This window comes from Medicago sativa, chromosome 5 (genome assembly GCF_051527215.1).
Source record: "Medicago sativa cultivar Bolivia chromosome 5, Bolivia_mono, whole genome shotgun sequence".
In the NCBI taxonomy this organism is placed as follows: domain Eukaryota; kingdom Viridiplantae; phylum Streptophyta; class Magnoliopsida; order Fabales; family Fabaceae; genus Medicago; species Medicago sativa.
This window is the reverse complement of record NC_140753.1, coordinates 41,455,255-41,527,343: the sequence shown is the minus strand read 5'-3', so window position 1 is coordinate 41,527,343 and position 72,089 is coordinate 41,455,255. Positions and strand designations below refer to the sequence as shown.

General features: G+C 38.9%; 2 protein-coding genes, 2 long non-coding RNA genes and 1 other non-coding gene across 5 annotated transcripts; 3 read left to right on the top strand and 2 right to left on the bottom strand.

Annotated features, from left to right (window-relative positions):
- Positions 1-3,994: 3,994 nt before the first annotated feature.
- LOC146922187 (uncharacterized) lies at positions 3,995-5,875 on the bottom strand. The gene has a single exon (XM_085711486.1). It carries the CDS (start codon positions 5,873-5,875, stop codon positions 3,995-3,997), a length of 1,881 nt encoding a protein of 626 aa, XP_085567612.1.
- A 20,136-nt stretch (positions 5,876-26,011) lies between these two features.
- LOC146922186 (uncharacterized) lies at positions 26,012-32,321 on the bottom strand. Its single transcript, XM_085711485.1, has 4 exons — positions 27,768-32,321; positions 27,251-27,665; positions 26,541-26,624; positions 26,012-26,065 (listed from the first exon to the last, which is right to left on the bottom strand). The coding sequence occupies exons 1-4, from the start codon at positions 29,228-29,230 to the stop codon at positions 26,012-26,014; spliced, it is 2,016 nt and encodes a 671-aa protein (XP_085567611.1). The 5' UTR covers positions 29,231-32,321.
- Positions 32,322-39,205: 6,884 nt separating this feature from the next.
- Positions 39,206-39,312, top strand: LOC146922185 (small nucleolar RNA R71). The gene has a single exon (XR_015012942.1). It is a non-coding gene; the product is annotated as a small nucleolar RNA R71 (small nucleolar RNA).
- A 6,230-nt stretch (positions 39,313-45,542) lies between these two features.
- Positions 45,543-48,063, top strand: LOC146922184 (uncharacterized). Its single transcript, XR_015012392.1, has 2 exons — positions 45,543-46,067; positions 47,868-48,063. It is a non-coding gene; the product is annotated as an uncharacterized LOC146922184 (long non-coding RNA).
- A 3,274-nt stretch (positions 48,064-51,337) lies between these two features.
- LOC146922183 (uncharacterized) lies at positions 51,338-54,090 on the top strand. The gene is made up of 2 exons (XR_015012391.1): positions 51,338-52,070; positions 53,871-54,090. It is a non-coding gene; the product is annotated as an uncharacterized LOC146922183 (long non-coding RNA).
- Positions 54,091-72,089: the final 17,999 nt, after the last annotated feature.

Genomic DNA, 72,089 nt, shown 5'->3' with positions numbered 1-72,089 from the left:
CGCATCTGTCCCGAAAGAAATCTAGCGATATAGCACGAGGGAGATAGTCTATCCAAACCGCCCCAACCACAGAGTGACCCATATTCGCAAAATAATCTGCACAACTATTACCTTCACGAAAAATATGAGAAGCAATCACCTGAATCCCAAGATTTCGAGCATTTTGCCATCTGTTGCGAAGCCAAATGGGTACCAAATGAGGATGTGAAAAAATCATGATAGCGCTTGTTGAATCACTCTCCAACCAAATATTCCTCCAACCGTTACGGGCAGCACACTCAATAGCAATAATAATGGCCAAGACTTCTGCATAAAAAACAGACTGGACTCCAATATTACCAGCAAAAGCACCACGGAACGTCCCACGGTGGTCACGAAACAGCCCCCCACAGGCCGCATTCCCACCAATCACCGAGCCATCCGTGTTAACTTTCAACCACGGAGCGGTGGGAGACTTCCACAAAACCGGCACAATATCTCTAAACTTACGGCAATGAGTGCAACCGTAAATGAGTCCAGTAACACAGAGTCAGAAGGAAGGCAAAAACCCTTAGAAACATTACCTGACATTGCTATAAAGGAATGTATACGAACCTTAGCTGCATGCAACGTAGGCACCATATTTGAAAACCGCAAAGAATTTCGTGCCCACCAAATAGAATGAATGGTGTGCAAGACCGCAGCAATATAGATATCAGAGACTTGCGAAGAACATCTAGCTGATTGGCAAAATTACACCGAAGAAAAAGATGCTCCGAGGACTCGTCTGTTGACATACACAAGCTACAGACCGAGACTACAATGCAACCTCGACGTTTGAGATTCTCATCCGTTGGCATTTTATTATGATACAGCCTCCAGTAAATACAAGAATGCGAGGGAGGAATAGCGGTGCTCCAAATATTTTCTGCCCAAGACAAAGCAGTAGCGCTAGGCCGCAGAAATTCAAAAGCATGCTTCGAAGTTAGTTTCCCATCTGAGGCATGCCGCCAAACCAACACATCAGGGGGCTGACTTATTGGTAAAATAATGTTGTTGACATAATTTTGGATGGTCACATCAGCTGTAAGAGCTGCAGGGAGCCTCAAGGTTCCATTGTCTATTACTTCCGACACCGTACCGGTAAGCTGCGCATGAAATTTAGGATCAAGGTGCATTAAATCAACCAATGGTTCTCCAAGCCAATTATCTGTCCAAAAGTGAATACTCTCTCCTGATCCAACAACCCACATCGAATTAACCAAGACAGTAGCAATTTGCGATTTAATTCCAGCCCATACAGATGACTTGCAATATCGCATATTTGGTATGCCATTAGTGAAAAATCTTCTCTTGAAAATGGACGTCCATTGATTATGCTTTGTTTGAAGGTCCCATGCCAATTTCAGAATTAAAGCCTCATTAATTAGACGTGTAGGCTTGAGATTCAACCCACCTTCATCCCACGACCGGCACATAGTACTCCAAGAAACCGTGCACACCTTCCGCATCAAAACATCCCCGCTCCAAATGAAATTTTTTATCCAAGTATCAAGCAATCTCAGCAATCTTTTAGGCCACAAATATATATGAAAGGAATAAACAAGCATCCCACGAACAATAGATTTAACCAGCTGCACCCTACCCATGATTGAAAGAACGGAACCCTTCCACGTAGCAAGTTTACTCTTAATTTTGTCTGTAATGGATCTGAAATGAATAACCTTCGGCTTCCCTTGAAAAATAGGGCAGCCAAGATACATAAAAGGAACAGCTCCAACATTGAACCTTAACATATCAGAAATCATGTTTACACGAGCAACAGACATAGAACCCGTATAAAAACGGCTTTTTGCATTATTGATCACTTGGCCCGAAACCTCCGAATATTTTTTAAAAATATTAAGAAGCTCCCGAATATTAGTCTTCAAACCTGTGCAAAAAATCATAATATCATCAGCATACAACACATGAGTAGGAAGATAAGTGCCACGACAATATGACATAGGAATGAGCCGTCCTTTCTCTCTGGATGCAGAAATCGCCCTGCTGAGAACTTCCTCCGCCAGACAAAATAAAAGAGGTGAAAGAGGATCACCCTGACGAACCCCGCGAGAGCAAGAAAAGAAACCAACCGCCTTTCCATTGACCAAAATAGACAACCTTGTAGATTGGAGAATAGCAAGAATCCAATTAATGAGCGTGGAAGAAAAACCGAAGTTATTTAGCACCATGATTAAAAAATTTCAATCCAACGTGTCAAAAGCCTTGGAGATGTCGACCTTAAGTGCAATGTTTCCCCCATATTGACGTTTGTCAATTGAGTTGATAGCCTCTGAAGCCAAAATAACACAATCCGAGATGTTACGACCACGAATAAAACCCCTTTGCTCCAATGATATTATGTGTGAAGTAATAACAGCCATTCTATCCGCCAAAATTTTAGTCACAATTTTAAATTGAAAGTTTGCAAGCGCTATAGGTCGGTAATCAGCCATAGATCCTGCACCTGGAATCTTGGGGATGAGCACAATCAAGTTAGAATTAAAATTAGGAGGCAAACTACCACCGAGGAAAAATTCTTGGACCGACTGCACTACATCGACGCCAATGATGTCCCAAAAAGTTTGATAAAAATGGCCACCAAAACCATCCGGACCAGGAGCACCATCCCCATTAAGAGCAAACACCGCTTCTTTGATCTCCTCTATCAATGGAAGGCGTGTCAACCTTTGATTGTCCTCCTCAGAAACTAACAATGGGATAGTCTCATCAACCAATGTGTTCGGCGAACAATTATTATTCATGCTGAAAATTGCTTGAAAATAAGAAATAATATGTTGCTCTATTGCCGTTGCATCTGTTAGAACATTGTCACCATCCTGTAAAAAAGATATAGACTTAGTCGCTGCCCGTATATTAGAGACCCTGTGAAAGTATGCCGTGTTTCGGTCCCCATTAATAAAATTCTGATCTCTGGCCTTTTCTTTCCACAACTGTTCCTGAAAATTTAAAGCTTTGGTTAGTAACAACTGAGCCTCAAGTTCCTGAACATAGAGCTGATCAGAGAATCCCTCAGAATCAATTAACAATTGTATGCGTTGCACTTCATCCATAGCAAGTTTAACTTGATTGTCCACATCTCCAAATACATTACGATTCCAAAGCTTAAAAGCATTTTTCAAGTTACGAAGCTTAGCTTGGAATCGAGACATACCCTGTCCTCTGACACTCGTTGCCCAATTCTCAATCACCAATGGACGGCAATCCTCATGAGACGTCCACACCTTAAAGAACTTAAAAGGTGTGGCGTGTTTAACTGTAGAGTAAACCAATGAAAGCAAAAGTAGATTATGATCCGACTGATGGCGCACCAAGGCTGAACAAGATGAATTGCGCCAATAATTAATCCAATCCTCATTACACACTGCCCTATCAAGCCTTAGAGCCACATTTTCATTACCAAAACGACCATTAGTCCACGTGAAGAAAGAACCCCCAGTAGGTAAATGATGTAAAATATTAGCATTGGACCAATTTAAAAAATCCTCACAAGACAAATTTGGTGGCGGTCTCTTACCCCTTTTCTCATGTGCACCCAAAATAGCATTAAAATAAACAACCATGGCCCTTGAAAACAACCTTGAAGATGAGTTAGATCAGCCCAAAGTTGTCGACGCTTCAAATAATAATTACTAGCATAAATCCCGGCAATATATACAGTAGACTGAAAACAAGAAATTTCCAAAGCTATACATTGATCCGAAACGAAAATAACAGTAGCAAGTAAGGCATTCCCCCAGAGAGCCCAAAGATTAGGCATCAAGGAACCTCTATTATTAATACAATATTTAGAAACACCTATAGATGGCCAATACCAAGCAGGAACTTGATGAAAATTAATCATAGGCTCAACAATAAATATCAGACTTGGTTTGTGAGACAAATAAATTTTTTTTTAAAGCAAGACGAGTGTCCGGATTACCAATACCTCTAACATTCCAATAAAGAACATTCATTGATCAGTCTTGGAATTTTCACCCCTAGCACGGGTTTTTGGCGGCTTTGGCATTATCTGCTGAACTTTTACTTTCTGTTTCTGACTCTTTTTAAGCACCGGCATAAAACCTTCCGCTGCCGCTCTAGCATCATATTCACAAACTCTTTCCCACAAATCCAAGCCATGCTGAATATTCTTACTAGGGTGAACATGTTGTTGTTGCAGGTCCACCCCATCATGTTGCGGCATAGTACCTCCATCATGCGGAACAAAAAAATTAGGTGGCCTCATCAAATTCTCTGAAACCGTCACATCAACATGTGCATCAGTGAATGGACATGCAACAATCTCACGAGCACCCGTGGGACTCTCCTCCAGCTCCCGTGGGCTCACATGATCATGTTCCACTCCATCCTGAAGAGATTCAGAACCCTCATTCACCGCGGGAACCTCCACCTCCTCCGTTGATGCCTGAATTGTCGGAACCTCTTCCCTAGGCAGTATGTCCTCACGCCCAAGAGGGGATGAATGTGAGTTACTCTCATGAAAACCAGTGGGACTCTCCTCCAGCTCCCTTTGGCTTACGTGATTATGACCCACACTATCCAGAAGAGACTTGGAAACAACATCCACCACAGGGTTCTCCAACTCCTCCCGTGATATCTGAGGTGACCTCCTCTCTTCTACAAGTTGCACGGCATCGTGCGCATCAGTGGAAACAACCTCCAACACAGGTGCAGCAGTGTTCAACTCATTAGTACGCTCAATACGATCAAAAACATTATGCAACGAGATACTGAACGAGTTTGATGTGAAATCCGAACCTGGCACTGCTGGTAAAGAAACCGGAATCGATTGAGTATGAGTGTTGACAGGGACAGCCTGTGTCGTCTGCTGAACTGGGACAGAAGTCCTGGCAATGGTTGTAACTGTAGAGTAAACAGAAGTGGGAACCCAAGAAACATTCCCTCCAGTGGCCGAAGTTGAAGCACCTCCAGCTTTGGAAGTGGGTGCTTCCTTGGCCGGTTGTTTCCCTCGGTCGACCTTTTCCTTGGCAGCTTGTGGGTGCAACCAACGGCAGGTAGTGATGTTATGTCCAATAGAATAACAGTGGTGACAAAATAAAGGCCGCCTTTCGTATTGTATCTCGACCTTAAATGCATAACCCTCTCTTTCCACAAGAACCTCATCATAAGCCTTCTTCGATAAATCGATGTCAACGAGTATACGAGCATAGTGCCCAAAAGTACGGTTTCTAGTGGGACCATCTATGTCAATTGGTGTCCCAACTGCACTGGCAATTTCCTTCAGAGTTCTCTCCCTCCAATACTCCTGAGGTAGCTCCACTAACCGAATCCATATCGAGACATGAGTTTGTTTCTGAGTCAAAAGCTTAAAATCTTTAGTCCATTGGGAGAACCGCAATAAACCGGGCTTGAGATTGACGGTACCTACTGCCCAAATTTTCTTCAAATCCTCCGCCGACTCAAAATGATAATCATAGAACCCTTTGCCAAGCGGTACCATTTTCCATCCTGCTGAAGTCTTCCACAGATTTCCAATTTTAGCGTTAAGGTCCCGTGCAGAATAAGACTTTTCTCCTTTGTTAAGAGTCAGTCGAGCTCTCAACACCTTTCTACAATCCTCAACCCCTTTCTGATATTCTTCCTGGCCTATTTTGATACTCAGTGCATCTCCCTTAATACAAGGAGCAGGAAAAGGCAGTTCCTTATGATTATGTGTACCCGCAAGAGCTGAAGCAAAAGTAATTGCTGGTCCTGTAGCCTGAGGCGTCATTGTAGGTCCAAGAACCTGAGCCGTGTTTGTTACAATGGGCACCAAAGCTGCAGAAGTTGTGGCCTCTGAGATCGTCGGCCATGGGCTTTCGTAAGCCATTCTCCTGGTGCAAAACCTCCCTGAGCCGATTCTAATTATGGTGCACACGTGTATCAACCTTTGTAATGCCCAAAGGCATTAACGCGGTTGCGTGTCTCCAATTGGAAGAACCAGTGAAGGTGAAATCAGTACCAGGTTGTGCAGCAAAACATATGAATAAAGTATGTATAGAAATCGAACAGAAGGGAAAACAGCTACAAGGACAACAAAATTCTAATTATGGAAGTCACGTGTACCAATATTTGCAACACCAATCAGGGTCATCACGATAGCGTGCATCCAATGGGAAGAATTTCAGTGTTCAAAGCAAACTGTAACCCTAGGCCGGACAATTATGGGGGTCAAACACTTATCCGGATGAAATTTGAGGATAGGCAAAAAAGATCCTGATGAGGCTTTGAATTAGTTATTTCCAAAAAAAAAATTCGTAACAAATCAAAAGCTTCGTCAGCCTTGGAGTTGAACGAGGAATAGTTCTCTCTCACTCTATTTTTTCTTTTGTTTTTCATCATAGGAGTTTAAATTCACAAATTAAATGTTTTTATTTTTCTTGGACACATACTTGCTTAAGAAGAAGAAAAAGGCAAGGATCGATTCTGAGAACTATATATAATTAGTTATATGCTTGTATCTCCCTTTCTAACATCTAACTTATGCAAGAATTGAGGTGGAATATATTTTTATGATCATTATGATTATATCAAAAAAGGGACTATGGTCTTAAAATATTATTTATTCCGAAGGGACATAAATTATCAAAGGTACTAGGCTCTTAAGACCATTCTTAATTTCCAAGTGACATTATATCTATAAGGGTATATGGTCTAAAGAACACTCTTAATTTCGAGGGAAAAGAATGAGATGAAGGGAAGAAAACTTCTTCAACACAAATCAAAAAGGGAGAGAGAAGAAAATGGTTAATTTCATGGACAAAATAAAAAAGGAGATGAAGGGAAGAATGACTCGTCAACACAAGTCATAGAGGGAGAGAGAAGAAAAGTATTTGAAGTTTCAGAATACCTTTCAGTGTGTAGAATGCAATATATGTGAGCTCGCTATTTATAGAAGAAATTCACAACTAATATATGAGAAACTTTGGGAACAAGTTAGATCTAGCACAAAAATATCTCAAATTCAGTACAATATATATATATATATATGTTTTATCTTGGTTTTCCGGGTGTCAAACATTGATTAAGTTTGAACCTTTTTAACCTTTGATATCTCATTTTTTCTTGGGAAGGGAAAAATAAGAAAAACCCTTGAGAATCGAGGTTCGGGAGTTGTTTTCGTTACGGGAAGGTGTTAGGCACCCATAACGACTATAGTATCCTATAGGAACCGTCTTTACTTTTTACGCGCACGCTTTTATTTTTAAATGCTATTTGAACCTAAGAGTTTACTAAGTGAAGAATTGGAGGGAGAAGAATGTTTGAATTTTTATTTTATTGGAATTGGAGGACTATTGGTTCCTTGCCTACGTACCCTTTTAAGGGATCAAATCCATCGTAGTTCTCTTCCAAAAAATGTTTTTGTTTTTGTTGGTTGATTTTAATTTTGAAAATGGGCTTTTGAAGAATAGAAAGAGGCCTCAAGGGCATGAGATTTAGAAAATGTGAGGTGGAGTTAGTTATTTCGCAAAAGGAAGTCCAAGTATGATTAAAATTCATTAAAATTTTTGTTTAAGAAAAGAAAAGGAAAATTCAATGGGATTTTGATCCCAAAGTTTATTTGAAAAATTATTTGAGTGAAGTTGTTCATATTTTTTGGAAAAAAGATTTTTTGCCTAAGTTTTAATGTTCCTAAACATACATTCCCTAAACATACACCTAAGGCATGCATACCCTAAACATACATCTAAAGTATCCATGTGAGGTGTGTGCATGTGTCGGTGCTTGCGTCGGTGTACATCATTAGAGTCCATTGTCCTTTACATATGCCCTAGTTTACATTCTATGGCCTTGCAAGAATTTAAAAGCATTAGGAAAATTACAAAATCCCTAAATCTTTACATGTTAAGTATTGCATGAATTTAAATGGCAAGAAGTGGGATGGAGATGGGATGCTTATGAGATGTATGAAACATAAGATGAAAATGTTAGTAGCACAAGGCATAATAGGATAGAAACTATAGGCAAAAGAAACACTAAAAGCAAAATGCAATATTAACAAGCAAGAAGCAAAAGACTCAATCAAAACAAGGTAGTAAAATATACCTAATATGCATCATGATATCAAAGCAAAACCATGCCCTATAATTCTCATGTTATGACAAGTTTTTCAAAAGGCTTATTTCAGCCACAACATGAAAATTGCAAGGTAATGTCAAGCTCCAAGATTTATGACTCATTATAAGCCTATTTTACAATTCATTCACATACTAAAGTATTCACATAACTTGTGAAACAAGAAACTCACAAATCAATTCACAAACAGTGGAGAATAGCACCAAATCAAGGAATACACATTGTAAATTCACATAATACTAATCAATAATATGCATCAAGAAATTAGGATCAAGATCATGCAATTTTCCACAAGTTTCAACACTAAACATCACAAATAAGCAAGAAAACCATCACATTATTTTTATTAACTTTTAATATGCAAAATCACCACAAAAACATCACCAAATGAATAGGAAATATGCATGAAATTTTTTTAGAATTTTTAAAGGATCTTTAGGCTCAAGAACATGCAAAACTTCACAAATTTTAACAAAAAAGTAGTAAACCTTTAACAAGAAATACCACACATATATTCCTTCAAATTTTAACATGTAACAATATTACAAAAGTGTCAATAAAATGTCAAGAACATGTAGAAAAATTTTAGGAATTTTTATGAAAAAAATTAGGCAAAGCAGTGGTGTAAGAAGCAAGAAGCAGTGTGTGGATAGCAAGAAAATTGCAAGAAAATGTGATCTGCTCAGAACAGAGGCCCAGGCCCAAGGGGAAATGGATCCTGGATCATCCAAACGCATCAGGGACGTTGGATTGATCCAGATCCAACTTAACCTAGATCTGAGGGTGGAGGTGTTGGTCCAGAGGTGAACCAGACTGGTTCAAACGAACCGGTCCGGTTCACGCTCCTTATATAAACATGAGAGGCCGGTCCAGCCTCATTTGTTTCCTGTGTTTCTCTCTCTAAGTCTAAAACGCTCTCCCTTCTCTCTAGAACTTCCGGTCGTCTTCTCCGGCGGGTTTGATCACCGCCGGTGAAACTTCCGGTGACGGAACCCTAATCTTCTCCGATCTACATGGATCTAAACCCTAAAATACTCTATTTTTTATGCTGATTTCAAATATGAGCTTAGATTTAAAAAATAAACGGTGAATCTTCGTAGATCTACATTTTAGGTTTCAGTTTCAAAACTTTTTTCAATCTTTTTCAGTCTTTTCGAACGAACAAGTCTTAGAACTTGTTGATCTACTTTGTTTCACCGTTTATTTCCATTTGTGAACCTTCGATGAAGATTTGAAACAAGAACGAGAAGGTTTTATGAGTTTTACCTGAGTTTGAACGGAGATGCGAGCGAGAAGATGAAGAGAATCTTCGTGAATCTTCTCTGAGCTTCTGGTAAGTGCTTCGTTGTTGCTCTTCTTCTCCTCTGGTTCAGTCCGAATTCAATCTGTCTTCTTCTTTCTCTTACCAAATCCTTCGTGATCGCAAGGAATTCGTCTTTGTAATTGATGAATTCTTGCTTGAATTGCGAAGATGAAAATTCGATGATGATAATTCTTCTCAGAATTTTCTGTAAATTCGAACTGATTTTGTGTAATAATTGTTGAATTGAGTTTATTTGTGATGAAATTGGTACGAATTTGTGATGAATTGATGCGAATTTGTGAGGAATTGAGGTTGAATTGAGTTCTGGAAGGTTAGGGTTTATGATTTGGGGATGAAGTTCTTCATGAACTTCATCATGTTCTTGATGAATTCTGGAAAACGGTTAGAAACTTGATCTTGATGAGGAGAGAGAGAAAATGGAAACGTGTTTGTGATGTGGCTTGCGTTGAATGGTGATTTCTGACTTGGACTTGAGTTGGCACTATTTTATAGGTGCCAAGTGTGACATCCTGGCCTGTCATAATCTGCCACGTGTACCTGGACTCATAACAAACTCTTGGACTGATCTGCAATTTCTGAAACTAAAGGACCAAACTGCAAAACTAAAAAAAAGGCTAAAAACAAAGGTTTGAGACTTAAAGGACTAAAATGTAAAACTGGTTAAAGGACGAAACTGCAATTAAAGAAAACTTAAAATGAAAAAGGATTAATATGCAATTTCTGAAAGTAAAAGGACCAAAATGAAAATAACAATAAAATTGGAATAAAATGGGTAAAAAAACGTAAAGTGTAACCAATAAAAAACACAAAATGGACTAAAACGAACCAATTACATAAATGAGGTACTTCAAAGTAACCTCTCTCTGTCAAAATTTCGTGTGAAAAGACAAAAATGCCCCTAGGGACTAAAATGACTCAAAATGACTCAATTGTAATTTTAAAATGGTTTTTAACAGGGAATTAAAGCAAGAGTTTATTCAAACCAATTGAAAAGACTCAGAGACAATTTTTAGAAATTAAACAGAGTTTTAACACTGGAAATGACTAAAATGCCCCTAGGGGCTAAACTGACTCAAAACGACTCAAATGCAATTTTTGAAATGGACTTTAACATGAGATTGAAACAAGGACTTATTCAAACCAATTGAAAAGACTCAAACAATTTTCAAGGACTAAAATGAGTTTGAATGCAGGAAATGACTAAAATACCCTTTTTCATGAATTTTGCAAATAATATTGAAATAAAATGTAGAGAAATATGCAATTGATCAGAGACAAATTCAAATGACTTGAAATGCAAGAAAAATATTTTTGGATGGCTTGAAATGCAAGAAAACGTAGACAAATACACAGTTGAAAAGACTTTTTAAAGCTAAATTGGGAAATAAAGCAGAGTAAAATGTCAGTGTAAAACAATAGCAAATTGGCAATTCTTCAAGAGTAATAGACATATATTCAAGATGGAAAAAATATTTTGAATAAGTATTTTTAGGTCCAAAATTAGGGTATAACAGCTGCCCCTATTTAAGTTTCTTTGTCCAGAGAGTCAAGAGACGAAGTCTTTGATTTGACAGGACGAAGATACTTAAATATTAACATTTGCACTGTTTTTGGACATAAAAATACGCTTCTCACATTTTCTAAAAACATGAATGCCATGCAACATTTTGATCATGAATGCAAGACAAGCAACTGGAGTCTACATAGCATGTCATATCACTGGGGATCTAGGTAGACCTTGACAGGGTAGACAAACCAGGGGACAAAAGAGAGGTACAAGCTGTTCTTTGGATCGAACTTGCCACTTGACCAAGAGATGTAAACAAGAGATGGGTACAAGCTGTTCTTTGGATCGAACTTGTCACTTGACCGGTGATAGAAATACAAGACAGGTACAAGCTGTTCTTTGGATCGAACTTGTCACTTGACCTGAGGCATAGACATATAGGCAGATACAAGTTGTTCTTCGGATCGAACTTGCCGCTTGATTGAAAACACAAACAGACTAACATGTACAAACTGTTCTTTGGATCGAACTTGTCGTTTGCCCTGGAGACATAGACAAAAGGCAGATACAAGCTGTTCTTTGGATCGAACTTGCTGCTTGATCAATATCACAACATGTAGGTAGGTGCAAACTGTTCTTTGGATCAAACTTGTCGTTTGACCGATAACAAAACATAAGCCGGGTACAAACTGTTCTTTGGATCGAACCTGTCGTTTGACCGGAAGCATAGGCATATAAGCAGGTACAAGCTGTTCTTTGGATCGAACTAGCCACTTGACCAATAACAAGACATATAGCAAGATACAAATTGGAAGTTTTGATTTAACAAGATACAAGTTGAGGGTAAGTTGATATTGACTTGATTTGAAGATAGACATGACCATTATCGTTGGCCCAGGATCAAATTGAGAGTGGATCAACATTGACGGAGACGTTGAATTGAATTGGAAGTTGACATTGGAATAGACATTGAAAGTTGGAAATAATCAAAGACACAAACATAGACATGGACATGGAATTGATTTGAGAGTTTAATGGAGACATAGACATTGAATTGGAAAGTTGAAATTGAGTTGAATCGGAAGTTGAGATTGAGTTGAATCGGAAGTTGAGGTTGGAAATGCAACATGTATGTATGGTATAACAATATCATCAAATGTATGGGCACATAAAATGTATGCTTATGCATTTATGAATGCTTGAAATGCATGATTGGTTTACGATTTGGCAGAGGAGTCTCTCGGAGACAGACAAACATTGGAAGGTTGGGCACGTAGTGGCTCGTGCTATCACATATACACACAGAAATCCTCTTTGGAGAGGTCGTCGTTGAGACGTATCAAAAACCATGGCTGAGGGCAGTATCTCACATCACATAGACACACTTTGGTAGAAGAGGGAACCTTGGAAAATTCTTTGATACGAGTCGCCATTGCTAGGCGTGTCAGTGATGGGTAAACATTGGATGTTTTCATCTGTGGTCAATGCTTTTTATATCATTTTTCATTCTTTCATTTTTCAATCCCATTTTTGCCTGAACCGCCCTTTCGGGTTTTCGATTCACCGGGAATTAAATTCTTTTCATTGCCCCATTTTTGTCTGAATTGCCTTCATAGATTGTCAATCAGCGGGGTGCTCATTTTTGCCTAAGCCGCCCTTTCGGGTTTTCGACTTAGCGAGCTTTTCATTTGCATTTTCATCTTCATTCTGTTTTTTTTCATTCTTGCCATTGACCACAGATCATCCTGGGGAACAACTTGCTCATAACATGTATTGAAATAGACATTGATATACATTTATTCATGCATGATTCACTTGAATGTACCCTATTGCTCAGGTTTGCTTTCAAAATAGACAGAAAAAGGTTTTTCAATTTTCAAAGATGTTTGTTTCAGATATTGACGTTATCAAATAGAAAGGAAATATTTGCATATAGCATTGAAAATAGAAAGAAAATAGAATTTCAAACTAAAGTACAGGCTCAAATTGATGTAGAAGAGTGAAAGTCAGCCAAAGGCATAACTCCACGGATTTACAAAGCTTGGAAAATGGTAATTTTATTGGTTGGTGATACATTGAGCACGATGACCGCTACATTTCATAGAAATTTTGAATTCACAAGTACAGAAGCTTCTGATGAAGACGATTATTGACAGTTACAGATGCCCCAAGGGGTGACGGTGATTTGCCGGATATAGTTACTTGTCTTTTATTATCAATCTCATTTTTGCATGAGCCGCCCTTTCGGGTTTTCGGCTCATCGAGATGCTCCTTTTTGCCTGAGTTGCGTACAATCTCAGCGAGCTTTTTCATATTTATTTTTTGTCCCTAACTTTTGCGTGGATCGCCCTTTCGGGTTTTCGATCCACCGGGAAGCGCATTTTTGTCTAGGTCGCCCTTTCGGGTTTTCGACCTACCACGCTGTTCTTTTCATTTTTAGACAAAGTATTTCTTGACTATATCGACATTGACAGGATTCGGAAGTTCAACACCATCCATGTGTGTAAGAATCAAAGCACCACCAGAGAAGGCCTTCTTGACAACATAAGGACCTTCGTAGTTAGGTGTCCACTTGCCCCTTGGGTCGGGTTGCTGGCTTATCCTCCTTTTCAATACAAGTTCGCCTTCCTTGAATTCTTGAGGTTGGACTTTCTTGTCAAAAGCATTCTTCATTCGCACTTGATACAACTGTCCATGAGCCATAACATCCATGCGTTTCTCCTCAATCAAATTCAACTGATCATACCGACTTTGACACCATTCAGCCTCAGTCAACTTTGCTTCCATGATCACTCGAAGAGATGGAATCTCCACTTCTAGAGGGAGAACTGCTTCCATGCCATATATAAGAGAGAAAGGAGTTGCCCCGGTTGAACTATGTACTGTAGTACGGTAACCATGCAAGGCAAAGGGTAACATCTCATGCCAGTCTTTGTAAGTAGTGACCATTTTCTGAACAATCTTCTTGATGTTCTTGTTAGCGGCCTCAACTGCACCATTCATCTGAGGTCTGTAAGGAGAAGAGTTGTGATGTTCAATCTTGAATTCTTCACATAAAGCTTGCATCATGTTATTGTTCAGATTGGAGCCATTGTCAGTGATAATCTTGCTGGGAACACCATATCGGCAGATGATATTATTCTTGATAAACTTGACAACCACTTGTGTAACGCCTAAATTTGAAAGTGTCTAGAATTATTCAAATAAGCGTTAAACTGGCATTGGATACATTAATTATACAAATACAAGACACGACATCAAGCCGGAAGTTCGGTTACAACACCATCCAAAGCTACTATGTTACATTATTACACCAAAAGGTTTAACATACATAGGGTAACTACAAGACCCATAAAAACACATCTTATAATATAACATATACATCTCTATTTCATAACAAAGCGATTCCATGAAGCCACGATCAATCCAAGACTTTTTCTTTACCTTTTCCTTGCGCAACCTGTGAACCTGAACAAATAAGGAGTTGGGTGAGACATAATGTCTCAGTGAGTTCTTCCTAGCCCTAGGCTAGTGATAACCTCGGGGATATCCTATGGTTATCACGTGTCTACTTTACAACCTATACCGGACGAATAGGGTAACCTAGAATCGTCCTTGGCAATCCTTAATATCTTGTTCATATCTATCATCATATCATAATCATGCATGAATACGTTCATTATATCATTATGTTAGGGTTGAACAATCAAACATAATCTTGGTTCATTTTAAGGAGAGTCCCGGGTGGAGTAACCCCGAGTACACTCCCATACATGACCGATGTACGTACATCTAACTCCCTCAGTGTCGTGCGGGTCCCTTGCGGCTTGAACCGTTCCCCTTAGGTCGAGAACCTCTCGTATCCCCCTAACGTGGATAGCGAGAGACACGAACACCTACATCTTATATTAGTCATAATCTTATGCATACATGAATGATTAGTCTATAACCTCTTGAGTTAAATTCCTTTAACTCAGATCCTTAATCGATCCTTAGGGTAATGCATATAAGTTCAGAAGCATAAAAGACATTCATTACCCTTAACATAATTAATCATAGTCTACCTCTTAGTTCTCGACATCTACGTCAAGGCTCTAGTTCCATTTCCCTCCTCCACTGTTACATAAAGCCCATTCAACTCATCTAATAAACTCCCTCGTATATCATGCTCATTTATACATAATGAATACTTGCTTAACATTCAAGAAACATTATTTCGAAAACTATGCCTTGGTGTCTAGAATTGAGGGGTTTACCATTTCAAAATTTGCTCGGAGAGAACCACCCGCGAAACGCCCCAACCACCCATGACGAGCAAGACAAGGAGTCTCCCCCATTGCCTGCTCGCCATGGCGAGTAAAAGGGTGTGGGAGGCGAGTTGCTACTCGCCTAGGCGAGTTGGGGGCGAGTGGTACCCCTCATTCGCACTTCTAACTCGCCGTGGCGAGTAATAGCTCGCCGTGGCGAGTTATGTCAGTTCAGAACATGTAAAAATGACATTTTTCACCCAAAAACCTCAAAACAAGGCATCCCAAGGCATACCATAGTACTAGAAGTCATATAGAACCTGTAAATCAGCTATTATGCAAGTATTCACAAGTATAAAGATGCATGGCATAAAAGGGGTAACTTTCCTATACATTAACCCTAGAAAAATATATAGTTTTCTTGCAAGCTTTAACACTCATCCCATGGAATGTAACTACTCTAGAACTCACCTTAAAATATCTTCAAATCAAGACCACAACTTGGAAACCTTGACAGCAAACCCTAAGTCCAAAACCCTAGAGAAGAGATGGATGTTGGTGAAGCTTCCTTCCAACTTGTCACCAACAAGTACCAAACCCTAGCCTTGCTTCAAAACTAACTTCTTGAAGGTTTGAGTGAAGATTAAAAGAGGATCTTGAGTAGAAAGATGAGTAGAGAAGAAAAGAGAAGATTGTTTGAACATGCCACTAACCAAAACCATAAACCCTAGCCATCCTTGGTTTGATTAACACAAGAAGGAAGATGAAATCAAAGATTGTGTAGAGTGAGAGAAAGAGGGAACCGATTTCCTAGAGAGAAGGGAGAGAAGAATTTGATTCTTTACCCTAGAGAGAGAAAATGGTGAAAATTATGAAATTATTGAGCCAAAAATCCTTAAATAGCCCCTCCAAGAGAAATTACCATTTTACCCTTAGTCTTAACCGCGTTTAATCTATCGTTAACAAGTAATTCTTCGTATCATAAAAGTGGGATATTACATCCTACCCCCCTTAAAAAAATTTCTTCCTCGAAATTTGAAATTTACCTGAAAACAAATGTGGATACTGCCTCAACATCTCTGATTCAAGTTCCCATGTTGCTTCACCATCTGGAGATCCTTTCCATACAACCTTCACTATGGGAATCTCTTTGTTCCTGAGAGATTTGACGTCACGATCTACTATACCCTCTGGTTCCGGCTGAAACGTCAAATCTGATCTTAACTCTATAGAGTCTAATTCAACTGGCTGGAAGAGATCTGGAACATACTTCTTCAGTTGCGACACATGGAATACATCATGCAATCCCGACATAGCTGGAGGTAGAGCCAACTGATAAGCTACTGGTCCAATACGCCTGAGTATCAAAAACGGTCCCACATATCTAGGACTTAATTTCTTGGTTCTAAAAACACCTCTCAAGCCCAACTTAGGCGTAACTCTTAGAAACACATGATCACCTTCATTAAACTCTAAAGGTCTCCGCCTCTGATCCGCATAGCTTTTCTGACGACTTTGAGCTATCTTCATTTTCTCTTGAATTGACTTAATCTTCAAAGTCGTTTCTTGAATGATCTCTGGTCCAAGAATACTTTTGTCTCCAACCTCAGCCCAACATAATGGAGTCCTACACTTCCTACCATACAAAGCTTCATATGGTGCCATACCAATACTTGCATGATAGCTATTGTTGTAGGAAAATTCTATCAAAGGTAGATGATAGTTCCAACTTCCTCCATCTTCCAAAACACAAGCATGTAACATATCTTCTAAGGTTTGGATAGTCCTTTCTGATTGACCATCAATTTGCGGATGATGTGACGTGCTTAGTTTCAATTTAGTCCCTAAGGATTTATTAAATGCCCTCCAAAAATGCGAAGTGAAGATTGGATCCCTATCTGATACGATACTCACAGGAACACCGTGTAGCTTGACAATCTCGGAAATAAACAAATCTGCATATTGTGATGTCTTGTAGGTAGACCTTACCGGTAAGAAATGAGCTGACTTGGTTAGCCGATCCACAATTACCCAAATCGAATCATGACCTCTTTGAGTACGGGGTAAACCTCCTACAAAATCCATGGTAATGTGTTCCCATTTCCACTGGGGAATCTCTAGTGATTGTAACATACCAGCCGGTCTTTGATGTTCTATCTTGACTTGTTGACATACAATACACCGAGCTACAAATTCAGCAATATCCTTTTTCATGCCAGGCCACCAATACTCTTTCTTTAAATCTTGATACATCTTAGTTGTACCAGGGTGAATTGAAAAACTGCTTTTATGGGCTTCTTCCAAAATCAATCTTCTAAGATCTTGATCATTTGGAACACATAATCTTCCTTCAAACAAAATTGCTCCATCAACAGCCATAGAGAATTCTGGATAACCACTTCGTCTCTGAAGTTCCAAATCATCACTTTGTGCTTGTACAATTCTTGATCGCAAGTCACACGAGACTTCCAAATTGTACAAACAAATACCATCACCGACATCAGTAACTCCAAGGTTAAGATCACGAACCTTTTCATACATCTTACTAGTGTGCATCATAACTTCGGCTTGAATTAAGGCCTTACGACTCAAAGCATCCGCTACAACATTGGCCTTTCCTGGATGATATTTCAAATCAAAGTCGAAGTCCTTGAGGTACTCCATCCAACGCCTCTGCCTCATATTCAAATCCCTCTGATCAAATAAATATTTCAGACTCTTGTGATCACTAAACAATTCAAAATGCGTCCCATAAAGGTGATTCCTCCATATTTTCAAAACGAAGATTATAGCAGCCAACTCTAAATCATGAGCAGGATAATTAGCTTCATGTGTCTTGAGTTGTCTAGATGCATAAGCTACTACATTGTTTTCTTGCATAAGTACTCCTCCGAGTCCCTTAGACGATGCATCACAAAATACCACATATTTCCTTTCTGGATCCGGAATGGTCAACACAGGAGCTTGAGTCAACTTCTTCTTCAGGGTCCTAAAACTCCTTTCACATTCCTCATCCCACACAAAAGGTACCTCTTTCCTCGTGAGTCGAGTTAAAGGCAAAGCGATTTGAGAAAACTTCATGATGAACCGTTGGTAATATCCTGCTAGTCCCAAAAAGCTCCGAACTTCGGAAACATTCTTTGGCCTTGCCCAATTTTGAACCGCCTCAACTTTTGATTGATCAACGGCTACACCACCCTGAGAGATAACATGGCCCAGAAATTTGACTTCCGATAACCAAAACTCACACTTACTGAACTTTGCAAACAATTGCTTCTCCCGAAGGATATCCAACACTATTCTTAGGTGCTGAGCATGCTCTTGCGGATTCTTAGAATAAATCAGAATGTCATCAATGAAAATAATAACAAACTGATCTAGATAAGGTTGGAAAATCCGGTTCATATAATCCATGAAGACTGCTGGTGCATTGGATACCCGAAAAGGCATAACCAGGAATTCATAGTGCCCGTAACAAGTTCTGAAAGTCGTCTTGGACACGTCAGAGGATTTGATGCGTATCTGATGATAACCCGACCTAAGATCAATTTTCGAGAACACACACGCTCCCTTAAGTTGATCAAGGAGATCATCAATCCTTGGCAAGGGATACTTGTTCTTGATAGTTACCTTATTAAGCCGACGGTAATCAATACACAGCCTCATGCTGCCATCTTTCTTCTTGACCAGCAATACCGGTGCACCCCATGGAGACACACTAGGTCTAATGAAATGCTTCTGAATAAGATCTTCTAATTGCGATTTCAGTTCCTTAAGTTCCAAAGGAGACATTCTATAAGGTGCTACCGACACAGGTTCGGCTCCCGGAATCAAATCAATGGAAAACTCAATCTCCCTTTCCGGTGGCAAGCTAGTAATATCGGGTGGAAAAACATCCAAATACTCATTAACTATTGGAATATCACTGGGGCTTAAGTCTGATTCTGGAGTCACCGTGAGCATTACATAAAAACCTTTATCTTGTGCATACATAAACTGAGCCATCTGATACGTGTGCTTAATCAGTTCTGACAACGCTACACCTTCCACCGTATTACTAGTTGGCATGTAAATAGTCTTTTCTGCACACCCAATATACACATGATTGGCTGACAACCAATCCATACCTAATATAACATCAAGTTGCTTCATCGGAAGACATATTAAATCTATATAGTACGTCTTACTAGATACGGTGATGGGACAATTTTCACAAACATAATTCGCGACAATACTTCCGTCAGTAGCCGTGGTTACTTTCATAGGGGGATTTAATAATGAAGTAGACAACTGAAGAGCTTCTACACATTGAAATGAAATGAAAGAACATGACGCACCACAATCAAATAAAACATTAACAGGATTCTGACCAAGAAAACACGCACCACCAATCAAGTCTTCATTTGACTGTGCCTTCTTACCATCAAGGGAATACACTCTACCTTTACTCATCGTAGTACTCACGCCCTTGCCCCTATTTCCTCTGTTTGGACAATCAACCACATAATGCCCCGACTGACAGCATGCAAAACAATTATTAGAACCTGATCTACATTCTCCTTGATGAGCCTTGCCACACTTCCTGCAAGTTGGATAAGTTTTAGGCGGACCTGTGTACTTTCCTCTAGTTGGAGAACCCTTGGGTTTCAGCTTCTCATGATACTTGTCGACAAAGTTACCTCGGTTTCTTCCACCTGCCCCAGAACCTTCTCTAGCTGCCTTGTCAAAACCTCTTTCAGCCTCCAAGCTGTTATGCACCAACTCATCATAATCTGTTACCCTTTGCTGACTCACTACTGCATAGAGTTCTCCCCTCAAAGCATGCTTATATTGATTGACCTTCCACATCTCATTACCCGCATACTCATTGTGAGTAGAGTAATAAGATAATTCTTCAAATTTCTTCGTAAAATCTGTCACCGACATGTGACCTTGCCTCAGATGGAGAAATTCTTGCTCCTTCCTGTCCTTATATGACAAAGGAATGTACTTCTCCTTCATCACTAGCTTGAAATTCTCCCAGTTCAACTCCAACCCATTATTCTCCATTCTACGCCGAGCAGTTTCCCACCAATCAAGCGCTGCACCTCGGAATTGATTCGTTGCAAAAACCACTTTATCTTCCTCGGTACAGTGAACCATCAGAAAAATCTTTTCCAGTTGCTTGATCCACCTCTTAGCTTCAGGTGGCTCACCACTACCATCAAACTCCGGGGGATGGTTCCGGTTAAATTCTCGAAAAATTGGATTTCCCACAACTGGTGGTGGTGGAGGAGGCTGATGACAAACACCCGGACCTTGCTGCATATTCGCAGCCCACTGCTGCTGAGTCTGAGCGTTCTGCTGTATCTGCTGCTGCATCATATGCATCATCTGTTGGTTTTGTTGCATCAACTGTGCCCACATCTGAGCATCAGGATTAACATTCTCCTCCACATACGGATTACCTCTTGGCCGGCCTCGTCCCCTTCGGGCTCCAGACATTTTCGCTCTAACTGTCATATTTAAGTCAAAGTGATCAATTTTAACCAATATAACAATGAGGACAAATATCTTACACACCAAAAAGAACGACTAATTGGTTTGTATTATTAATGACCCAAGGCACGATCTGGAAAGACCTGCTCTGATACCAAATTGTAACGCCTAAATTTGAAAGTGTCTAGAATTATTCAAATAAGCGTTAAACTGGCATTGGATACATTAATTATACAAATACAAGACACGACATCAAGCCGGAAGTTCGGTTACAACACCATCCAAAGCTACTATGTTACATTATTACACCAAAAGGTTTAACATACATAGGGTAACTACAAGACCCATAAAAACACATCTTATAATATAACATATACATCTCTATTTCATAACAAAGCGATTCCATGAAGCCACGATCAATCCAAGACTTTTTCTTTACCTTTTCCTTGCGCAACCTGTGAACGTGAACAAATAAGGAGTTGGGTGAGACATAATGTCTCAGTGAGTTCTTCCTAGCCCTAGGCTAGTGATAACCTCGGGGATATCCTATGGTTATCACGTGTCTACTTTACAACCTATACCGGACGAATATGGTAACCTAGAATCGTCCTTGGCAATCCTTAATATCTTGTTCATATCTATCATCATATCATAATCATGCATGAATACGTTCATTATATCATTATGTTAGGGTTGAACAATCAAACATAATCTTGGTTCATTTTAAGGAGAGTCCCGGGTGGAGTAACCCCGAGTACACTCCCATACATGACCGATGTACGTACATCTAACTCCCTCAGTGTCGTGCGGGTCCCTTGCGGCTTGAACCGTTCCCCTTAGGTCGAGAACCTCTCGTATCCCCCTAACGTGGATAGCGAGAGACACGAACACCTACATCTTATATTAGTCATAATCTTATGCATACATGAATGATTAGTCTATAACCTCTTGAGTTAAATTCCTTTAACTCGGATCCTTAATCGATCCTTAGGGTAATGCATATAAGTTCAGAAGCATAAAAGACATTCATTACCCTTAACATAATTAATCATAGTCTACCTCTTAGTTCTCGACATCTACGTCAAGGCTCTAGTTCCATTTCCCTCCTCCACTGTTACATAAAGCCCATTCAACTCATCTAATAAACTCCCTCGTATATCATGCTCATTTATACATAATGAATACTTGCTTAACATTCAAGAAACATTATTTTGAAAACTATGCCTTGGTGTCTAGAATTGAGGGGTTTACCATTTCAAAATTTGCTCGGAGAGAACCACCCGCGAAACGCCCCAACCACCCATGACGAGCAAGACAAGGAGTCTCCCCCATTGCCTGCTCGCCATGGCGAGTAAAAGGGTGTGGGAGGCGAGTAGCTACTCGCCTAGGCGAGTTGGGGGCGAGTGGTACCCCTCATTCGCACTTCTAACTCGCCGTGGCGAGTAATAGCTCGCCGTGGCGAGTTATGTCAGTTCAGAACATGTAAAAATGACATTTTTCACCCAAAAACCTCAAAACAAGGCATCCCAAGGCATACCATAGTACTAGAAGTCATATAGAACCTGTAAATCAGCTATTATGCAAGTATTCACAAGTATAAAGATGCATGGCATAAAAGGGGTAACTTTCCTATACATTAACCCTAGAAAAATATATAGTTTTCTTGCAAGCTTTAACACTCATCCCATGGAATGTAACTACTCTAGAACTCACCTTAAAATATCTTCAAATCAAGACCACAACTTGGAAACCTTGACAGCAAACCCTAAGTCCAAAACCCTAGAGAAGAGATGGATGTTGGTGAAGCTTCCTTCCAACTTGTCACCAACAAGTACCAAACCCTAGCCTTGCTTCAAAACTAACTTCTTGAAGGTTTGAGTGAAGATTAAAAGAGGATCTTGAGTAGAAAGATGAGTAGAGAAGAAAAGAGAAGATTGTTTGAACATGCCACTAACCAAAACCATAAACCCTAGCCATCCTTGGTTTGATTAACACAAGAAGGAAGATGAAATCAAAGATTGTGTAGAGTGAGAGAAAGAGGGAACCGATTTCCTAGAGGGAAGGGAGAGAAGAATTTGATTCTTTACCCTAGAGAGAGAAAATGGTGAAAATTATGAAATTATTGAGCCAAAAATCCTTAAATAGCCCCTCCAAGAGAAATTACCATTTTACCCTTAGTCTTAACCGCGTTTAATCTATCGTTAACAAGTAATTCTTCGTATCATAAAAGTGGGATATTACAACTTGTTTGGTCACATTTGCATGGGAAGCAGCCTCAACCCATTTGGTGAAGTAGTCAATTGCCACTAGAATGAAACGATGTCCATTGGAAGCTTTCGGTTCAATTCTTCCGATCATGTCAATGCCCCACATAGAGAAAGGCCATGGGGAAGAGATAACGTTGAGAGAATGTGGAGGCACATGAATCTTGTCAGCATAGATTTGGCATTTGTGGCATCTCTTGGCATATCTGTAGCAGTCCCGCTCCATGGTCATCCAATAATAGCCAGCTCTTAACAATTTCCTTGACATAGTATGACCCGTAGCATAGGTCCCAAAAGTACTATCATGTACATCATGCATCAATTTCTCAGCTTCTTGTTCATCAACACATCTTAACAAGACCATGTCGTAGTTCCTCTTGTATAGGATTTCTTCGTCCAGAAGGAATTTACTAGCCCATCTCCTCAGGGTCTTTTTATCCCTATTGGAGGCACCAGGTGGATATTCACGATTCTGCAAGAATTGTTTGATGTTGTAATACCAAGGCTTTCTATCATTCGCATCTTCATCAGCCTGATCTGGCACATTCTCAATAGTAAACACATGAGCGGGTCTGTCAAGACGCTGCACCTTGATTACAGGCACGTCATTCCAGTGATTCACACGAAACATGGAAGACAAAGTAGCAAGAGCATCAGCCATCTGATTTTCATCCCGAGGGATATGATGCAGCTTAACTTTTGTAAAGTATGTCAACAGCCGTCTTGCATAGTCACGGTATGGGATCCGCTTCTCATGATGAGTATCCCATTCACCTTTTATCTGATTAATGACAAGTGCAGAATCTCCATAGATATCAAGGTGCTTAATTCTTAGGTCAATGGCTTCCTCAATGCCTAAGATACATGCCTCATATTCAGCCATGTTGTTCGTGCATTCAAAGGTTATACGAGCAGTGAAAGGAATGTGGTGCCCTTGCGGAGTTACAATAATGGCCCCAATTCTTTTACCATAGGCATTGACAGCACCATCAAAGACTAATCCCCACTTGCTATTGGGATCCGGCCCTTCATTGATCAGTGGTTCTTCACAGTCTTTTGCTTTCAGATACATAATCTCTTCGTCAGGGAATTCAAACTCGATCGGCTGGCAATCATCAAGAGGTTGGCAAGCAAGATGCTCAGCAAGGATACTGCCATTGATTGCTTTCTGAGCTTTATACACTATCATATTCAGATAATAACATTTGCCAACGTGCAATCTTTCCAGTAACAGCAGGTTTTTCAAAGATGTACTTGATTGGATCCATTCGGGATATCAACCAAGTTGTATGATTCACCATATAATGACGCAGGCGTTTGGCAGCCCAAGCTAAAGCACAACAAGTCTTTTCAAGCATAGTATACCGAGTCTCACAGTTGGTGAATTTCTTGCTCAGATAGTAGATAACATGTTCTTTCTTTCCAGTCTCGTCTTGTTGACCGAGAACACAACCCATGGATTCCTCTAATACTGATAGATACATAATCAAGGGCCTTCCTTCCACTGGCGGGACAAGGATAAGAGGTTCTAACAGGTATTCTTTAATGCTATCAAAAGCTTCCTGGCATTCATCATTCCATACAACAGGCTGATTCTTCCTGAGCAATTTGAAAATTGGTCCACAAGTAGCAGTCATGTGAGATATGAATCTTGAAATGTAATTCAGGCGTCCGAGGAAACCCCTGACTTGCTTTTCAGTTTGAGGAGCCGGCATCTCTCTGATGGCCCGGACTTTGTCGGGATCGACTTCAATGCCTCTTTGGCTGACAATGAAGCCTAGCAGCTTTCCAGAGCTTACACCAAATGTACATTTGTTGGGATTCAATCGCAGTTTGTACTTTCTCAATCTTTCAAACATTTTTTTCAAGTATACAACATGCTGCTCTTCATCACTTGATTTCACAATCATGTCATCAACATATACTTCAATCTCTTTGTGAATCATATCATGAAACAGAGTGGTCATACCCCTTTGATAGGTAGCACCAGCATTTATCAAGCCGAAAGGCATCACTTTATAACAGAATGTCCCCCACGGAGTGATGAAGTACGTCTTTTCTCTATCTTCGGGTGACATTTGTATCTGGTTGTAGCCGGAGAAACCATCCATGAATGAGAACACTTTAGACTGAGCAGTACTGTCAACAAGCACATCAATATGAGGCAATGGAAAGTTGTCTTTCGGACTGGCTTTATTCAAATCTCTGTAATCAACACACATTCGAACTTTCCCATCTTTCTTTGGCACTGGAACAATGTTGGCAATCCACTCAGGATATTTAGCCGTCATGAGGAAACCCGCATTAATTTGCTTTTGCACCTCAGCCTTGATCTTAAGAGCCATGTCTGGACGAGACCTTCTCAATTTCTGCTTGACAGGAGAACATTCAGGTCTTGTCGGTATTCTATGTTCCACAATCTTGGGATCTAGACCCGGCATATCTTCATAGGACCATGCAAAGACATCTGGATAATCACGAAGAAGCTGAATAATCTTCCTTTTCACTTCTGGCTCAAGTGCGGCACCAATTTTGATTTCCCGCTTGTTTTCTTCTGTACCCAGGTTGACAAGCTCAATCTCTTCCTGGTGAGGCTGAATGGCTCTTCTTTCTTGCTCAAGCAGTCGAGTGATCTCATACGGTATCTCTCCACTATCCTCCTCATCTTCAGCTTCATATACAGGGAATTCAAAATTTGGAGGAAACGTAGGGTTACCGTGCTCAACGGGTTTATTATGGTTCAATCTGCATAATGTGATTGGGATGATTTTAGAAAAAAGTTTTTCATGCAGATTTTTTGAAATTAATCAGAAAATAAAGACGTTTTGGTTTTTTCTGGCATTACCATTATTTCCAAGAAAAAGGCACTAAAAAAAACAAAGAGTCGTGGAAAAACGACAATTTTTATTAATAACGGCAATGCCGAAACAAACATGCCCTTACAAAGACATCACTTTCGCCTTGGGCAGAGCGAAAAGATTGTTATTTTGAAAACAAGAAAACATGAGCAACAAGACACATTACACGGAAGCATGCATGACTAAAGGAATGTCAATGGCCTCCCAATTTCTCACAGTGCCTCCTGGTACAACAAACGCAGGCACATAACTCCTTTCAGCAGCGTCTATAGCATTGATAAACCCAGCACTGTAGAAGGTTCCTGTTGAAACGCCTGAGGTTGGGGAGAACCCAAGGCCTTCTTTGCGCTTATTCTCCAAAATATGTATCACTTTGCCCCAGCTAGCAGCTTGCCCTTCCTGAACAGCCTTTTGGGCGTCTTTCAATGAGGCCATAGTAGCACTAGCAATTCGAGGCTCCGCACCTTCAATAGTCAATCCTTGAAATGACGTCCCTTCAGCGGACCCTGCTTCAACACAAGAGAAAGATGACACTTGGCTAACCAGATACGTTTCTTCACCATGTACAGTGACAAGCTTACCATTCCTCACAAACATGAGCTTTTGATGCAGAGTGGAAGTTACTGCCCCAGCGTCGTGAATCCACGGCCTTCCAAGGAGGCAGCTATAAGAAGCATTGATGTCCATGACCTGGAAAGTGATCTGGAACGTCTCAGGACCAATGGTGATTGGTAGATCTACCTCACCAAGGACGTCCTTACGAGATCCGTCAAAAGCCTTAACCAAGTAACTGCTTCCCCTTAGGGAAATTCCATGATGGCTCAACTGTCTCAGTGTAGATTCAGGCATTACATTCAAGGACGATCCAGTGTCCACCAACACATTGGATAACATATCAGACTTACAGTGCACCGAGATATGTAAAGCTAGGTTGTGGTGTTTCCCTGCTTCGGGGAGTTCATCGTCACCAAACCACAAGTTATTACAAGCGGTAATGTTACCCACGATTCCATCGAATTGATCCACGGAAACTTCATGATCAACATAAGCTTGTTCCAGTACTTTCATCAACACTTTCCTGTGAGCTTACGAGCTCAGGAGCAAGGACAAGATGGATATTTTTGATGGAGTTTGCAGCAGCTGGTCTACAATCTTATAATCGCTCCTTTTGATGAGCCTCAAAATCTCGTCCAGATAGACTCTTCAATAGACTGGCCTGATGGGATGGTATTTTTGTCAATAGGAGGAGCAACTGGCGGAGTTACTGTGGCAGCAGGTGTAACAACCTTCTTCTGGAACAAGGGTGGACGAACCCTTCCACTTCTCAGGGTTGTAGTTTCTTCAGCAATGTTACTGACTGTAGCTGGGGATACCAAAGGCACTTCTACCCCATTCTCAATCATAGTTGCACCATACTTGTAAGGGATGGCTTTAGTAGAGGCATAAGATACTGGGCCAGGTAGTCTGATCACTAATGGTTCGACCTTCCTTGTCTGAGGCACATTCTTGACAGGGGAATCATGAAACACTGGCACAATCATACAAACGTCGCTGACAATCAAGTGTTTGTTATCCATTAAGCTCTGTATGTCACCCTGCACGGTACAACAGCCCATAGGATTCTGGAGACATCCTGAACAAGAAGCATGATCATGACTAAACAAAGAAGCTTTGCAGAGTTTGACGGGTAACGGCACCAGAGGAGTAACGACATTACGAACATCTAAAGCGGGGGCCACCCATGGCATTTCCTCCTCATCTAAATCACAGAATCTTTCAAAAGCCTCAATCATGTTAACAGCCCCATGATCTGGAAGTGGATTATCAAGAACATGCGGGACACTGTTTTCAAAGGTCAACCATCCCCTGTCCATTAGATCCTTTACAAAATATTTCAGAGCATAGCAGCCTTCAACATCATGGCCTTGAGCGCCTTGATGGAATTCACATTTGAGATCTTGTCGGAACCTGGGAGGCAATGGAGTAGGTGGAGGTTTGCCTGGCCTGGTGACACAATGTCCTTTGGTAAGTAGAGTTGGGAGCAGATTAGCATACCACATTGGTATTGGTGGAAAATAAGTTCTGGGTCGAGGGCCCTGTTGCTGTGGCTGTTGCTGTTGAGCAGGAGGCTGTTGTTTTACTTGCTGAGCAATGGCATTAACGGGCACTGGTGGTTGACCCGGTGGCAGAGGATATTGCTGGTAGAATGGTGCGAAGAAAGGATGTTGAGAGTACTGCATGTATTGATAGGGTAAAGGTAACTGAGCAGCATTAGGAGCAACAGCAGCTGTAGGCTGATTACCGGATACCATCCCTACTTCGGTTTCCTTTTTCTTATGATGGCCGTTACCGTACTTCTTCGGTGCACTAGCTGAGGATTCACCCTTTTCGAGAACAATGATGCCTTCTCTGACAGCTTCCTCTAGACGAGTCCCCATGGTAACCATGTCGGAGAAATTATTTGGTGCAGAGACTATCATTCTTTCCATATATTCCTTCTTCAAAGTTTTTAGGAATGTCTGTGTCAGTTCTTCCTCATCAAGCCGAGGAGAAACGCGGGAAGCTGCCCCTCTCCATCTCTGGGTATATTCACGGAAAGTTTCATCTGACTTCTGAGATAAAGACTTAAGAGAATCCCTATTCGGCTTCAAGCGGGTGTTAAACTCATAATGACTCTCAAAAGCAGCAGTGAGTTCCTCAAAAGTATGGATATTGTCTTTACTCAAACTGGTGTGCCAGTCTGCTGCATCTTCTGTCAGACTATCCTGAAAGCAATGGATCATTAGTGCATCATTTTCCGCGTAGTTGGCCATCTTTCGAACGTACCGAATGACGTGACTATGTGGACAAGAAGATCCATTATACTTGTCGAAATCTGGCATTTTGAACTTCTTAGGGATCTCAAATTGGGACACCAAGCATAGATCACGAGCTTTAGCAGAAACACCGTTCCCACGGCTAGCCTTGACCTCACGGAGCTCTCCAGCTAGCTCTCTCAACTGTTCTTTCATAGCCTCCATTACGAGGTCCTGTCCGCGCGGAGTGTCAACTTCGATTACCTGAGGCGCAGTGTGTACAACAGGGTTGGTAACAACGGTAGTCACTTGAGGCATAGAAGTGTTTGCAGAAGCAAAGTTTGTTGCAGGATTCTGTCCTTGATTGGCAACACCAGAAACACCGGCTGCAGTATTTGGAGCATAGAAAGCCGAGAGTCCATAAGGACTCCCATTGGGCATAACAAAACGAGCATCAGAAGCCACAGTAGACAGTGGGATAGATGGAATCCCTTCAGTAGAAGCCGGGACAGATGTGGCTGGTTGTTCTTGTGCAGCCAGCAAGGTAGACATAGTGTCATGAGCCTTAGCCAAGTCTTCTTTCATAGCAGCCAATTCAGAGCGGAGCTGAGCATTCTCTTCTTCAAAGTTAGCCATATTTCTTCTCTTGTACAATCTTGTTTGATGAACTCTAGTTGGCTGGTAAACCTTGCGAGCACGAGCCACCTTTCAGACTGCGGCGGAAAAACCAGGAGGCAATGAGCACCAGGGAAGTTTTTTGTGACCAATGAATGCATATGATGCATGAAATGTGTAAATGCATATGCAAAAAGATTCTTTTTGTGTTATCGAAGGGTTTTTAGACAAATTAGAGGTTCGTAAACATTATTAAACAACAATTAACATAAATGGGAAACAAACAATCGACATATAGTTTTACAAGACGATTCCCTTTGAAATGCTAAGCCAAGGGATAGACTTTGAAATGTAAAATAATAATAACAACTGGAGGCAACAACAGGAAACAGAAATCCTCAAGCATAGGAAGTAGAAGAGTCATCCTCAGGCTCAAACTCAGACTCATAACTGCAGTATCGGGCATAGAAGTCATGGGCACCCCTAGCCCTCTTGGAATCCCTCATAAGCAACTTATCCTTTTCTTCAATCTCTTTTCTAGCCTTAGCTAACTCCCTTTTCAATGTCAAGACCTCATGAGTCTTCTGTTCATCTTTTCCATCCAAAGTCATGATCAAATTCTCAGCCTCATGGTATCTAGCCTTCCACTGATGCTTCTCTCGGCTTTCCATAGCTAGATGCTCCTGATACATCTCCTGAGTAGGCAAAGGTAAAGGCAAAGGCATGGATGGAGTAGATGCGGACACATATCTCATGGTGGGGTAAGGCATTCCAATCTTCTCAGCTTGGTTTATTACCCATTGAGTATAAGCCTCATGAGCAATACCGGATCTCACCCCCATATGCTTCACATCTTTCTTCCGAATCTTAGACCAAGCCTCTATGAAGTCTTTTCTTATCCCGGTAGGAGCATTGGAGTAATGGAAGAAATAAGGAGACGTAGCAAGATTGATGGGCTTTTCTTTCATCGGGAAACCAAATTGTCCTAAGGCGAGCTCCGGGTTATAGTTGATTCCACCCCGAGTACCAAGAAGAGGTACATTAAGAAACTTTCCACCACCGAGGATAATTTCTTTGACTTTAGCTGCGGGAGTGAGCCAAACTACTTCATTAGGAGTGAGAGCCATAATCCGCTATGAAATAGACCAATTCTCCGAATTATAATGGAAAGACTTCGGAAGGTGTGAAATAAACCACCTATATAGGAGAGGTACACAGCAAAAGATGTATCCACGACCCTTGCCGGATCGATCGTGAATAGCATGGTATGTGTCAGCCAACAAAGTAGGAACCGGATTCTTGGAGCGGAAGATCATGATAGCATTCATATCCATAAAGTTGTCAAGATTCGGAAAGAGAATAAGCCTGTAGATAAGTAGTGCAAGAATAGCCTCAAAAGTGTCCTGACAAGTGGTTTTGAGATTGGCTTTCTCAAGTAGATACTTTGAAGTGAACCCTCGGATGCGAGCCTTAGTGACAAGATTCTTGGAAACATCAGAGGTCATAAGATGGAGATCCTTAGCAATAACCAAAGAAGTAGGAGGATGCTCAAGGCCCGTGAAAGGTGTTCCCTTGGCTACGGGTAAACCGGTCAAGGAAGAATAAGCCTCAAGAGTAGGTACCAATTGAAAGTCCGGAAATGTGAAGCACCGATACTCCCGATCATAGAATTGCACCAGAGTGTGCACAAGCTTCTCATCCACATTAGTCCGGAGAAGAGTAAGTAAGCCCCCATAACGATGTCGAAAACCGGTCGGATCCTCGATCTTGAGTGCCAAATCTCTCAAACTAGCTAAATCAACCTCCATGAACTTGTAGGACTTGGTCTTCCCCATTCCTACAATGTTTACAAATTCAATTTGTCTAAGCCCTTCGATAAATTCATGGGAAAAAGTTTATACATGTATGCATGTATGCATGTATGCATGATCACATTCAAGTACGGAGAAAACATGGAGGGTTGAGATTCAAAGTCAAGGAGTCAAGGGTGGACACGGTGTCCGGTGAAACTAGGGCTTTAGGAAATAGTAACCGGGTTCTAAAAGGGTTCCCAAATCGCAACCTCTCTCACGTATATCATGGTACCACGAGAAAAACACTCGCTCCATGATTATCCACAAGAAGGTCTAACTTGAGTGTAGTATCGCGTGACGACTAAAACTCGAGACAACACTCGGATCAGCCTCCGCACTACATCCTAGAAAAATGGCCATGGATGGGTTTGGTTATCTACGGTTCATAGCGTCATAGAACAATTAGAAGTAAAGTGCCTAAACGCGACAAACACGCGCCGACAACATCACCCCCAAAATGCCTCAGCTATGTGGGATTGATCGCATAATCCAATACACGAGGCAACCCCCGGATTGAATTGTCGATTATATCCCCCCTAAATCCTAAGTTCACTCAGCCTGGGTGCAGGGCTTTAATATTCTCACCCTCACACGTTTGAAAAAAATTAAACACTTATTCACATAAGAAAGCAAGTAAGCAAGTAAAAATACAAGCGCAAGCGTAAAAATAAAGACTAGGCGTAACTCTCAAATCTCCCCAGTGAAGTCGCCAGCTGTTTTATCTTGGTTTTCCGGGTGTCAAACATTGATTAAGTTTGAACCTTTTTAACCTTTGATATCTCATTTTTTCTTGGGAAGGGAAAAATAAGAAAAACCCTTGAGAATCGAGGTTCGGGAGTTGTTTTCGTTACGGGAAGGTGTTAGGCACCCATAACGACTATAATATCCTATAGGAACCGTCTTTACTTTTTACGCGCGCGCTTTTATTTTTAAATGCTATTTGAAAAATGATATTTACACCTAAGAGTTTACTAAGTGTAGAATTGGAGGGAGGAGAATGTTTGAATTTTTATTTTATTGGAATTGGAGGAATATTGGTTCCTTGCCTACGTACCCTTTTAAGGGATCAAATCCATCGTAGTTCTCTTCCAAAAAATGTTTTTGTTTTTGTTGGTTGATTTTAATTTTGAAAATGGGCTTTTGAAGAATAGAAAGAGGCCTCAAGGGCATGAGATTTAGAAAATGTGAGGTGGAGTTAGTTATTTCGCAAAAGGAAGTCCAAGTATGATTAAAATTCATTAAAATTTTTGTTTAAGAAAAGAAAAGGAAAATTCAATGGGATTTTGATCCCAAAGTTTATTTGAAAAATTATTTGAGTGAAGTTGTTCATATTTTTTGGAAAAAAGATTTTTTGTCTAAGTTTTAAAGTTCCTAAACATACATCTAAACATACATTCCCTAAACATACACCTAAGGCATGCATACCCTAAACATACATCTAAAGTATCCATGTGAGGTGTGTGCATGTGTCGGTGCTTGTGTCGGTGTACATCATTAGAGTCCATTGTCCTTTACATATGCCCTAGTTTACATTCTATGGTCTTGCAAGAATTTAAAAGCATTAGGAAAATTACAAAATCCCTAAATCTTTACATGCTAAGTATTGCATGAATTTAAATGGCAAGAAGTGGGATGGAGATGGGATGCTTATGAGATGTATGAAACATAAGATGAAAATGTTAGTAGCACAAGGCATAATAGGATAGAAACTATAGGCAAAAGAAACACTAAAAGCAAAATGCAATATTAACAAGCAAGAAGCAAAAGACTCAATCAAAACAAGGTAGTAAAATATACCTAATATGCATCATGATATCAAAGCAAGATCATGCCCTATAATTCTCATGTTATGACAAGTTTTTCAAAAGGCTTATTTCAGCCACAACATGAAAATTGCAAGGTAATGTCAAGCTCCAAGATTTATGACTCATTATAAGCCTATTTTACAATTCATTCACATACTAAAGTATTCACATAACTTGTGAAACAAGCAACTCACAAATCAATTCACAAACAGTGGAGAATAGCACCAAATCAAGGCATACACATTGTAAATTCACATAATACTAATCAATAATATGCATCAAGAAATTAGGATCAAGATCATGCAATTTTCCACAAGTTTCAACACTAAACATCACAAATAAGCAAGAAAACCATTGATAGAGCCAAACCGCAAGTGCACGGCCTATCGAAGTAATAGTAGTAAGTAGAGTTATCGTTCCGCTAAGGAGTTGTTCAACTTAATTAACTTTTAATGAATGATTAGAGGAGAGAAAGTTAATAAAAGAGAGTTTGATTGCTGAAGGTAAAAACAATAATAATAAAGGGCCTTAGGATCATTGGTTCATCATAATGACTAATCCTTCACTAGACAAAACCTAAACATCTAATTTCATGATTTACACACTAATTTCTAAAGACCGGTTTCCCTTAGCCCCTCACCTTTCCGATGAAAGTCCAGTGAGAGTTTACATCTAGTAACCAAGCCTATTTCACTGACATGATTACTAGAAGATGCATAGAGGATTGAAACTACTCTTTGTCTCAATAATTGCAAAGACTATTTCACTGTTTTGCAATTATTGTCTAGATTCACTTGTTCCAACATCAAGGCTCTGCTCTCGCTTTATGAATTGATGTTTGGGATGATGGATTAACGATTATCAAACCCTCCGCTTTCGCTTCCACAGTTTGATAATTGTTAATCCACATTAAGACGGTGAATCTAGATTAGAAATTAGGGTTACATAGAAATTAGGGTTTAGACATGTTTTGTTTAGGATTGAGGCATTAGACTCCCCAATAATCCCAAGACGAAGAAGTCTACTCACTCATGTTCATCGTAGACATGGGGGAAGAAGAGAGAAAATAACAGTAAAGTAAATTGCGAAGAAATTAAAAGGGAAAATAAAGACTTTTATTAAAATAGCAATTGAAATAAACAAAGTAAAGGATGATTGTTTATGGTGGAGAGCTACTCTATTTATAGCTTTACAATCGACTTAGAAACTAAGCAACTAAAAGCGTAAAACAGTAAAGCTGCAACAGGGTAACTTGGGCCCGAAGAAAAAGCAGCAAAAGAGACTCCTGGAGGTGGCACGGCCGTGCCACATGTTGGCACTGGCCGTGCCAAGCTTCTGACTTGGTGGGAACATATTTTTGTCCCGTATCTTCGTATTCTTGCGCTGTATTTGCTTTAGTCCTCTTTCTTTTGCTCCAAGACACCTTCCACCATATATTTATTCCTAAAATAAAATAAAATACAATTTGAAGTAAAATATTCTAAACTAAAATAAAATGCAATAAAATAAAATCAAATCTAAAATAAAACTAAACTAAATAAGGCAATAAATAATACTATCTATGACTCATCAAACTCCCCCACACTTGAATCTTTGCTTGTCCTCAAGCAAAAGGCAGCAAACATAGCAGCAACAAAAGATTTGATTATGGCAATATTAAGAACAAATGTCTCAAAAGAAAGGCTTTGCTTCAAGTACACTAATTACAATTTCAAATACTTCTCATGAACCTATTCTACCCAACATCAAGTCTCAAGTGAGTGTGTGTGTGCAGTCCAACCCTTTTATTGCTCCTGTATAAGACAGATATTATGAGGAATATGTTCTATCCTTAGTGCTAAAGTAACCGAGAAAAGTCCTTTCTTCATTTCATATAAGAGTGATGGGAATTAGATTGAATTAATTTAACAATTAAGCACAAGGGGCTGCAGATGCTTAGGGGCTATCTATCCTCGTAGGAAGTCTTCTCGGATGTAATTGTCCTTTCCCCCTAGATTCAAAATCACCCTAAGCAGTGCTGCAAAATTATTATTTGTTTCATCTCCGCGTAGGAAGTCTTTTAGGATGTAATTGTCCTTTCCCCCACATGTTGGTGCCATTCTCCCGCCCCATTTATCATTAACAAATTAAGAAGAATATAACAATTAAGAACAATTTGATTAATTTTCCCACACAAACTTATACTACTTTTACTCTTAAGACTTTAAAGGGTCTAAGTTAACACTAAAGCTAGAACGTGCTCCTTAAAATACCTATTCATACATTTGCTCAAGGATTGCAACCGGGTGCTTTTCTCATTCGAGAATTTTCACATTAAAACAAGATATGGGTATAGCAAGAACACAAGAAACACAAGAAACTACTTTTATGTACAAGAAACAACCTTTAAAGAAGAGACAAAACAAAAAAATTTCATGCCATATTTACATTAAAAACAAGCTACTTAGTCATGCCTCTTGCTATAAAAACAAAACAAAAGAATAAAGTTCAAGGGAGTTTGGGAACACTACGACTCTAGACACTTTATTAGCCCCCCCCCCCCCCCCCCCCCACACTTAGGGGAAGCATTGTCCTCAATGATTCAAAAGAAAAAGAAATTAAAAGAAGAAGAAGAAGAAGAAGAAGAAGAAGAAGAAGAAGAAGAAAGAAAGAAAGGAGGAGTAGAAGAAGAGTAGGAGAAAGAGTGAAGAGAAAGGAAGAGAGGGAAGAGGAAAGCTCACATTTTATTGAGGTCCGTAAGGAGGACCTTGGAGTTGGAGGTGTTGCATCATCCGACGGAGCATCTCATTATTTTCATCATTGACACGGTTGCCCCTTTAAACTTCATTGCGAAGGCCGGAGATCTCAACACCTTGACTTTGTTGCTCGGTGCTCATCCTCTCGATTTCATTGTGAATCCATGTCCATCTTTGATTTTCATTAAGCTCACCGGTTTCATGGCCATGGTGCCCCTCTTCATGGTGCAAGTTAGCACCTTCTCCTTCATCATGGTGCAAGTTAGCACCTTCTCCCTCATCATCATCTTGCTCACCAAGAACCTGCACATCATTAACATACAACCAATTTTCTTCCACCTCGGTGGTAGTCCGAGATGGGTTAGGCAATAAAAACATGGTTGGCATATTTAGCTTAAGTTGGTAATGGAGGGGTGGACGATGTTTGATGTAATTCATAGCAATAAGGGTCTCTATGTTAAGCCTATTGTTTCCCTCAATTGGTTTGATCCCCTCATCTTCACCCACTCCAAAACACCTAGCTATATATGTAATGATTCCACCCACCACTATGTCTCCTCTACCGGCCGGTCTAGTACCGACAAAGTCTAGGTAATCAATCAAATAAAAACAAGTATTGACGGGGTGGTTGTGGAGCATTGCCCATAGCATGAACAATTCATCGGTTCTTGTGTTTCCTAGCTCGGTTCTACCCCAAATAGTGCAAGCCATTACCCTTTGGAGGTACCTAAGTATGGGGTTGTGGATGTTGCTAGCTTTGTTGGCTCTAGGAACATAGTTGGAAACGCCGGTGATACGTGTCCAAAAGGCAGCTGGGTCATAGTTATCCGGTTTTAGGCTAGGATCCCAATGATCATGAATATATCCTTCATTTGCAAAACCTAAGGCCTCACAAAAGTGCTGAAGTGACATGTCATAATCAATATTCATCAACCGAAAAACAACTCTATGGTTAGGGTTATCAAAATTCAACTTATCTTTAGTGAAAACAATTGAGCTTAAAAATTCATAAGTGAAGTTTTCATAACCCCGCATAGGTTTCAGCAAATCTGTCCAACCTAACTTTCTTATCAACCTAGAAACATCATCAAACAGCTCTAGCACATCTAAAGTATTGGGATCAGGATAACGAGAAGGATGCAAATGTTTAGAGATTAGAATTTTATACCTGTCCCGTTGCTTGTTGTTTTTGAAGTTTATTCCATGATTCTTCACTTGTGCTCGCTTGTTTGGGGGAGGTCCTCCTTGAGAGCTTGCTGGTTCTTTACCACTTCTTCTTGAAGCCATTGACCCTTGTTGGAATTGGTTTTTAAGGTTTAGGGTTTGGGAGAATTTTTGGTGGAAAGGATTGGTTTAGGGTTGGGGTTGATGTTTAAGGAAGGTTTGTTGGTTTGGATGTGGAGATTGGTTAAGGTTTTGTGGTGTTTGGGTTAGGTTTTGAAAGATTAGGGTTTTGGTGAATTATGGTTTTGAATGGATGAAAGATGTTTTTGATTGGTGGTCTTTGTTGTGGATGAAGTTTGTTGTTGATTGGTGAAAGAATTGAGTGGTTTGGTGAAGATTTGAGGGAGATATGAAGGTTTGAAGGTTTGAAGGTTATGGAGGTTTAGAGAGAAGTTTGAAAGATGAAAGAGGGTTGTTGTTTGTGAATGAGGAAGAAGAAAGAAAAATTTGTATATATGGGGGTGTAGAGCTCGGGCACGGCCGTGCCACCTATTGGCACGGGCCGTGCCATCTTTCTGACTTCAGGGCTTGATTTTTGCCTTAAAAACTTGGCACGGCCGTGCCATACCTAGCACGGGCCGTGCCACCTTTCTGACTTCGTGGCTTCAAAATTTTTCCATTTTTTTCGAATCAACTTGGACAATTACCTACAAAAACACTTAAAACAAAGAAAAACAAAACAAAAGCAATTAAATGCGTGGGTTGCCTCCCACGAAGCGCTCTTTTAATGTCATTAGCTTGACGGTTAGAAAGAGTCCTTAGAATGGATCAAAGATATCATATTGTGTAGATGACGCTATAAAACGTTCTTTCACAACATGATCGTTAAGCATGCAACAAGAGTAAAGAGCGGGACCTTTCATATCATTTTCCAACTCGTATCCTACCATTTGATCACTCACTTGAAAGACTATCCTACCAAGTTTAACATCAATGAGAGCTCCTGCAGTTGCGAGGAAAGGTCTACCTAGGATTATAGGGACGTCGTCGTCCTCTTCAATGTCAACGACTACAAAATCAGTGGGGATGTATATCCCCTCTATCTTAACAGGTATGTCCTCGACAAATCCTATAAGTTTCATGGTAGAACGGTCAGCTAACTTTAATTCCATTTTGGTAGGTTTCAACTCTCCTATCCCTATCCTTTTAAGAAGAGACAAAGGCAGCAAACTAACACTAGCTCCTAAGTCACATAAGGCTTTGTTTATGGTTTCATTCCCAATTTCACACGGTATGGCAAAGCTACCTGAATCTCTAAGCTTAGGGGGTGCTTCTTGGATGATTGCACTAGTTTCCTTAGCCAAGGCTATTGTCTCATTATGCTCTATAGCCCTTTTCTTTGAAAAAATTTCCTTTAAAAACTTGGCATATAGAGGCATCCTAGACAAAGCTTCAGCAAAGGGAAGTTTAATGCAAATCTTCCTAAGTATGTTAACAAATTTTTCAAACTTACCCTCTAGTTTAAGCTTTTCAGGATTTAAGGGGGATGGAGTTTTGTTTTCTTCAAGTGGTTTTGCTTCTTCTATCACAACTTTATCACCTAAGGGCTTGACATTCTCTTTCCCAATGTTTTTAACCTTAGCAAAGGTTTCACCTAACTTACTACCCCTAAAAGATATGACATTAACTTGGGCTTTGGGATTGGCTTCGGTTTGACCAGGAAAGACTCCCGGTGTTTGGGAAGATGTAGCCACTTGTTGGGCTATTTGGGCGATTTGAGTTTCAAGCATTTTAGAGTGAGTAGCAATAGAATCAACCTTGGTATTGAGTTTGGAAAGAGAATCATTCAGAAATCCGGTTTGGTTTTTGAGTTCTTGAAGTTGTTTGTTTTGGTTGGCAATAGAATTTTCCAACAAAATTTCCAAATTGGATTTCTGAGTGAATCTTTGGTTGTTTGCATAACCGGGTGGTGCTACTTGTCCATAGGGATTTTGGTTTTTATAAAAATTTTGATTTTGTCTCATCCCTTGGTTGTATTGAGCATAATTCATTTGCTCAACACCATTAATAGCACTACCTAGTTGGCAATCAACACCAGCATGACCGGTTATACCACATATTTCACAAGAAGGAGTAGAAGCAGAATTGATAGCACTAACATTGAGTTTTTCAAGCTTTTCGGTTAGTGTATCAATTTTAGAAGCGAGGTGGTCATAGTTAGAGACTTCGTACATACCTGCCTCCTTTTTGGAGGATGAAGAACTAGTGGTGGCTCTCTCGTCGGTCCATTTGTAATGATTTTGAGCCATGTCTTCAATCAAGGCATACACCTCCGTGTAGTTCTTATTCATAAGTGCTCCACCTGCAGCTGCATCAACAAACATCTTAGTGGTATAAGACAAGCCATTATAAAAAGTGTGGACTATAAGCCACTTCTCTAGGCCATGGTGGGGACAAAGTCTTAGCATTTCTTTGAAACGCTCCCACGCATCATAGAGAGATTCCCCATCTTTTTGGTTGAACCGCGTGATTTGGTCTCTAAGTTTAGCGGTTTTAGATGGTGGAAAGAAACGGGCAAGGAATGCTTGCCTCATCTGATCCCATGAAGTAATGGAACCGACTTCGAGGGAATGGAACCAAGCGCTAGCTCTATCCCTTAAGGAAAAGGGAAAGAGATGAAGTCTTACGGCTTCCTGGTTCTCCTTCATGGTTCCACTAATTCGTAGGAAAACAGAGATGTGAAGATTGGGATCCTCAGTGGGGGATCCCGAGAATTGGTTTTGCTGCACCAAGTTAAGTAGGGCAGGCTTAATTTCAAAATTGTCATCCTCAACCGTTGGGTACACAATAACAGCTTGTGGCTCAGCCGTAGACGGCGTTGCATACTCTTTGAGAGTGCGATTGGCCATGGCGGTGTTATTTTGTGCTGCTCTCCTTCTTCTATGTAAGAACCTTTCGATCTCGGGTATGAATACCGCTTGATTTCTAGTTCTTCGCATACAAGGTTGAGAACCCAAGAAGTTAACGATAACAGAAAAATAAAAAGTTAAAAATAAAAAGAAAAGAGAAAGAAGAGAGAATTCTAATTACTAAGGAAAAGCTAATTAAATTAGTTAACTCCCCGGCAACGGCGCCAAAAACTTGATAGAGCCAAACCGCAAGTGCACGGCCTATCGAAGTAATAGTAGTAAAGGGCCTTAGGATCATTGGTTCATCATAATGACTAATCCTTCACTAGACAAAACCTAAACATCTAATTTCATGATTTACACACTAATTTCTAAAGACCGGTTTCCCTTAGCCCCTCACCTTTCCGATGAAAGTCCAGTGAGAGTTTACTACTAGTAACCAAGCCTATTTCACTGACATGATTACTAGAAGATGCATAGAGGATTGAAACTACTCTTTGTCTCAATAATTGCAAAGACTATTTCACTGTTTTGCAATTATTGTCTAGATTCACTTGTTCCAACATCAAGGCTCCGCTCTCGCTTTATGAATTGATGTTTGGGATGATGGATTAACGATTATCAAACCCTCCGCTTTCGCTTCCACAGTTTGATAATTGTTAATCCACGTTAAGACGGTGAATCTAGATTAGAAATTAGGGTTACATAGAAATTAGGGTTTAGACATGTTTTGTTTAGGATTGAGGCATTAGACTCCCCAATAATCCCAAGACGAAGAAGTCTACTCACTCATGTTCATCGTAGACATGGGGGAAGAAGAGAGATAATAACAGTAAAGTAAATTGCGAAGAAAGTAAAAGGGAAAATAAAGACTTTTATTAAAATAGCAATTGAAATAAACAAAGTAAAGGATGATTGTTTATGGTGGAGAGCTACTCTATTTATAGCTTTACAATCGACTTAGAAACTAAGCAACTAAAAGGGTAAAACAGTAAAGCTGCAACAGGGTAACTTGGGCCCGAAGAAAAAGCAGCAAAAGAGACTCCTGGAGGTGGCACGGCCGTGCCACATGTTGGCACTGGCCGTGCCAAGCTTCTGACTTGGTGGGAACATATTTTTGTCCCGTATCTTCGTATTCTTGCGCTGTATTTGCTCCAGTCCTCTTTCTTTTGCTCCAAGACACCTTCCACCATATATTTATTCCTAAAATAAAATAAAATACAATTTGAAGTAAAATATTCTAAACTAAAATAAAATGCAATAAAATAAAATCAAATCTAAAATAAAACTAAACTAAATAAGGCAATAAATAATACTATCTATGACTCATCAACCATCACATTATTTTTATTAACTTTTAATATGCAAAATCACCACAAAAACATCACCAAATGAATAAGAAATATGCATGAAATTTTTTTAGAATTTTTAAAGGATCTTTAGGCTCAAGAACATGCAAAACTTCACAAATTTTAACAAAAAAGTAGTAAACCTTTAACAAGAAATACCACACATATATTCCTTCAAATTTTAACATGTAACAATATTACAAAAGTGTCAAGAACATGTAGAAAATTTTTAGGAATTTTTATGAAAAAAATTAGGCAAAGCAATGGTGTAAGAAGCAAGAAGCAGTGTGTGGATAGCAAGAAAATTGCAAGAAAATGTGATCTGCTCAGAACAGAGGCCCAGGCCCAAGGGGAAATGGATCCTGGATCATCCAAACGCATCAGGGACGTTGGATTGATCCAGATCCAACTTAACCTAGATCTGAGGGTGGAGGTGTTGGTCCAGAGGTGAACCAGACTGGTTCAAACGAACCGGTCTGGTACACGCTCCTTATATAAACATGAGAGGCCGGTCCAGCCTCATTTGTTTCCTGTGTTTCTCTCTCTAAGTCTAAAACGCTCTCCCTTCTCTCTAGAACTTTCGGACGTCTTCTCCGGCGGGTTTGATCACCGCCGGTGAAACTTCCGGTGACGGAACCCTAATCTTCTTCGATCTACATGGATCTAAACCCTAAACTACTCTATTTTTCATGCTGATTTCAAATATGAGCTTAGATTTAAAAAATAAACGGTGAATCTTCGTAGATCTACATTTTAGGTTTCAGTTTCAAAACTTTTTTCAATCTTTTTCAGTCTTTTCGAACGAACAAGTCTTAGAACTTGTTGATCTACTTTGTTTCACCGTTTATTTCCATTTGTGAACCTTCGATGAAGATTTGAAACAAGAACGAGAAGGTTTTATGAGTTTTACCTGAGTTTGAACGGAGATGCGAGCGAGAAGATGAAGAGAATCTTCGTGAATCTTCTCTGAGCTTCTGGTAAGTGCTTCGTTGTTGCTCTTCTTCTCCTCTGGTTCAGTCCGAATTCAATCTGTCTTCTTCTTTCTCTTACCAAATCCTTCGTGATCGCAAGGAATTCGTCTTTGTAATTGATGAATTCTTGCTTGAATTGCGAAGGTGGAAATTCGATGATGATAATTCTTCTGAGAATTTTCTGTAAATTCGAACTGATTTTGTGTAATAATTGTTGAATTGAGTTTATTTGTGATGAAATTGGTACGAATTTGTGATGAATTGATGCGAATTTGTGAGGAATTGAGGTTGAATTGAGTTCTGGAAGGTTAGGGTTTATGATTTGGGGATGAAGTTCTTCATGAACTTCATCATGTTCTTGATGAATTCTGGAAAACGGTTAGAAACTTGATCTTGATGAGGAGAGAGAGAAAATGGAAACGTGTTTGTGATGTGGCTTGCGTTGAATGGTGATTTCTGACTTGGACTTGAGTTGGCACTGTTTTATAGGTGCCAAGTGTGACATCCTGGCCTGTCATAATCTGCCACATGTACCTGGACTCATAACAAACTCTTGGACTGATCTGCAATTTCTGAAACTAAAGGACCAAACTGCAAAACTAAAAAAAAAGGCTAAAAACAAAGGTTTGAGACTTAAAGGACTAAAATGTAAAACTAGTTAAAGGACGAAACTGCAATTAAAGAAAACTTAAAATGAAAAAGGACTAATATGCAATTTCTGAAAGTAAAAGGACCAAAATGAAAATAACAATAAAATTGGAATAAAATTGGTAAAAAAACGTAAAGTGTAACCAATAAAAAACACAAAATGGACTAAAACGAACCAATTACATAAATGAGGTACTTCAAAGTAACCTCTCTCTGTCAAAATTTCGTGTGAAAAGACCAAAATGCCCCTAGGGACTAAAATGACTCAAAATGACTCGACTGTAATTTTAAAATGGTTTTTAACAGGGAATTAAAGCAAGAGTTTATTCAAACCAATTGAAAAGACTCAGAGACAATTTTTAGAAATTAAACAGAGTTTTAACACTGGAAATGACTAAAATGCCCCTAGGGGCTAAACTGACTCAAAACGACTCAAATGCAATTTTTGAAATGGACTTTAACATGAGATTGAAACAAGGACTTATTCAAACCAATTGAAAAGACTCAAACAATTTTCAAGGACTAAAATGAGTTTGAATGCAGGAAATGACTAAAATACCCTTTTTCATGAATTTTGCAAATAATATTGAAATAAAATGCAGAGAAATATGCAATTGATCAAAGACAAATTCAAATGACTTGAAATGCAAGAAAAATATTTTTGGATGGCTTGAAATGCAAGAAAACGTAGACAAATACACACTTGAAAAGACTTTTTAAAGCTCAATTGGGAAATAAAGCAGAGTAAAATGTCAGTGTAAAACAATAGCAAATTGACAATTCTTCAAGAGTAATAGACATATATTCAAGATGGAAAAAATATTTTGAATAAGTATTTTTAGCTCCAAAATTAGGGTATAACAATATATATCATATTGAGTACAAAAAATATATTGAGTACAAAAATATATTATTGAGTGCCAAAATATATGTCTAATCACATACGAAAATATATTAGATTGCATACGAAAATATATCAGGATGTGTTCCAAAATATTGTAACAAAATTTGGCGACTATGAAAAACTTTCTAATAATGACTAAATTAATTATTTCATTTAAAATTTCCAAATAATAAAATATATATCAACATCCATCAAAAAGAAATATATATCAACATATATTTTTCGAATAATTTAAGGGTTAAATAAGTTTTTAGTCCCTACAAAATCATGAGTTTTTAAGGTTAGTCCCTATGAAATTTCAATGGTAATTTTAGTCCTCCAAAATTTTTAAGTTTGTAAAAATAGTCTCTATTTTGAAAACATTTTACAAAAATTGGATAATTTTAGTCCTCCAAAATAGTCCCTATAAAATGCAAATAGGGACTAAAAGTTAATAAAAAAATTTAGGGAGGGACTAAAAACATATTTAACCCATAATTTAATCTCGACAAATTTCCACTGAATTTATTATTAATTCTGAAAGGAACAAATTGGAACAATAAAAATAGAATTTGAGGTCTTTTAGAAAAAGTTTCTCAAATTTGTTTTGTTCTTTGAGCATATTTGAAAATGAGTGAAGACATATTCTGGTCCCGGGGAAAGTCATCGACAAAAAATAAGACCAATTTTTGTTCTATTTTTTTTTTCTATTTTTTCTTCAAAATGTGGGTCAAATTTATCCCTTAAAATATACACAAACTTTAGCGTAGTAATAAGAGAGGTCAGACAGGCATGATAGTTCCTTTATTTCCGCTAGTTATTTATAAAAAATGTGCTCCCATTTTACTCGGTAACTCGAGATTTTTTTTTTCATATTCCAGAAATTTTGGTTCATCAAACATTATTGCTTATGTGACTCATGAAATTTTACAAAATAAATCATGGGAATGCTTCGGTCATGATAAATAAATTCATATGATATATTATAATTAATAACAAGAATTCATCAGCTTATTAATACAAAATAAATAACAATCTTTTATGAAACCAACTTGTGTTAAAGGTACTCAATTTTACACGAAGTTAAAATATTACTGAATCTAGTATTGCTTTTAAGATTTTCTTCTTACATTCAGTAATTTTTCATAAGTTAGTTTCATCAGTTGCCACAATCACGCTTTTAGGTGGAATTTATCTCCAAGAAATTATATACAATTGTAGAACTTGATATATATACAAAAGCGAAAAGGAGATACCAACATTTAGTTATATATATATATATATATATATATATATATATATATAGTTCTTTAAAATCATTCTCCATCTTCTTATTCTTCTTCTTCTTCTTCTTAAAGTTTCTTTTTAACCAAGAAAGTCTACATGAACAATCAAAACGATTAATTTGTTAATTAAAACACCTACAATTAAAAACAACAGGAAAAGAACAGAGTGAGAGAACTATTCCAAGCCCAACCCCAAAACTGATGAGGCTTTGAATTAGTTATTTCCAAAAAAAAATTTCGTAACAAATCAAAAGCTTCGTCAGCCTTGGAGTTGAACGAGGAATAGTTCTCTCTCACTCTATTTTTTCCTTTTGTTTTTCATCATAGGAGTTTAAATTCACAAATTAAATGTTTTTATTTTTCTTGGACACATACTTGCTTAAGAAGAAGAAGAAGAAGAAGAAGGCAAGGATCGATTCTGAGAACTATATGTAATTAGTTATATGCTTGTATCTCCCTTTCTAACATCTAACTTATGCAAGAATTGAGGTGGAATATATTTTTATGATCATTATGATTATATCAAAAAAGGGACTATGGTCTTAAAATATTATTTATTCTGAAGGGACATAAATTATCAAAGGTACTAGGCTCTTAAGACCATTCTTAATTCCCAAGTGACATTATATCTATAAGGGTATATGGTCTAAAGAACACTCTTAATTTCGAGGGAAAAAATGAGATGAAGGGAAGAAAACTTCTTCAACACAAATCAAAAAGGGAGAGTGTAACATCCCGCTCGTCAGCTAATCAAAAGTTCGTCTGATGAATGTGTCAGAGGACAAATGATCATGGAAATGTCTATTAATGGCATAAGTCAGGTATGAGTTAGATATCAGAGATTAAGTGTTACAGAACGTCAAGTGCGACGAAAGATATTAATGAGTAATATTAGTCAAGAGTGGACTGAAGCATCAGTGTCGGATTTAACACGCTTGAGGCAAGGGTATAATGGTATTTGCACACGGGAGAGATATTTATATGTTGTTGGCCCAAAAATATCTCATTTTTCCAACTTCCTTCTCTCTCTAGGTTTTTGGGTGAAGAATTCTCTCTTCCTTCTCTCTAGAGGCCGCCCCCTTTCCTCCTCTCTAGCCCCTCAAACTCTTCCAAGATCATCAAGGGATAGGCAAGCATGAATCAAAGAAGCTTGTGGGCAAGAAACAACAAAGGGAATGAGTAGAAGCTTGGATTCAAGTTAGGATTTGAACTTTGAGAAGCTTGAAGCTTGAGGCAAACACAAGAAACAACCTAGGTGAGTTCCATAGATAGAATACCCACCCTTGGGTTTGTGTGATCTTGTAGAAAATCATGTTTTATGTTAGTTTTGCTTTTATGAAATTTAAGTAACCCCAAAGTAATTCTTGTTGTTTACATGCTAAAAATTGCCATGAGATATGTTTAAATGAAGCTATATATGTTGTTGGAAGTATTGGTGCATTACAGGGTCCAATTGGTCGAGTTTTGGGTCGAAAATGGCGAAAACCCGTAGCCGAAAGCACCGAAAACGCAAAAATTCGCAGCGCTGTGCCTGTACAAGGGCGCTAGGCGCCCACAAGTCAGGGAGCCAGCGCTAGGCGCCCCAACCCTGGCGCCAGGCGCCCCAGACAGGGCAACCTCCGCGTTGTTCTGTGTTCGGGTGCTTGGGGACAGTCGCGGGGGGGTCCGTAGCGATCATTTCGGTGTATTCTTGTACTGTTTTTACTTATCTTTCTACTGGAACAAGCTTGGCTTTATCAAATCATGAAATTTATAAACGGCTCGTAACTTGGGTTTATGGCATTTTCGGTCTTTAGAAAGTATTGAAAATTTGCACACATCGTCAATTGATCCTTGCATCATTAATCGTGACAATCTTAGCATGTATTACAAGGATGGCTCAAGAGAGTTTTAGCCGAATTATTTGGGCAACAAAGAACTAGGCATGGGATGAAAGTAGGGCCTTGACATAGCTTGTCAAGAACTAGAATAGTTAGTAGAGAATAGAATGTTAGGCATGAGTAGTATGCTTGACTAGTTGCGAAGTGGCATAGAGTAATCTCTTCGAATAGAAACTAGAGTGCCATACGAGTATGGCAAGACGTGAATTGATTAGATATCTCTTCACGTAGTAAGTCAAGCAAGCTTATAGTCTACCTCTAGTTGGATCGTATAGGAATCCATGGTAAATGAGATAATATGTATAGATTTAATACTCATGCATTTATAGACCAAGAATTTATTAAAGTTGTGAAGCGATTAGATATCTATTCACAAAGAAAGCTTTAACAAGATGTAGTGGTCGTGTCTCTTGTGTCCACACTAGGTTGGCTCAAGGGGTTTCCACTAGGTGAAACGGGGTTAGCCGTAAGGAACCCGCACGTCATTACAGGAGTGCCGTGGTTATACCTTAGATAGGTTTCCATCGGTTAGATAGGGATTGCGCTCGGGGTTACTCCACTCGGGGCTTTCCGTAAAATGAACTCAGATAATGCTTGTTTGATAAACGCTAACTTATGAATGAACCTGACTATGCATATTTATTAGACATATTTATGTTATATCATAGAGCCTTGACATAGATCGTCAAGAACTAGTAGAACCTTGACGTAGATCGTCAAGAATAGTAGAGCATAGACGTAGTGCGTCAAAACTAGCATGATAGCAAGATATGATACGTTGATAGAAACATCGTATTATGCATTAGAGCAAATAGAGAAAGATATGCCGATGACGGTCTTAGGTCTCCCCTAACCGTCCGGTTTAGAATGGTGTCATGATTATAGTATGTTTAGGCCTTGATACGTAGAGCGTATTCTTGACATTGCGGTTTTAGATTCCCCTCGACCGCCATGACACGTATAGGAAGTGAAGCCTATAACAGTGAGATAAGACTATGACGGCCCTAGTATGCACAACCGTCTAAGTATGTAAGTCCCCACACACGTATAATCAACCGTCAGGTTGTATTTTAGACACGTGGTGACCGTAGGTTTTCCCTGAGGTTGCCTATAGCCTAGGATTTAGGGGAACTCACTGAGACATTATGTCTCATCCCAATCCTTATTTGTTTCAGATAAACAGGTTGGATTAGCAAGCTAGTAGCCGAATGGATGTTGTGACAAGTGTTCGTTCGTACCGCTGCAGGACAATGTGGATATTCAAGGATGCATCTGTTATATTAAGTACGAACGCATTTGGTTGTATATATATATTCATTCGTAGTTGTATTGTTGTAAAATTTTAATGTATCCAATACTAAACTTAACGCATGTGCTAGACATTCTAGATACGTCTAGTATGGGTGTTACATTTGGTATCAGAGCAGGTCGATTCAGACCGTGCCTTGGGTCATTAAGTTACAACAAAGGTAGTGGGACCATTGGGTTCTGGGTAAATGTTCTAGTTGTTGTTGTTAGTTGAGCCTGATCAACTCAATTTAGCATTCGACGATTAGAATGGATGCCTGAGAGCTGAATAGGACCCTGGAGGGACGAAGTATGTGAAGAAGATGCACCAGAAGGTGTGAACTTAGAAGCAAGAACTCAGGATGAGTATTAGTAAGAAGTTGATCGTGCCAGTAGGTGGCCGGTGAACTAAGCAAGTAGAAGTATGAATCCTCCGGGAATGTAAGGCAATGTTAAGAAAGGACGTTTAGACAGCGTTGGGTAAGTCGTTGATGATGCTTCGTATACCCGTAAGTGGAGAATACAGAAATATCTTAGCAGGACCTGAAGCTTCAGTAAGGGTCGTAGTTAGAACGGAAATGTATTCCAGAAAGTAAGCGCAAGGCTACAAGATAGAAAGCAGTCGACGTAGGTTGACGGGATTAGTAGACTCTCAGGATTAGCGTTATGTTATTGAGATTATGGACTTGAATGTTCAAAGTGAACGAGGTTCTAGTGTTCGGGAAGCTACGTTAAGCGGTAACGCAGGGAAGTAAGCTACTCGTAGTAGAAAAAGGATTCAGTGAGAGTTTTATGTTATCAGGAATGAGGCATTAATTTCTAGAGTGCCGAGAATTGTATCGTATTAGGTTGATGCTTGCCATGCATATGTAGTAGGATATTTTAGATGTTGGGAATGACTGATGTGCATTAAATTACTTGAGAAATAAAAATTTATGCAAACTATGCTTTGAAAAAAAAAATGAGCTGAAGAAACTCATCAATAGCGAACCCGGAGCGAAATTTTTCAGTTCGTCTCTAGGGAATGCAGTGACTATTGGAGAGTTGTCTTCACCATCTTTTATGCAATGAGAAATTGTTTTTTTTTTATATCGAGTGACGAATGCATATCACCTCCTAAGGTTTTCGAAAGGGAAAAAGGCATGGGCAACCATCAACGAAAATCGATTCGGTTTGTGACTTTGGAAGTTAATGTGTCAAGAGATAAGAATGAGTTTAGACCAAGAGTTTAGAGGCACCAGTATCTAGAATGGAAGTCACAGATGTGAAATCATGAGGATTTTGGATTTCGCAGAGTTAAGAGTACCCCTCGAATCTATGTTTTGCTTGATGAACTTGCGAAAGCTCGTTAGGATGCTAAGTTGTAAAGTTTACATGATTTTAGAAAGACATACGCATATGGGTGATTGAAGTTGACATTTTTGAAATTCAAAATGAAATTTTGTAGGTACCGGTTTGTTACGACTCGCGTAGTTTGGGCTAAACTCACTAGGACTAAGAATTGATGACACATACGTGTTATCAACTCGTCCTGGGATTTTAGAGTAACGACTGGGACCTAGATTCAGTATATGTTTTATATATAGTTATGAATCATCAACGTCAATGACCCGTGTGCTAATTTACGAAATTTTATTAGAAAGAAAAAAAAAATTAACGAGAAAGCATAGGAAGGATTGAGCAAAACATAGTATGCGAGATACGAAGCCACAATGTTAGATGCATAAGGAAGTATGTCCGAATGCAAGATTAGTCTACCATGGGAGGTGGTAAGAGCGTTTCATGGAATAGTAGTTATGTAACAACAATGGTGTGCTCCTTGAGTTAAGTTGCTCAGGAATAAGAGTAAGCGTAACATTGATATGTCCAGAGGTAAGTTTCCTTGAGATTCAATCTTACCAGCAAGGAGTAGAGCGAGGTTGCAGAGTAGCATGCAACATAGAAGTATCGAGCAGAGCTCAAGCAGATATTAATGTAATGATAGAATAAGAATAAAGTTCACTCGTCTCAACGGATCAGAGTATTGGTTGAAGCCAACCGGTGGGAATTAGAGTAGCGCAACGGAAGTTAATTAATTAATTAAGTTGCAAACAGTAGCCATGGAACATGGAATTTTGTAGTAAGAATCTTTGTGAAAAAAAAATGTTCAAAATAGAGATACCATTTCAGTGAGAAGTATTATGTGGAAAGCGAGGAGTTCTCGTTATGTTAAGTAAGTATAGATGCTTATACAGCCAGTAATGATTAAAGTAAAAGTTTAAAGAAAGCATCTTCACTCAGGTAAGATGAGAAAGACTAGAGTTAACACAGATGAATTAATCGAGTTGCCTTTTGGTGATGTCTAATTCTTAGAAGAGCTGTTGGTTAGTCAGAAAGAGTATATGCTATGTTAATGGAGTACGATTGATGAGTTATGCCTGACGAAGTACATACCCTCTTATACCATGCTTGTTAAATGATAACAATACCTTCTAGAATGGTGTCAAGCCATGATTTTATAACTTTTAAGGATAAGATTGGTATTGAGGAACTTGGGAACGATGTTTATTTTAAAAACATGAAATTTCACATTGTTAAAACTGATGAGATACGTCGTAAGCGGGTAAGCTCACTTAAGACGTACAGACTTCAGAACCAGCTTGTTAGAGACAAGTGTGAAGGAGAGTCATAAAACCTTTTTCAGATATAGGGACTCGTCCTGTGGTTCTGCAGTACTAGTATAGACTCAGTTTTAAAATGATATTTTCTAGTCATGCATCTATTCGTTCCAAGAACCTATGTACCAGAGTTTAGAAATTTTAGAAACAAAAGCTAGAATGAGTATCGTTATTAACTAACAAGCAATGGCGCTAAAAAGTATGCCAATACTAGAAGATAAAGTTTTATGAATGACAATACCCATGTGATACTCAAGTCATACGGGATGCACGGATTTGTGCTTTGAGTGTCCAATGCAAGTGCAAATGGACTTAGTAGAAAGTTTCAAGAGCATGTGAACCGCCAGAGAGGTTAATAGATCGTTAGATGAATCAGTGTAGTTGAGTTCACTTCCTCATGCCAAGTTAAACGAGCTACCCATGAATTACAGTTCAGGGAGACTATGAAGATTATGTATGCGTGATAAGATGTATGCATGAAAAGATGTGTTAGATACAAGTAAGCACTGCAGAGCAAACCTGGATATCAGTAGAACTCCAGTTTAAAGGCAAATCCTGAGTGATTCAGATAGAGAAAAGTTACTTAGATGCAGAGTTCATGCTAAGCAGAGAAGGAATATATCCGAGACAAGCAATCCTCATATAACAAAAGTTAGTTTTAGTCACTATGTTCTTAGATAGTTTTGTGGTTGAGGAAGACGTTAAGATAGAAAAGATCATGTTCGTTTATGCGGACTGAGAAGAGGCAGAGTTACGTGTTGATAAGGAAAGTATATTTCAAACTCCTTAAAGTGATTTTAATCAGATGTAATATAGCAGGAACCAAAGGAGACAGATTTTAGTTGCAATGATTGTAGATGATTTCTAAATTTCGAGGACGAAATTTTTTTTTAAGGGGGGTAGAGTGTAACATCCCGCTCGTCAGCTAATCAAAAGTTCGTCTGATGAATGTGTCAGAGGACAAATGATCATGGAAATGTCTATTAATGGCATAAGTCAGGTATGAGTTAGATATCAGAGATTAAGTGTTACAGAACGTCAAGTGCGACGAAAGATATTAATGAGTAATATTAGTCAAGAGTTGACTAAAGCATCAGTGTCGGATTTAACACGCTTGAGGCAAGGGTATAATGGTATTTGCACACGGGAGAGATATTTATATGTTGTTGGCCCAAAAATATCTCATTTTTCCAACTTCCTTCTCTCTCTAGGTTTTTGGGTGAAGAATTCTCTCTTCCTTCTCTCTAGAGGCCGCCCCCTTTCCTCCTCTCTAGCCCCTCAAACTCTTCCAAGATCATCAAGGGATAGGCAAGCATGAATCAAAGAAGCTTGTGGGCAAGAAACAACAAAGGGAATGAGTAGAAGCTTGGATTCAAGTTAGGATTTGAACTTTGAGAAGCTTGAAGCTTGAGGCAAACACAAGAAACAACCTAGGTGAGTTCCATAGATAGAATACCCACCCTTGGGTTTGTGTGATCTTGTAGAAAATCATGTTTTATGTTAGTTTTGCTTTTATGAAATTTAAGTAACCCCAAAGTAATTCTTGTTGTTTACATGCTAAAAATTGCCATGAGATATGTTTAAATGAAGCTATATATGTTGTTGGAAGTATTGGTGCATTACAGGGTCCAATTGGTCGAGTTTTGGGTCGAAAATGGCGAAAACCCGTAGCCGAAAGCACCGAAAACGCAAAAATTCGCAGTGCTGCGCCTGTACAAGGGCGCTAGGCGCCCACAAGTCAGGGAGCCAGCGCTAGGCGCCCCAACCCTGGCGCCAGGCGCCCCAGACAGGGCAATCTCCGCGTTGTTCTGTGTTCGGGTGCTTGGGGGCAGTCGCGTGGGGGTCCGTAGCGATCATTTCGGTGTATTCTTGTACTGTTTTTACTTATCTTTCTACTGGAACAAGCTTGGCTTTATCAAATCATGAAATTTATAAACGGCTCGTAACTTGGGTTTATGGCATTTTCGGTCTTTAGAAAGTATTGAAAATTTGCACACATCGTCAATTGATCCTTGCATCATTAATCGTGACAATCTTAGCATGTATTACAAGGATGGCTCAAGAGAGTTTTAGCCGAATTATTCGGGCAACAAAGAACTAGGCATGGGATGAAAGTAGGGCCTTGACATAGCTTGTCAAGAACTAGAATAGTTAGTAGAGAATAGAATGTTAGGCATGAGTAGTATGCTTGACTAGTTGCGAAGTGGCATAGAGCAATCTCTTCGAATAGAAACTAGAGTGCCATACGAGTATGGCAAGACGTGAATTGATTAGATATCTCTTCACGTAGTAAGTCAAGCAAGCTTATAGTCTACCTCTAGTTGGATCGTATATGAATCCATGGTAAATGAGATAGTATGTATAGATTTAATACTCATGCATTTATAGACCAAGACTTTATTAAAGTTGTGAAGCGATTAGATATCTATTCACAAAGAAAGCTTTAACAAGATGTAGTGGTCGTGTCTCTTGTGTCCACACTAGGTTGGCTCAAGGGGTTTCCACTAGGTGAAACGGGGTTAGCCGTAAGGAACCCGCACGTCATTACAGGAGTGCCGTGGTTATACCTTAGATAGGTTTCCATCGGTTAGATAGGGATTGCGCTCGGGGTTACTCCACTCGGGGCTTTCCGTAAAATGAACTCAGATAATGCTTGTTTGATAAACGCTAACTTATGAATGAACCTGACTATGCATATTTATTAGACATATTTATGTTATATCATAGAGCCTTGACATAGATCGTCAAGAACTAGTAGAACCTTGACGTAGATCGTCAAGAATAGTAGAGCATAGACGTAGTGCGTCAAAACTAGCATGATAGCAAGATATGATACGTTGATAGAAACATCGTATTATGCATTAGAGCAAATAGAGAAAGATATGCCGATGACGGTCTTAGGTCTCCCCTAACCGTCCGGTTTAGAATGGTGTCATGATTATAGTATGTTTAGGCCTTGATACGTAGAGCGTATTCTTGACATTGCGGTTTTAGATTCCCCTCGACCGCCATGACACGTATAGGAAGTGAAGCCTATAACAGTGAGATAAGACTATGACGGCCCTAGTATGCACAACCGTCTAAGTATGTAAGTCCCCACACACGTATAATCAACCGTCAGGTTGTATTTTAGACACGTGGTGACCGTAGGTTTCCCCTGAGGTTACCTATAGCCTAGGATTTAGGGGAACTCACTGAGACATTATGTCTCATCCCAATCCTTATTTGTTTCAGATAAACAGGTTGGATTAGCAAGCTAGTAGCCGAATGGATGTTGCGACAAGTGTTCGTTCGTACCGCTGCAGGACAATGTGGATATTCAAGGATGCATCTGTTATACTCTAGAAAAGTTGAGTTGTATTATTATGTACGAACGCATTTGGTTGTATATATATATTCATTTGTAGTTGTATTGTTGTAAAATTTTAATGTATCCAATACTAAACTTAACGCACGTGCTAGACATTCTAGATACGTCTAGTATGGGTGTTACAGAGAGAGAAGAAAATGGTTAATTTCATGGACAAAAAAAAAAGAAGATGAAGGGCAAAATGACTCGTCAACACAAGTCATAGAGGGAGAGAGAAGAAAAGTATTTGAAGTTTCAGAATTCCTTTCAGTGTGTAGAATGCAATATATGTGAGCTCGCTATTTGTAGAAGAAATTCACAACTAATATATGAGAAACTTTGGGAACAAGTTAGATCTAGTACAAAAATATCACAAATTCAGTACAATATATATATATATATATATATATATATATATATATATATATATATCATATTGAGTACAAAAAATATATTTTGAGTACAAAAATATATTATTGAGTGCCAAAATATATGTCTAATCACATACGAAAATATATTAGATTGCATACGAAAATATATCAGGATGTGTTCCAAAATATTGTAACAAAATTTGGCGACTATGAAAAACTTTCTAATAATGACTAAATTAATTATTTCATTTAAAATTTCCAAATAATAAAATATATATCAACATCCATCAAAAAGAAATATATATCAACATATATTTTTCAAATAATTTAAGGGTTAAATAAGTTTTTAGTCCCTACAAAATCATGAGTTTTTAAGGTTAGTCCCTATGAAATTTCAATGGTAATTTTAGTCCTCCAAAATTTTTAAGTTTGTAAAAATAGTCTCTATTTTGAAAACATTTTACAAAAATTGGATAATTTTAGTCCTCCAAAATAGTCCCTATAAAATGCAAATAGGGACTAAAAGTTAATAAAAAAATTTAGGGAGGGACTAAAAACATATTTAACCCATAATTTAATCTCGACAAATTTCCACTGAATTTATTATTAATTCTGAAAGGAACAAATTGGAACAATAAAAATAGAATTTGAGGTCTTTTAGAAAAAGTTTCTCAAATTTATTTTGTTCTTTGAGCATATTTGAAAATGAGTGAAGACATATTCTGGTCCCGGGGAAAGTCATCGACAAAAAATAAGACCAATTTTTGTTCTATTTTTTCTTCAAAATGTGGGTCAAATTTATCCCTTAAAATATACACAAACTTTAGCGTAGTAATAAGAGAGGTCAGACAGGCATGATAGTTCCCTTATTTCCGCTAGTTATTTATAAAAAATGTGCTCCCATTTTACTCGGTAACTCGAGATTTTTTTTTCATATTCCAGAAATTTTGGTTCATCAAACATTATTGCTTATGCGACTCATGAAATTTTACAAAATAAATCATGGGAATGCTTCAGTCATGATAAATAAATTCATATGATATATTAATAAATTAATAACAAGAATTCATCAGCTTATTAATACAAAATAAATAACAATCTATTATTGTAACGCCTAAATTTGAAAGTGTCTAGAATATTCAAATAAGCGTTAAACCTGATATTGGATACATTAATTATACAATAGAAAACGGCAACAAGTCGAAAGTATAGATACATCATCATTCCAAAGTTTTTATGTTACATTATTACACCAAAAGTTTGCCATACAGAGTGTATATACAAAGCTATAACAACTCGTCTCATAATATAACATAGGCATCTCTAATATACATCAAGGCGAATACATGTAGTCACGATCAATCCAAGACTTTTTCTTTACCTTTTCCTTGCACAACCTGTGAACCTAAACACATCCCATGGTTGGATACTAACTAAGAACTCACCTTAAAAATAACCTCAAATCAAGTTCACAACTTTAAAACCTTGACTTCAAAACCCTAAGACCAAAACCCTAGATAAGAGATGGATGTTTGGTGAAGCTTGCTTCCAACTTGTCACCAACAAACATCAAACCCTAGCCTTGCTTAAACTTCAACTTCTTGAATGATTAGGAGAAGATTAAAGGAAGATTGAGAGTAGAGAGGAGTAGAGAAGTTTGCTTCATCATATCACTAAATAAAAACCATAAACCCTAACCAACTCATGCTTGATTCCAAAGAGGAGAAAGATAAAGCAAAGATTGTGGATGAAGAAAGTTGGTGAGGACCGATTTCTAGAGAGAAGGGAGAGCAAAGTTTTCTCACAAACCCTAGTGAGAGAAAGTGAAGAGAAGAATGAAGAATTTTGGACTTAAAGTCCTTAAATAGTCCCTTCCCGAGCAATTACCGTTTTACCCTTGACCTTAACGCGCTCAATCTATCGTTATCAGGTAAATCATCGTATCATAAAAGTGGGATATTACATCCTACCCCCTTAAAAAAATTTCGTCCTCGAAATTTGAAATAGGATATTGACTCAACATCTCTGATTCAAGTTCCCATGTTGCTTCACCATCTGGCGATCCTTTCCATACTACTTTCACTATGGGAATCTCTTTGTTCCTGAGAGACTTGACGTCACGATCTACTGTACCCTCTGGTTCTGGCTGAAACGTCAAATCTGATCTTAACTCTATAGAGTCTAACTCAACTGGCTGGAAGGGATCCGGAACATACTTCTTCAGCTGCGACACATGGAATACATCATGCAATCCCGACATAGCTGGAGGTAAGGCCAACTGATAAGCTACTGGTCCGATTCTCTTGAGTATCAAAAACGGTCCCACATATCTAGGACTCAATTTCTTGGTTCTAAAAGCACCTCTCAAACCCAGTTTAGGCGTAACTCATAGAAATACATGATCGCCTTCAGAAAACTCCAAAGGTCTCCGTCTCTTGTCCGCATAGCTTTTCTGACGACTCTGAGCTATGTTCATCTTTTCTTGAATTGACTTAATCTTCAAAGTCGTTTCTTAAATGATCTCTGGTCCAAGGATGCTCTTATCTCCAACCTCAGCCCAACATAATGGGGTTCTACACTTCCTACCATACAAAGCTTCATATGGTGCCATTCCGATACTTGAGTGATAGCTATTGTTGTAGGAAAATTCTATCAAACGTAGATGATGGTTCCAACTTCCTCCGTCTTCCAAAACACAAGCACGTAACATATCTTCTAAGGTTTGGATAGTCCTTTCTGATTGACCATCGGTCTGCGGATGATGAGACGTGCTTAGTTTCAATTTAGTCCCCAAAGCTCTTTGAAAAGCTCTCCAAAAGTGTGAAGTAAATATTGGATCCCTATCTGACACGATACTCACTGGAACACCGTGTAGCTTGACAATCTCGAAAATGAACAAATTCGCATATTGTGATGTCTTGTAGGTAGACTTTACTGGTAAGAAATGTGCTGACTTGGTTAACTTATCCACAATTACCCAGATTGAGTCATGACCTCTTTGAGTACGGGGTAAACCTCCCACAAAATCCATTGTAATGTGCTCCCATTTCCACTGAGGAATCTCTAATGGTTGCAACATACCAGCTGGTCTTTGATGTTCTATCTTGACTTGTTGACATACAATACAGCGCGCTACAAACTCAGCAATATCCTTTTTCATGCTGGGCCACCAGTACTCCTTCTTTAAATCTTGATACATCTTGGTTGTACCAGGGTGAATTGAAAAACTACTCTTATGAGCTTCTTCCAATATCAATCTTCTAAGCTCTTGGTCATTTGGAACGTATAATCTTCCTTCGAACAAAATTGCTCCGTTCGAAGCCATAGAAAACTCTGGGTAACTACTTCGTCTCTGAAGTTCTGCATCGTCTCCTTGAGCTTGAACGATTCTAGATCGCAAGTCACACGAGACTTCCAAATTATGCAAACAAATACCATCACCAACTTCTGTGATTCCAAGGTTAAAATCACGAACTGTTTCATACATCTTGCAAGCACGCATCATAACTTCGGCTTGAGCTAAGGCCTTGCGACTCAAAGCATCCGCTACAACATTGGCCTTTCCTGGATGATACTTCAAATCAAAGTCGAAGTCTTTAAGATACTCCATCCAACGCCTCTGCCTCATATTCAAATCCCTTTGATCAAATAAATATTTCAGACTCTTGTGGTCACTAAACAATTCAAAATGCGTTCCATAAGGGTGATCCCTCCATATCTTTAAAACGAAGACTATAGCTGCCAATTCCAAATCATGGGCAGGATAGTTTGCTTCATGCGTCTTGAGTTGTCTAGATGCATAAGCTACCACATTGTTTTGTTGCATAAGTACTCCATCGAGTCCCTTAGACGATGCGTCACAAAATACCACATATTTCTTTTCTGGATCTGGAATCGTCAAAACAGGAGCTTGAGTCAACTTCTTCTTCAAGGTCCTAAAACTCTTTTCACATTCCTCATCCCACACGAAGGGTACCTCTTTCCTTGTGAGTCGAGTTAAAGGCAAAGCGATTTGAGAAAACTTCATAATGAAACGTCGGTAATAACCTGCTAGTCCCAAAAAACTTCGAACTTCAGAAACATTCTTCGGCCTTGCCCAATTTTGAACAGCCTCAACCTTTGATTGATCAACTGCTACACCACCCTGAGAAATAACAAGGCCCAAAAATTTGACTTCTGATAACCAAAACTCGCACTTACTGAACTTTTCAAACAATTGCTTCTCCCGTAGAATATCCAACACTATCCTTAGATGCTGAGCATGCTCTTGCGGATTCTTAGAATAAACCAGAATGTCATCAATGAAAATAATGACAAACTGATCTAGATATGGTTGGAAAATCCGGTTCATATAATCCATGAAAACTGCTGGTGCGTTGGACACTCCAAAAGGCATAACCAGGATTTCATAGTGTCCATAACGCGTTCTGAAAGCCGTCTTGGACACATCAGAAGATTTAATGCGTATCTGATGATAACCCGATCTAAGATCAATTTTTGAGAACACTGATGCTCCCTTAAGCTGGTCATGTAGGTCATCAATCCTTGGCAAGGGATACTTGTTCTTAATGGTTACCTTGTTCATCTGACGATAATCAATACGCAGCCTCATGCTGCCATCCTTCTTCTTAACTAACAAAACTGGTGCACCCCATGGAGACACACTAGGTCTAATGAAATGCTTCTGAATAAGCTCTTCCAATTGAGTTTTCAATTCCTTGAGTTCTAGGGGAGACATTCTATAAGGTGCTACTGACACTGGTTCGGCTCCCAGAATCAAATCAATCGAAAACTCAATTTCTCTTTCCGGTGGCAAACTAGTAATATCAGCATGAAAAACATCCAGATACTCACTTACAATAGGAATATCACTTGGACTCAAATCTGACTCCGAAGTCACGGTGAGCATAACATAAAAACCCTTATCCTGGGCACAAATAAACTGAGCCATCTGATACGTGTGCTTAATCAATTCCGACAAGGCTACTCCTTCCACCGTACTACTAGTTGGCATGTAAATACTCTTTTCTGCACACCCTATATATACATGATTGGCTGACAACCAGTCCATACCTAATATAACATCAAGTTTCTTCATCGGAAGACATACTAAATCTATATAGTACGTCTTACTAGATACGGTGATGGGACAATTCTCACAAACATAACTCGCTACAATACTTCCGTCAGTGGCCGTGGTTACCTTCATAGGGGGATTTAATAATGAAACAGACAACTGAAGAGCTTCAACACATTGAAATGAAATGAAGGAACATGATGCACCACAATCAAATAAAACATTAACAAGATTCTGACCAAGAAAGCACGTACCACCAATCAAGTCTTCATTTGCCTGTGCCTTCTTACCATCAAGAGAATACACTCTACCTTTACTCATTGTAGCACTTACACCTTTGCCCTTATTTTCTCTGGTTGGACAATCCGCCACATAGTTCCCTGATTGACCACATGTAAAACAGTTACCTGAACCTACTCTGCATTCTCCCTGATGAGCCTTGCCACACTTCCTGCAAGTTGGATACGTTCTAGGTGGACCTGTGTGCTTTCCCCTAGTTGGAGATCCCTTAGGCTTCAGCTTATCATGATACCTGTCGGCAAAGTTACCTCTGCTCCTAGCTCCTGGTCTAGAACCTTCCCTAGCTGCCCTTTCAAAACCTCGTTCGGCCTCCAAACTGTTATGCACCATCTCATCAAAATTCGTCAATCTCTGTTGGCTGACCACGACATAGATATCTCACCTCAAAGAATGCCTATATTGATTAACTTTCCACATCTCATTGACCGCATACTCATGGTGAGTAGAGTAATATGATAGCTCCTCAAACTTCTTCGTAAAATCTATCACCGACATCTGACCTTGCCTCAAATGGAGAAATTCATGTTCCTTCCTGACCTTGTATGACAAGGGAAGATACTTTTCTTTCATCACTTGTTTGAAATTCTCCCAGTTCAACTCTAGCCAGTTAGTCTCCATCCTACGCCGAGCAGTTTCCCACCAATCCTGCGCTGCACCCCGAAACTGATTTGTTGCAAAAACCACCTTATCCTCCTCGGTACAGTTAACCATCAGAAAAATCTTTTCCATTTTCTTGATCCACCTCTTAGCTTCAGGTGGCTCACCGCTACCATCAAACTCCGGGTGATGGTTCCGATTGAATTCTTGAAAAGTTGGATTCCCCACAATTAGAGGTGGTGGAGGCGGTTGATGTATTCCCGGACCTTGCTGCATAGTTGAAGCCCACTGCTGCTGAGACTGAGTGTTCTGGTGAATCTGCTGCTGCATCATATGCATCATCTGTTGATTTTGTTGCATTAGTTGTGCCCACATATGAGCATCAGGGTTAACATTCTCCTGTACATCCGGGTTAACTCTTGGCCGACCTCGTCCCCTTCGTGCTCCAGATATTTTCGCTCTAACTGTCATATTTAAGTCAAAGTGATCAATTTCAACCAATATAACAATGAGGTCAATATCTTAAACACAAAAAGAACGACTACTTGGATTGTATTATTAATGACCCAAGGCACGATCTGGAATGACCTGCTCTGATACCAAATTGTAACGCCTAAATTTGAAAGTGTCTAGAATATTCAAATAAGCGTTAAACCTGATATTGGATACATTAATTATACAATAGAAAACGGCAACAAGTCGAAAGTATAGATACATCATCATTCCAAAGTTTTTATGTTACATTATTACACCAAAAGTTTGCCATACAGAGTGTACATACAAAGCTATAACAACTCGTCTCATAATATAACATAGGCATCTCTAATATACATCAAGGCGAATCCATGTAGTCACGATCAATCCAAGACTTTTTCTTTACCTTTTCCTTGCACAACCTGTGAACCTGAACAAATAAGGAGTTGGGTGAGACATAATGTCTCAGTGAGTTCCTTCTAGCCCTAGGCTAGTGATAACCTTGGGGATACTTAGGGTTATCACGTGTCTACATTACAACCTGACGGTTGATTATACGTGTGTGGTCATTTACCCTTGGCGGTCGTACAAACTAGATCCATCTTAGATTTTCTCCTAATTTGTTATAGGCTTGCTAAAATCATACGTGCCATGGCGGTCGAGGGACCCTATAACCGATTTGCTAAGATACGCTAAATTTATCTAAGCCTAATCATGAAACAATCATGACACCACCTAATACCAGACGAGTAGGGTAACCTAAGATCGTCTTTTGCATACTTTCTTAACATGTTCATATCTAACTTCATATCATAATCATGCATGAATATATGTTCATTAATACTTATGTTAGCGTTGAACAATCAAACATTAAGTTGATTCGTTTTACAGAGAGTCCTGGGTGGAGTAACCCCGAGTACACTCCCATACATGACCGATGTACGTACCTTGGACTCCCTCTGTGACGTGCGGGTCCCTTATGGCTTGAACCATTCCCCTTGAGTCGAGAACCTCTCGTATCCCCCTGACGTGGATAACGAGAGACACGAGCATCTACATCTTGTATTAGCCTTGATCTTATGCATACATGAAAGGTTAACTACATGAGTTAAATACTTATAACTCGGATCCTTGATCAATCACTTGGGGTAATAACATACAAGTTCATGAGCGTAAGAAAGAATTCTTCGCATCTTAACATAATACAATCTTGAATAACATTCTAGTTCTTGACAACTACGTCAAGGCTCTAATTCCACACCCCTCAATAGTTATTGTATACTACCCATTCATCTCAAGCTATAATTCCCATTCGCCATGCTTAATTATACCATTTGAATACTTGTTTAACATTCAAGAAAACATTTTTAAAGTCTATGCCTTGGGGTCTTGGTTGGAGGGGTTATTGTTAAAAGAATCCTTTAAAGAAAAACCGCCGCGATATGCCTAACCACCCATGACGAGCAAAACAATGAGGCTTCCCCACTGTCTGCTCGCCATGGCGAGTAAATTTGTGTGGGAGGTGAGCAGCTGCTCACCATGGCGAGTAGGAGGCGAGCAGGACCCCCTGTTCATCCTTCTTGATCGCCTAGCGAGCTATTTACTCGCCGTGGCGAGTTATGACAGTCCAGCACCCCTAAAAATGGCATTTTTGACCCAAAAACCTCAAAACAAAACATCCCAAGGCATATCAGGGTACTAGGAGTCATATAGAACCTGTAAAACAGCCATTGAACAAGTATTCACAAGTATAAAGATGCATGGCATAAAAGGGGTAACATTGTTACACATAAACCCTAGAAAAATTATATAGTTTTCCTTGCAAGCAAAACACATCCCATGGTTGGATACTAACTAAGAACTCACCTTAAAAATAACCTCAAATCAAGTTCACAACTTCAAAACCTTGACAGCAAACCCTAAGATCAAAACCCTAGATAAGAGATGGATGTTTGGTGAAGTTTGCTTCCAACTTGTCACCAACAAACACCAAACCCTAGCCTTGCTTAAACTTCAACTTCTTGAAAGATTAGGAGAAGATTAAAGGAAGATTGAGAGTAGAGAGGAGTAGAGAAGTTTGCTTCATCATATCACTAACCAAACACCATAAACCCTAACCAACTCATGCTTGATTCCAAAGAGGAGAAAGACGAAGCAAAGATTGTGGATGAAGAAAGTTGGTGAGGACCGATTTCTAGAGAGAAGGGAGAGCAAAGTTTTCTCACAAACCCTAGTGAGAGAAAGTGAAGAGAAGAATGAAGAATTTTGGACTTAAAGTCCTTAAATAGTCCCTTCCCGAGCAATTACCGTTTTACCCTTGACCTTAACGCGCTCAATCTATCGTTATCAGGTAAATCATCGTATCATAAAAGTGGGATATTACAATTATGAAACCAACTTGTGTTAAAGGTACTCAATTTTACACGAAGTTAAAATATTACTGAATCTAGTATTGCTTTTAAGATTTTCTTCTTACATTCAGTAAGTTTTCATAAAAGTTTTTGTAAAAACAGTTTATCGAGTCACAAGTTAGTTCTATCAGTTGCCACAATCATGCTTTTAGGTGGAATTTATCTCCAAGAAATTATATACAATTGTAGTACTTGATATATATACAAAAGCGAAAAGGAGATACCAACATTTAGTTATATATATATATATATATATATATATATATATATATATATATATATATATAGTTCTTTAGAATCCTTCTCCATCTTCTTATTCTTCTTCTTCTTCTTCTTCCTCTTCTTAAAGTTTCTTTTTAACCAAGAAAGTCTACATGAACAATCAAAACGATTAATTTGTTAATTAAAACACCTATAATGAAAAACAATAGGAAAAGAACAGAGTGAGAGAACCATTCCAAGCCCAACCCCAAAACTGATGAGGCTTTGAATTAGTTATTTCCAAAAACTTTTTTCTAACAAATCAAAAGCTTCGTCAGCCTTGGAGTTGAACGTGGAATAGTTCTCTCTCACTCTATTTTTTCCTTTTGTTTTTCATCATAGGAGTTTAAATTCACAAATTAAATGTTTTTATTTTTCTTGGACACATACTTGCTTAAGAAGAAGAAGAAGGCAAGGATCGATTCTGAGAACTATATATAATTAGCTATATGCTTGTATCTCCCTTTCTAACATCTAACTTATGCAAGAATTGAGGAGGAATATATTTTTATGATCATTATGATTATATCGAAAAAGGGACTATGGTCTTAAAATATTATTTATTCCGAAGGGACATAAATTATCAAAGGTACTAGGCTCTTAAGACCATTCTTAATTCCCAAGTGACATTATATCTATAAGGGTATATGGTCTAAAGAACACTCTTAATTTCGAGGGAAAAGTGTGATATCCTGCCTGTCAGTGTCAGAATATTACCGTCGATCATGCCATAAGATTAATATAAAGGAAAGTAAGTTTATGGAGAATATTATTCAGTGATGACAGTCAAATACAAGGTAAGTCTCAGAGTCGTATTTACACGCTTAAGACAAAGGGTATTTTGGTATTTGCACGTCAAGGGAGTATTTAATTGATTTTGGGGCCAAATATCTTCATAATCTTTTCCCCTTTCTCTCTCTAGGGTTTGAGTTTGGCAAGAAGCTCTCCCTTCTCTCTACTCCCATGCCTCCTTCTCTCTTTCTCTTCCTCTATCCTTTCCAACTTTTTCCATCCATGGCAAGGCTTTACCTTATGATTTTTCAAGACACCATAAACATATGAAGCTTGTTTTGCATTGTTTTTCTCTTCTTCTCTCCATCAAGAATAGTTCACGAAGTTAGGGTTTGTTAATGCTAGAAGAGGATGATGCTTGGAAGCTTGGGGGTTAAGTGATCATCTTGGTGAACTCATGGTCAAGAGCTAAAGAGAAAGTTGATTGGAAGATTGGATTGATGAACCAAGAGCTAGGGTTTGATGTTGTTATGGTGTGTATGGCAAATTGGAAGCAATTAGTGGAAGATTGAGCATAAGCTAGAGTATGGGTTATGTTCTTGGTTAACTTAAAGCTTTGGAAACAAGGAAGCAAACTAGGGTTGGTTGTGAAGGGAAGATGATGCTTGCTTGAGCTTGAAGCTTGGAATTGCTTTAAGAACTTGCAAGGTGAGTTCCTTAGATAGTTCCCACCCTTGGGATTATGTGTTTAAGCTTGCAAGGATAACTATATAATTTTCTAGGGTTTATGTGTAGAAAGTTACCCTTATTATGCCATGCATCTTTATACTTGTGAATACTTGTTCAATGGCGGTTTTACAAGTTCCATATGACTTCTAGCACCATAATATGTCTTGGGATGTTTTGTATTGAGGTTTTTGGGTCAAAAAACACCATTTTTGCAGGCCTGGACTGTCATAACTCGCAACGGCGAGCAATTACTCGCCATGGCAAGCAAACACCACAGAAAGGGGTGTTTACTCGCCACGAACTCGCAGTGGCGAGTTAAGCAACTCGCAGTGGCGAGTTAAGCAACTCGCAGTGGCGAGTAGGTGAACTCGCAGTGGCGAGTAACAGGGTGGCAGCACCCTGTTTTCCCGCTTCAGGCCCTTTTCCCGTCGTTCGGTCTAGTTTTCTTCAAGCATTCTTTTACAATAATAAACCCCTCAATACATGACTCCAAGGCATGGTTTTTAAACATGTTTTCTTGATCATTTAACAAGTATTGTAGTGTATAATTAAGCATGGCGTAAGAGAATTATGGCATGAGTTTAACGAGTAGCAAACAATATCTAATGCGGGAAATAAACTAGAGCCTCGACATTGTAGTCGAGAACTAGAATGATAGCAAGAATCACTAGAGTGATTAGGAGCGAAGTATGTTATCTTCGCACATGATTAAATAGATATAGCAAGCATAAAGTTGTGGATAGGATAGATATATCTCCACCATGTTTATGAATGAACAAGAGCACTTACCGCTAATCGGATCGATCAAGGTTCCGAGGTAAGCTTTAAGCATGATTGGGTATAACCTAAATAAATGACAAGTATAAGTAGGTGGCATGTCTCTTGCTATCCACATCAAGGGGATACAAGGGGTTCTCATTATGAGAATGATTCAAGCCGTAAGGGACCCGCATGTCACCGAAAACGCAAGACTAAGTTTATAACCGCATGTCGGTGCTCGTGTCTCTTGTTATCCACGTCAGGGGGATACGGGAGGTTCTCGACTCAAGGGGAATGGTTCAAGCCGTAAGGGACATGCACGACACCGAGGGAGTCCGATGTACGTACATCGGTCATGATGGGATTGTTCTCGGGGTTACTCCACCCGGGGCTCTCCGTAAAATGAACCAAGATAAGAATGTTTGTTCAACGCTAACATAATGAGTAATGAACTTAGATGCGAATATGAATGATATAACTATGATTATGATCACGAATGAACTCATGCATGATTATGTTATGTACAAGTACAAGTTAAGTAAACAATGTGATGCCGATGACGTTCTTAGGTTTCCCTAATCGTCCAGCTTAGGAATGTGTCATGAACATGTTACATGAAGACCTCGATGTGTTTACCGTATCTTGGCATAGTGGTCTTAGGTTCCCTTGACCGCCATGACACATATGATGATAGTAAGCCTATAACAAGTAAGATGAATTAAGACGATCCTTGTATGCACAACCGTCTAAGCATGCAAGTCCCCACACACGTATAATCAACCGTCAGGTTGTAAAGTAGACACGAGGTGATCGTAGGTTTCCCTTGAGGTTACCTATAACCTAGGATTAGGTGGAATTCACTGAGACATTATGTCTCATCCCAATCCTATTTTATTTCAGATAAACAGGTTGGACATCAAACTAGTTGCCGAATGGATGATTCAGCAAGTATGCGTTCGTACCGGCGAAAGATGAGATGGACGTTCAAGGATGTACCTTTTTATGTTTGGACAAGTTGAGTTGTATCATTATGTATGAACGAATTTAGTTGTATAATGTATTCATTCGATGTATTATTGTTGTAAATTTTTAATGTATCCAATAATAAATTAATGCACTTGCTAGACTTTCTAGATACGTCTAGTATGGGTGTTACATTTGGTATCAGAGCAGGTCGATTCAGACCGTGCCTTGGGTCATTAAGTTACAACTAAGGAATTGGGACCATTGGGTTCCAGGTAAATGTTTTAATTGTTGATGTTAGTTGAGCCTGATCAACTCAATTTAACACTCGACGGTCAGAACGGATGCCTGAGAGCTGAATATGACCAGGAGGAGCGAAGTATGTGATGAAGATGTTTGAGAAGGTAGAAACTCGGAGTAAGAATAGTAAGAGTCTAATCGTGCCAAATGGTGGCCGGTGAGCTTATCAGTTTAAGTTTGATTTCTCCGGAAATACAAGGTAAAGTTAAGATGGATTGATACGACAACGTTGGGGAAGTTGTTAAAGATATTTTGTATATCCGAAAGTGAAGAATTTGGAAGTTTTCAGGGTTAAAGGTATGTGAGTGAAGCCAAAGATTTGAATGCCCAGATAGGATAAGGCTCTAATGTTGGAATGTCGAGCGAGTCGACAAAGAAACAAGTTAAACCGTTCGCAGCAAATTAAGTTAAGATTTTATGTGGATATTCTATGATATCAGGATTAAGGCAATAATTTTTGAATGTGTCGAGAATTGAATCGAATGATGTTGATGTTTGTCGTGCATATGATATGAATGTTTTAATGATGTTAAGAATGGATAATGTGCATTGGATTGCTTGAGAAATACTCCCTCCGTTTCAAAATACATGTCCAAGTCAACCACTTCACATATGCCAATGCACAATTTTGACCGTTAATATCTTTAATTATCTAAAGTAAAAAATTATAAAAATTTAATATCTTGAAAATATTTGTCGAGACAAATCAAACAACATCTTACATATTAATATTTGTATTTATACATTAGTTAAAAAGTATGGTCAAAGTAACTAAAGTGAATAGTGCACATTGCAAAAATTGGACATGTATTTTGAAACAGAGGGAGTAAGATTTAGTACAAAATATATATATATACATATATATTTTTTTTTTGAGAACTGAGATGAAGAAACTCGCCAATAGCTAAATTTTCGCTAATAGCGAAATTACTTAGATGATTTCGCTGATAGCGAATATGGGGCGAAATTTTCAGTTTTTTTTCCGAAAACTGTCAGTTCGTCTCTAGGGTCCGCAGTGACTATTGGAGAGTTGTCTTCACAACCTTTTTGCAATAACACTCTTTACAACATAAAGTAATGAATGCACATTACATCCTAAAGTTTCAAAGGAAAAAAAAAAAGAGTATGAACAACCATTAACAGAATCGATTAAGTTTAAGGTAACCTTGGAGATTAATGTGTCAAGAGTTTAAAGGAGTTTAGACCAAGTGTTTAGAGATTCCTGTATATGGAACAGAAATGAAGGCATGAAGTAAGAAGTTAAGGTGGCAAGGAGTTATGTTAGATGACAAGATTCTCAGGTTTTGTGGAGTATTAATTACCCCTCGAATCTATGATTTGCTTAATTAATTTACTAAGGCTCGTTACTATGACGAATTCTAATATTTGTAAAGTTTATAAGATTTTAGAAAAGATATACGCATATGGGTGATTGGAATTGATGTTCATAAGTTTTAAATGGAATTCTATAGGTACCGGTCGGTTACAACACATGTAAAATAATTTGAACACTTGGAGCAAGATTTGATGACACTGTTGTGTTATCAACTCGTTCCACGAATTTTATGGTAACAACCGGGACCCAAAATTCAATATTTTATACATATAATAAAGAAAATCAACACCAATGATCCATGTGCAAAGTTATGAAGTTTTCTTCAAGAAGAAAATTGACGAGCTAGCATTGGTAAGATTAAGCAAAGCATAGCATGCGAGAAACGAAGATGCAAAGTAGGATGTTCAAGAAAGATATGCACGATGTGCAATATGAGCATGCTATGGAAATTCGAGATTTGCTCAGGAATAAACTTAAGAATGGTAATGATACGACAGAAGGTAAGTTTACTAGTAAGTATGTAAAGTTCAACCACAAGAAGGTAATATGAGAATACGGTAAGTCTATCATGAGATTCTGTCAAACAAGGCCTTATGAAGAGCAAGTTTCAGCATTGGATGCCACATGAATGGTCTTGAGTAGAGTTTAGAAAGATGGTAAACATATAAGAATATGAACGTGAAGTTTCATTCGTCTCCATGATTTTGAGGATTGGTTAAAGACAACCGATGGGAATCAGAGTAGCGCAACGAAATTAAATTGGTTAAGTTGTTAACAGTAATTATGGAATATGGAATTTTATAGTAAGAAGTCTAATGAGGAACACTATGAAATGGGCGAAGAGTTCTCGAAATGTTAGGTAAGTATTAAAACTTATACAGTCGGTGATGGATAAGGTAAAAGAATAAAGGATGTGTTTTCACCTAAGTAAGATTGGAAAGTTTGAAACCACTATAATGAAGTAATCAGATTGCCTATTGGTGATATCGTGCAAGTACAAGAACTGATAGTCGGATAGAAAGAGTATGTGTTCTGACAAGAATAATACATGTAAGTTCAGAAAGTTCTTTCTTGTGATTCAAAGTGATGATCAAGGTATCATGTGAAGTGATCGGTATCTGAAGAATAAGTGTCATACGGGTGAAGGTAGCAATACCCAAGCAATGTTTGAATACGATGTTCTGAAGAATCCAGTTCAGTATTCTGGAAATAAGGGAGCTAAATGTTGATATGTGGATCAAGGATCCTACATGGTCTAAGTTATACAAAAATGTGTGTCTGAAGCATACATATAGTTAAGAAGGAATAGAAAAGAGTCCACTTTCGAAGTTTAAGAATTTTATCACAGAAGGAATTACGATTCATGAGTTATGTATGATGAGATTCATACTCTCTGATGCCATGATTGTTAAATGATGACGATACTAGCTTGAATGGTGCCTGTAATATCCCGCTTTTCAGAAATAATAATTTATCAGTCAAATGTATCAGAGGTTAAGTAATGAGGAAATGTTAAGTATGACGGAAGATATTATTATGTAATATCACTCAAATATGGACTTGTGTATCAGTGTCAGGTAAACACGACTGAGACCAAGGGCAATTTGGGTATTCGCACGCAAGGGGTATATAAGCAAGTTTGAACCCAAAATATTCATTTTCCCTTTCACTTTCTCTCTCTAGGTTTTGGGAAATAATTCTCTCCCCCTTCTCTCTAAGATTTGCGCCCTCCCTCTCTCTCTCTCAAGACATCCAATCTTCCTCCAATACATGATCAAGTGTGGTTTTGGTAACTTAGCAAGCAAGAAACAAGAGGAAGTATGGATTTAAGCATGGTTTGGTGGGAAAAGCTAAAGATCAAGAATGAAGGGAAAGCTAAGGTTGATGCTTGAAGCTTGAAGGAAAGCAAGAAAACATGTTAGGTGAGTTCCATAGATAGATTACCATCCTTTGGGTTGTGTAAATTCATGTTACAAGTATAGATTTATGTTTTTGAGAGGTTTTAACCCTAATGTCTCTTTGAGCAATTCTTGTCAATTACATGTTAGTTTGCCATGAAATATGTTTATAAATCTATATATATGTTGCTGGATGATTATGGTGCATTGCAGGATCAAACTGAACAAGTTTTGGGTCAAAACTGGAAATTTTGTACCTCAGACCCGAAGAGCTACGCTATTAGCGAAATCTACGCTAATAGCGAAATTCACAGGATGAGCCACGCCCCAGCTGAGCTATTAGCGCAGCTCTCTGGACTTGGCCAACTTGCTTTGGCCTGTTAGCCCGGTTCAGGGTCCGTGGTGCATTCTGAAGCTTTTCTTTCATCGTTTTACAACTTTATAACCCTAAAACAACATCTAGGCAATGCACATAACATCAAACGATTCTTGAAATGAAAATCATGGCAATTTTAACATGAATGGCAAGAGTGAATCAAGAGAGTTTAAGCCGATATTACTCGGGTAGCTATGAATTAAGAAGGGCATGAATGTAGAGCCTCAACATAGTTGTTGAGAATTAGCAAGATAACATGAATCACTAAGTATGTCAAGTATAGGATTATGAATACATAAGTAAGTAAGACGCGAATGATAATCTCTTCGCACATGAGCTAGAATGACTTAGCTAGTATGTAAGTCGTGGATTGATAAGCTATTCTCTCCACCTTGTTAAGTATGAACAAGTATAAGTTACCATTAATCGGATCGATTAAGGTTCCGAGGTAAACATGTATGTATGATTATGTTTAACTTAAATGCACGACAAGACCATGATTAATAAGTGTAGGTGGCATGTCTCTTGCTATCCACATCAGGGGGATACAAGGGGTTCTCGTAATGAGAACGATTCAAGCCGTAAGGGACCCGCATGTCACCGAGTAAACAAGACGTAGGTGTTCGTGTCTCTTGTTATCCACGCCAGGGGGATACGGGAGGTTCTCGACCTAAGGGGAACGGTTCAAGCCGCAAGGGACCCGCACGACACCGAGGGAGTCCGATGTACGTACATCGGTCATGTATGGGATTGATCTCGGGGTTACTCCACCCGGGACTATCCGTAAAATGAATCCAGATAACTGTTTGTTCAACGCTAACCTATGAATGAACTTAAGTACGTTTATGCATGTTATGATTATGATTCTATGTACGACTATGATTAAGATCACATAAGAATCCATGCACGTTTATGTTAAGAACAAGAGCACTAGATGCTACATGATAAGTATAAGGCATGGAATAGAACAAGTAAAGAACATGATACCGATGACGATCTTAGGTTTCCCCTAATCGTCCGGTTTAGAATCGTGCCATGATTATGATATGTTTAGGCCTTGATACGTAAAGCGTATTTTTGGCAATGCGGTTTTAGGTTCCCCTCGACCGCCATGACACGTATAGGAAGTGAAACCTATAACAAGTTAATATAAGAATATGATGGCTCTAGTATGCACTACCGTCTAAGCATGCAAGTCCCCACACACGTATAATCAACCGCCAGGTTGTAATGTAGACATGTGGTGACCGTAGGTTTCCCCTTGAGGTTGCCTATAGCCTAGGATTTAGGGGAACTCACTGAGACATTATGTCTCATTCCAATCCTTATTTGTTTCAGATAAGCAGGATTTTATGCAAGCTTGAAGTCGGATGGATATTTCAGCAAGTGTGCGTTCATGTCGCTGCAGGATGCTTTGGATTTAAGGGTGAAATCATATATGTATGGTTGAGATGTTTAAGTGATTTATGTATGAACGTAATTTGTTGTATAAATATGCACTCGTATGTAATTTATGTTGT

Excerpts from the sequence above, each read along its gene's own strand:
- LOC146922187 (XM_085711486.1), bottom strand. The coding sequence starts at position 5,875 with ATGGCTTACGAAAGCCCATGGCCGACGATCTCAGAGGCCACAACTTCT.
- LOC146922186 (XM_085711485.1), bottom strand. The coding sequence starts at position 29,230 with ATGGCTAACTTTGAAGAAGAGAATGCTCAGCTCCGCTCTGAATTGGCT. Across the intron at positions 27,666-27,767 it reads CCTACTCCATTGCCTCCCAG|GGGATGGTTGACCTTTGAAA; the intron begins GTTCCGACAAGA and ends TCTAATGGACAG. Across the intron at positions 26,066-26,540 it reads GTAAGGACGTCCTTGGTGAG|ACGCTGCTGAAAGGAGTTAT; the intron begins GTAGATCTACCA and ends TCAATGCTATAG.